The 68,258-nt window shown below is 56.0% G+C and overlaps 3 protein-coding genes across 3 annotated transcripts in view; all 3 read right to left on the reverse strand.

Annotated features, from left to right (window-relative positions):
• Positions 1-7,153: 7,153 nt before the first annotated feature.
• On the reverse strand, positions 7,154-11,627 carry Tnfsf14 (TNF superfamily member 14). Its single transcript, XM_005332093.3, has 4 exons — positions 11,301-11,627; positions 9,954-9,990; positions 9,659-9,700; positions 7,154-8,597 (listed from the first exon to the last, which is right to left on the reverse strand). The coding sequence occupies exons 1-4, from the start codon at positions 11,517-11,519 to the stop codon at positions 8,170-8,172; spliced, it is 726 nt and encodes a 241-aa protein (XP_005332150.1). The 5' UTR covers positions 11,520-11,627; the 3' UTR covers positions 7,154-8,169.
• Positions 11,628-17,399: 5,772 nt separating this feature from the next.
• On the reverse strand, positions 17,400-46,000 carry LOC101954811 (complement C3). The gene is made up of 41 exons (XM_078034648.1): positions 45,844-46,000; positions 44,839-45,031; positions 43,591-43,753; positions 43,432-43,502; positions 41,948-42,042; positions 41,773-41,855; positions 41,606-41,696; positions 40,212-40,314; positions 39,994-40,120; positions 39,667-39,782; positions 39,435-39,581; positions 38,272-38,481; positions 37,949-38,155; positions 37,667-37,825; positions 37,001-37,130; positions 36,723-36,794; positions 36,328-36,528; positions 34,595-34,703; positions 34,240-34,325; positions 33,106-33,248; positions 32,807-33,019; positions 30,284-30,350; positions 30,098-30,184; positions 29,214-29,417; positions 28,737-28,812; positions 28,241-28,400; positions 26,570-26,668; positions 25,749-25,905; positions 25,291-25,454; positions 23,520-23,678; positions 23,324-23,383; positions 22,881-22,971; positions 22,676-22,727; positions 20,810-20,897; positions 20,630-20,719; positions 19,687-19,792; positions 19,134-19,223; positions 18,882-18,962; positions 17,929-18,012; positions 17,705-17,840; positions 17,400-17,582 (listed from the first exon to the last, which is right to left on the reverse strand). Exons 1-41 carry the CDS (start codon positions 45,915-45,917, stop codon positions 17,441-17,443), a joined length of 4,986 nt encoding a protein of 1,661 aa, XP_077890774.1. The 5' UTR covers positions 45,918-46,000; the 3' UTR covers positions 17,400-17,440.
• Positions 46,001-54,959: 8,959 nt separating this feature from the next.
• The window catches only part of LOC101959731 (complement C3), a 30,652-nt gene continuing 17,353 nt past the window's right edge, over positions 54,960-68,258 (reverse strand). Inside the window, exons 24-41 of the mRNA XM_078034654.1 lie at positions 68,156-68,258; positions 67,602-67,677; positions 67,116-67,275; positions 65,276-65,374; positions 64,454-64,610; positions 63,973-64,136; positions 62,205-62,363; positions 62,005-62,064; positions 61,470-61,560; positions 61,265-61,316; positions 59,238-59,325; positions 59,058-59,147; positions 57,258-57,363; positions 56,705-56,794; positions 56,453-56,533; positions 55,489-55,572; positions 55,265-55,400; positions 54,960-55,142 (exon numbers count right to left, since the gene is read on the reverse strand). The exon at positions 68,156-68,258 is cut by the window's right edge and continues 101 nt beyond it. Coding sequence (XP_077890780.1) covers positions 55,001-55,142; positions 55,265-55,400; positions 55,489-55,572; positions 56,453-56,533; positions 56,705-56,794; positions 57,258-57,363; positions 59,058-59,147; positions 59,238-59,325; positions 61,265-61,316; positions 61,470-61,560; positions 62,005-62,064; positions 62,205-62,363; positions 63,973-64,136; positions 64,454-64,610; positions 65,276-65,374; positions 67,116-67,275; positions 67,602-67,677; positions 68,156-68,258 — 1,938 coding nt within the window. The 3' untranslated portion in view covers positions 54,960-55,000. The remainder of the gene's footprint in view (positions 55,143-55,264; positions 55,401-55,488; positions 55,573-56,452; positions 56,534-56,704; positions 56,795-57,257; positions 57,364-59,057; positions 59,148-59,237; positions 59,326-61,264; positions 61,317-61,469; positions 61,561-62,004; positions 62,065-62,204; positions 62,364-63,972; positions 64,137-64,453; positions 64,611-65,275; positions 65,375-67,115; positions 67,276-67,601; positions 67,678-68,155) is intronic.

A 68,258-nucleotide genomic window follows, 5' to 3' on the forward strand; every position in this document is an offset into this window, starting at 1 on the left:
TCTGGCAGCGTAAAACATCTATTATTAGCTGAGTTTCCCCAGGTCAGGAGTCCAAGTAGTTCATCTGCACCCTCTGCCCAAGACCTCCCAGGACTACAATCCAGGCTCAGCTGGGCTCTGTTCCCTTGTGTAGCTGGGGATCCTCTTCCAAACCCCTGGCCATGGGCAGAATCCAGCTCATCGCAGCTGCAGGACTGAGCTGCCTGCTTTTCCCTGTTGAATGGACCCGTCCAGAGGCAGTTAACCATGTGGCAGTGTGCTTCTTCAAGGTCACCAGGAGAGTCTCTCAATCCAGGCTCCTGAAACAGACACTTGCAAAATGGGACCTCATCAGCGGAGTAGCTCCTCATCACCTTCACCAGCTTCTTGGTTATGACATGTGCAAAGCTTTGGATGCCACGAGTGGGGAACGATGGGGTCTTTCCGCCAGGGGTGACCCCAGAACAGGCAGAAGGTGTGTCAGGAAGGAGCCAGAACAGGTGATGCTCAGGGAAGCTGGGGCTCAATCCCTCTGGGAACTTCTGGGAGGCCCTGTAGACCCTGTGTTGGAGTTGAAGCTATTTACCCTCCAAATCCCATCCATCATTGGTTAAGAGCTGCTACTGTGGCTTTAACGGAGAAGCCTCCTTATTGCCCATAACTGACACCATGATCCCTCACCCTGGCATTTGAAATCTCCTCTTGCACCGTCTCATTTCCTTTTGAATCCCTACCTCGTTACCATCCACTGCAGTAGGAAGCCCCCGGCATTCCACCTGTGCATTAGAATCTCGCTGCTCCTTGTCCAGCCTTCCCTAGCCTCAGACCACTGAGTGCTCTCTCTCGCTCTCTCTCTTTACAGAGATCCTACAGGACATTTTTTTTTCTGGGCCCCTCTCTGGGTTTGAGGGGAAGGGTCCATCCTTCCCCCAAGGGTCCCCTGAACTTGGTGAGGGAGTGACAAATGGACAACACCTTTTAGCTCTGTGTGGTCAGGGCTGGGGCCCAGGAATGCGGGAGGTAGGATGTGGGGTAGGACTCAAGGAAACGCCCTGGAGGAGGTCTGAACCTAGCTGCCTTCTCCAGCACCTCCTCCCAGCCTGGATGCAGGAGCTGCTGCCCCTCCTCTGATCCAATGATGGTATCTTGCGTGTGTCTGTTGTCTGATCATGCCATGAACCACCAGTGCTCTTGTTCTGGTTAGAAACAGAACCCTGAGCATCTCTGAATCTAATCAGATTAGAAAGTCAACTCTAGAAACCCCAGAGCCACTGTCGAAAGCTCACACTTCAAGTTCTGGTCCTCCAGAACCACTCTTGGAACCAAAATTTGTATCGAAGCAGACCATTAGAGAATGTGTGTGTGTGTGTGTGTGTGTGTGTGTGTGTGTGTAGAAAGAGAGAGAGAGAGAGAGAGAGAGAGAGAGAGAGAGAGAGAGAGAGAGATATTAAGAAGTCCAGCCCCAAGACAGTCCAGGGCATAGCTGTAGTCGGAGTCCAAAGAAGACTGACATCCCAGCTCAGAGACAGTTACTCAAGGAGAGAGAACGCTTACCATTTTATCCCACAGACCTTCTGTGGATGGGATGACCTACCCTGGGGAGGGTCGGCTACTTTATTCAGTCCTCTATTCAAATGTTCAGTCCTCCGGAGACACCTTCCAGGACCCAGAAATAATGCCTGGGCAGGCCCCTGGGCGCCTCGAGCTCCGCTCAGGTTGACGCACACTGATCATCGTGCCATCATAAAGAGGTATGTCTGGGACCGCGGTGGAAGCGGAACCCTGGGGGATTCTCAGCAGAGGGTTGGAGCCTGGACTTGTAGTTGGGAAAGATGCTCCGGTTGCTCAAGGAGGGAGAGGAGCAAGGAGGGGTGGGGGCCGGGCGAGGGGCTCCACAGCCGCCTGTTGGCAGGGAGTGACAGTAAGAGGTTGCCACTGGATCCGCCTGATCAGCCACTTCAGGGGAGCAAGAACCTAGGTATATGTGTGCGACACTTTCAAACATTCTGGAAGTCTAATGGATACACCGAGATGGGCTTGTTGCTGCTGGCATTACTAGACAAGGCCGTGAGAGAACAGGGAGAACTCGGAGTGGATTTGAATTCCAGTTCAAACACCACGGAAATGTCCTGACATCTTTTGGGTGTCCTGAAGGCGACCCTGGACTCCTGCAGCTTCAGGGCTGAGGCTGGTGAAAGTCCAAGGCAGACTCTCATCCTGTGGTTACCTATGTTCAATGCAAGTAGGACTCCTGGTGACGCGGGCGTCTGCTGCCAAACGGAGGGAGCTGGCTGGGAGAGAACGGGATCATCAAGTTGGATTTGGGGCAGGGAGAGACCCTGAGGAAAGTGGGAGCATTGAGGCCCTCAATTCTGATGGGTCTTCTTTTCCAGTGGAAGAGGCCTCTATACCCCCCCCCCCAACCCGGGGTTCTACTTCTCTGGAGGACCCTGACTCGTATTTCCCTATGTTATAAAAGATTTTTAAATTTTCTTCAACTAGGTAGAAATGTAAAATCCACTCTCGGCTGGTGAGCTAGCTGACAAGAGCAGGGGCTGGAGGGGATTTCCCCCCGACGGTGCTTCATGGACCCCTGCTATAAGCTGGTAGTTGCGTCAGGAGGTTTGATCTGAGTCAGGCTGCACTGGGAGGAGACAGAGAAACCAGTGCTCCTAGAAGCGGGGCTGTGGGTGACTGGGACGACGAGGGAACGTTGGCCCTCTTGGTGAGTGTGCTCGTGAGTGCATGGTTTGATCGATGTGTATCTGTCAGCTTCCATTACGGAGCAAAACACCTGGGAGGGTCAACTCAAAAAGAGGAGCGGTTTGCTTGGGGCTCATGGCTTCAGGGGCTTCGGTCCATGGTCACTGGGCCCCATTGCTCTGGGCCTGTGGTCAGGCAGAAGGTCATGGCAGGAAGCGTGAGGTGGAGAAGCTGCTGACCTCTTGGCATCCAGGAAACAAAGAGAGGGTGGAAGGAACCTCGGCCCTGTGGTCCCCTTTGAGGGCACCCTCCAATAACCTGAAACCTCACCTCTTGGAGTTTCCACCACCTTTCCATAGCACCTTGGGCTGAGGGCCAAGCCTCCGATACACGGGCCTAATTGAGATCCTACCTGTCCATCTACCTATGATCTGTCTGTCTGTCGTCTGTCTGTCTCTGATCTCTCCATCCGGGATTTATCTGTCCATCTACATGAAGAGAGGGAGGGAGGGATCCGATGTTGGGTGGGATGTGAAATGGGGGGGTGTCTGACACGAGGTCAACATGTAAAAAGGGGTGGGGGTGGTGGACACGGGGGGATTGAGGGCTGCTGAACCCGGCCTCACGCCAAAGACGCCCAGGGAGCGCCTGCCCCAGCCCCGCCTGCCCCAGACGAGCTCAGGACACTCACACTGGCCCACAGGTGGCTTTCGACTCTTTCCCCCTCCTTGTTTGTGGATGTTCGTAAGTTTCCATAATAAGATTTTTTTTAAAAAGTCTTCAGGCATCGACAACTTAAAAGTCTTCCCATGTTTTCCTACTTAACTTGGAATAAAAGCCTAAACCCTAGAGGCCTAGACAAGGTCCTCCCTGACCCCCACCCCAGCCCCTCTGACCCCGGCTCCCGCCTCTCCACCCTGCCTTCACCATATCTAGCTCAGACCCTCCAGTTTCCTTGTCCCTGGATGTCTCTAGGCTCCTTTCAAGTCCCCCTCCTCCCTCTCTTCTTCTGCCTTTCCCTCTCCCTCCTCCCCCACTTCTCTGTTCCCCCTCCCCCTCTCCCTTCCCCCTCTCCCCTCCCTCCTGCCTGCTCTACTTCCGTTCTCACATGACCTTCTCCCCCCCCATCCTCCTGCCTCCCTCTTGTAAAGACCCTGTAATGACCCTGGGCCCCCAGCTAAGCCTGGTCAGCATGTCCATCTGGACGCTCCTCAGGGCCTTTGCACAGGCTGCCCCTTCTGCAGGAAACCCCCTCGCTTCCCCTAGCCATCTCACCACCTCCAAGACAACCGCACAGCCCCACACCCTGTCACAATCTTTGTCATCTTATCACTCAAGGGTTGTGAACTCGATGCCCCCGGGGGGTCAACACAGAGAACCGTGGGAAGCAGCGGGTCCTCTTCCTGTTTCTAACACGGACACAGGCAGCCCGAGTATTCAGTGAACAGAAACATCTTCCCTCGTCCCAGAGGACCGTGGTGGAAGCAGAGTGATGTGAGGCCCTCTCCCACCTTAGGAAGTGTGGGAACCCGCCCCGGGACCTGTGGGTCCAGTGTCAAGATGCTTCTCCACCAAAGGTAGAAAAACGAGATGCTTTTACAACAAAGTTGGGTCCCGATAGACCCAGCGTCAGTCGAAAATAAACAAATCAGCCGACCTCACACCAAAGACACCCAGGGAGCCGCCTGCCTCAGCCCCGCCTGCCCCAGACCCACTCAGGACGGTCACACTGGCCCACAAGTGGCAAAGTCATCGCCCACAAAGCTGATTTTCTAGTAAACTTCTGAATAACCCATGCAATTTATTGAGTGCATGCATCAAAAAGGAAAAAATAAAAGAGCCCCTTGTGCGTGACCTCCCTGTGCCTGGATTTCCCCAGCCACGGACTAAGGATCACGACAGCCTCCCCGTCCCAACAGGGCAGGGGGTCCAGTGGGTTCACGTGAACCTGCACAGGACCTGGCTGGGAGTGAGCACTGTTCCTCTAGATGAGCAGCAGGCGCGCGGTCAGCCCCCGTGTGGGAGACAGCTGCAGGGGCGTGGTCCGTGCTGAGCTGGTGAGCCCATCCCTACCCAAAGGGAACCGCCACCACCCAACCCGCGCTGTGGTCACAGTCTCCACCTTCCCAAGAAAACCCAGGGGTCTGCATGCGCCCATGTATAAAACGTCCTAATGCTTACACATGGGCCACAAATTCCCCCTGGAAAAAATGCACTTGGTGATCGGGGGCTCTGGATGGGAGGACTCCGATGTCATGACTGAGAAGAATCAGAAATGTGACCGTGCCCACAATCACAACCTTGTGAGTCAGTCTCCTGTTGCTATAACAAATACCCGACATAATCAACTTATAATGAGCAGAGACGTATTTTGGCTCACAGTTTGAGGTTTCCTCGGACATCACTGATTGGCCCTGTTGATCTGGGCCGGTCGTGGCACATCCTACCAGGAGTGTGCGACCGAGCAAAACCATTCGCCCTGTGGCTGGGAAAGGAAGGGGTCTGGTCCACTGTCTCCCCTAAGGACGTGCCCCAATCACCCAAGAACCTCCCTCAAAAAGGTTCCACCATCTCCCAATCGTGCCACAGCCTGGGGACCAAGACTGTACACACAGAACTTTGGGGACTTGTGTCCAAAACATAGCAGCAATCATGTTTACAGAAAGAACAGCTGCCAAGGACTGAAGAGCCCATGGCTGGCCAGGTTCTGCAAAATGCTCAAGTCACAAAAACCGGGAAAAGGTAGAGGCCGCGGTTCAACCTGCTGTACAGGTGAGGACAGTGGCACTCAGAGAAGCCAAGCATGGGTCCCAAGGTGGCCCCGCGGGGACTGCCCTCAGGCCGTCTGCCCCAGCGTCAGAACCGAGCTGCTGCTCCGCGGTGGTACTTCTCAAGCGTCTGAACTCAGTGGCGTTCAGCAGGAGCCTGGTGTCATAATATGGAATCAATAATTTGCTTTATTGTCATTATTTTTCTGTCTCCCGTCTCTGGGTCTGAGCAAGAGAAGAGAAGGGGGAGGATTTCCTGCCCAGGGTGGGGGAGGGGGAGGAGGGTGGACCGAGGTCGGGGCTGGAAGATGCCATGGTGGAGCCAAGCAGTGGGAGAGGAAATGCAACCGATAAAGTTCTCGGAACTGAAAAGTAGGTCAGCGGCCTGGGCCGGGGGCTTCCCGCCCCTGCTCCTCATCAGGAACCAAGTGGGGGTCCAGCCTCCAGGCTCTGCCCGTCTCCCCTCCTCCTCCTTGCCCCTCTCTCTCCTCCGCCCCTCCTACCTCTCCTCCTCACCCACCTCTTTTCCTCTCCTTCCTCCTCCTCAAGGCTGCAAGCCCTCCCAGAATGACTTGTGGAGACCAAACTTAGCAAGAGGTTCCATCCCCAGGAGGAAGTTGGTGACTGCTGGTGGCTTTTATAAATTCACTGTCCCCCACACCTTGGTCTCATCAAAGCCGCGGAAACAGAAAGACCATGATGAGAGGAAAGGAAACTCCGGCGGGGGCTAGGGCTAGGGCTGGGCCCTTGGGCCCCCCCACCCCCTGCCAGCCCACCAGGGCCAGGAGGTGGAGAGCCTCTCTGGACCCACCTCGTGCTGTGGGAGAGGGAGGTGGCCCTGCCTCTCTTGGGTCAGAGACTCTGCATCTAAAGATGGGACCCGAGAGCTCCTGCCAGGGCTTGGGTGTTTCCATAGAGACACAGGCACACGAGGCACCCACCCGGCCCGTGGACAGTGGCTCCCGACGCCATCCTTCCATGGCACGTCTGACTCTCCAACGGCACTTGCACACTTATTGCTGTTGGCACACCACTGTGCACACATGTCTTCGTGCCGGATCTGATCCCATCTTTGCAGTGAGCCTAGGAAGTGAGTATTTTCGCTTCCTTCCCCCGTATTACAGATGAGGAAACTGAGGCACTGGGAAGTGGTGGGCCGCGCTCAAGGTCACACAGCCAGGCAGTGGCACAGTGGACTTGGAGTCATCAGATGGCCATGCCCAGTGCCTCCTCGCCCGTACCATGTGACAGTGACATGAACCATAGGGACAATAACAATAATGAGCATCGATCCACCTTCGGGAGCCGAGCCTGCCTCCTCAGACCCAGGAGCCAAGACGCCCCTCCCGCCTCTGGTGGTGCTCCTTGGTGGAGGGCGGGGATCTGAACCCAGGCGCTCACTGCCCCCAGCCATCTCCTGCGCCCCTCTCATTCCCAGCCTCCAGCTGGCTTTGCCGGGGTCACTCTGCCTGGACAGTGTCACCTCCACTTCCTCAGGAGCTGGGTCACCCTTCGTTCAGGTTCCTCGCAGACACAGTTACCCCCCTGGGTCATAGTGTCCATCCTCCTGCCTCTGGGCATCACCACCTGCTGCCACTGCTGCCCTGTGCCCAGGACCTCCCCTTCCCCAGGGGGCCCTCTGGGCCTGTCACCTGCCCCCCCCTCCATCACCAGTCTTCCCCTAAGAACTAGACGGAACCAGGTGCAGTTCTGCCATTTATTTCGAGGACCGTGGTCAAGGGGCAGAGGACTCCCTGCGAGGTCTCCTGCTAAGCCCGGGATGTGAACCTGGGCTGGGCAGGAACCTCAGGCTGTGTGTGTGTGGTGTGGGGTCTGTCACCGTGAGGAACCAGGTCTCACCCCAATGTGGCGGGTGGGTGTCGCATGCCATGAACACTCACATGTGACGGTGACACCGGTGCGGGCGGCTGTGGGTGTCGCATGCTGGCATCACATGTGTGTGTCACGCAGCATCAGGACGGTGGCGACTGGTCTTGGTGGGATGGTGCAGTTGTGCGTGGATCGGGCGCTTGTGTGAGTCTGTAGTTGGGAGTGGCACCACGGAGGTGGCGGAGCCGTGAGCAGGACTCCGCATGAGGCCAGAGCAGTGACTACCCCGTCATCCTTTCTTTTAATCAGCAAGCGTCCCTGAGTGCTGGCTGCATGCTTGGTCCCCGTGACAGTGTCCTTGTCGGGGGACCAGCCAGCCGCTGGTGCTACCTGGTAACTGGAAACACCCTGTGGTGGGGCCGGAAACCATGGTAACTGGCAACGCTGGAAATCTGTGGGCGAGCCCAGAGTGTGTGACCTGACTGTGACTGTGACTGTGACTTCGGGCGGAGCAGGGCTGAGTTCTCCACGTGGAAAGTCCTGTGATCAATCCTCTGCCCACGCGCGTCCCCAGCCAATCCCGGGAGCCTTTACGCCACCTTCTCCCTGATCCAAAGTATAAATACCCGCATCCCCTCTTCCTGAATATCAGGCAAATCCGTGCAGCCCGCAAGGCCTGGGACCCCGCGTCCAGTCTGTCTGTCTGTGTCCCAGGCAGCTCCGCAGTCTGCGGGGGTCTTCCCGGGGCCTGTGGGTCTTCCGCCTCCCAGTGGCGTCCGCTGAACCCCCCCCTCCGGGGGTCCTCCGGGGTCTCTGCCTGCTGGGTTTCTGGTCCCCTGTGGCCCGCGTGGACGTCCCTGCGGGTGGGGTCCCCAGTCCGTCCACTCTTTCACACCATGAAGGCTCCGAAATAGGAGCGGGTGCCATCACGGAGCCGGATCAGGCGCTCCTCGGGCACTCGGACCACCACCTCCTCCCCGGCGTCCAGGTGCACCACGCCACCCAGGAAGCTGCTGTCCCACCAGAGGCGGAAGCTGTTGGCCCGCCCACAGGGGGACCGCCTGCTGACCAGCAGCTCCAGCTCCTTGGGGTAGCGAGGGGTGCGTTTGTAGAGTCCGTGGGTGATGGGAAGGCCACCAGTGGGGCCCTGGGGACAGCCGATGCCACCCAGCTGCACTTTGGAGTAGACATAGTAGTAGCCAGCCTCGGTGGTCACCAGGGCCCCGTTGCTGTAGTTGAGGCCCCTCAGGAAGGCCAGGCCCAGCTGCGTCTCCCACAGCAGAGGGCCCCCACTGCCCACCAAGCTGGCATTGGCCCCTGTGGAGAGCAGAGAAGGGGAGAGCTGGTCAGCACCTGTCCCACTCCTGCTGGGTGACCCTAGGCTGGTGGCCACCCCTCTCTGAGACTTTGCCTGACTGCTGGGCTCTTTGTATGGATTGATTGACTTTATTCCCTCTTTTGCAGATGAGGGAGATGGAGGCTCAGGGAAGCAGAGGACACCGCTCATTATGCCCTTCAGCTCATCTGCTTTGGCAGGTGGAGAAACGGGGGCCGGGGGCAAAGTGACGGGAACACCAAGAGGAAACTACCACCCAGAGCCAAGATGACCTGGTGCAATGCCAGCACCTGTGGTGGCAGAGCCAGAGACCAAGGCAGGACATGCCTGGGCCCAGCAGCCTCAACTTCCTGAGCCTCAGTTTCCCCCTCTGTAAAATGGAGCTATTAATGGCATTTGCTTAGCACTTTACAGAATTCCCAAGCATATGGCAGGGCGTGACCCAGAGGTAGCCCTCTAGAGGGTTTATTAAATCAGCAGAATTAGAAATGCACTCGTCCCCGGTATCCGTGGTCTCAATTTCCATGTTTCAGTTACTCTCAGTCAACTGCAGCCCCCAAATAGTAAATGGAAAATCCCAGAAACAACTTAGGTTTTAAGGAATTTTCATTATAACACAGTGTTGTACCTGCTCTATTTTGTTATTCGTTATGGTTAACCTCTCACTGGGCCTGATTTATAAATCCCATTCTGTCATAGGTGTGCATCCACAGGAAAAAATGTGGTCTGTGGTCTGGCGTTGCGGCTCAGTGGTAGCACGCTCGCCTGGCAGGCGCGGGGCCCTGGGTTTGATCCTCGGCACCACATACAGTCAAACAAAGGTATTGTGTCCAACTACAACTAAAAAATAAATATTTGGAAAAAAATTTTTTAAAATGTGGTATGTGTGGGCTGTGATGCTCTCTTGGTTTCAGGTGTCCTGCTGGGGTCTTGGGACACAGACCCATGGACAGCACAGGACATTACGTGCTTGGACATGCAGGGCACTGGTCTCCCAGAACCCCTGGACCCCGCTGCATACCGGCACCTAGGTCCCCCTTACCTGTGAGGTGCGCTGCTGGGTTGGCCTGGGGGGATCTCTGCTCTGGAGAGAGAGGGACAGAGGTTAGAGGCAAAGACAGTGAGGGGTAAGGGTCAGCCTCCTAGGGGTCATCACAACCATCTCCCGTGTCCACCCCAGCCCTTCCGGAGTGACCCAAACTTCTGCTTCTCAGGCCAGGGGGAGGGGCACCTGCGTGGCTGGGACCAGTTGTGCAAATCACATTGGGCAATGGGCTGGGGGCGGGGGCAGCATGGAACCATTCCCCCTCCTTCCTGGGAACTGGGACCTGACTCACCTTGCCTCAGCTTCTCCCTGGAGCCTGCGTCTGGGTCCTGAAATGCAGAAGGAACCCACAGTGAGTACCTGCCACACCCCAGGCTCCCTCAGACATATGGCAATGACACAGCCAGACTCTGACTGTGGACACCACCCTTGGACGCGTACTTAGGGCCACGTGGGTGCACGGGGGCATGCACACACACACACAGGCACACACACACCCCTCCCAGCAGCCTCTGAACCACTTGCTCTCCCTCTCTAAAAGGAGTTATGAGGAGTGCCCCCTCCGGGTTTAATAAACTAAGTTGTGTAAAGCACATTACAGCGTCTGGCACGCAGTACCCCCCGTGGAGGGGTCTACTAGGTGAGCCAGGCAGGTGAGCAAGGATGTCAATACATTCTTATCTGAAATGCTTGGGGCCAGAAATGTTCCAGATTTGTGGTGGGGGTTGGGAATATTTGCATAGATTGTTATCAGTCGAGCATCCCTCATCCAGAAACCCCAAACGGTCCAAAACCTGAAACTTTTAAGCATCACATTATACTCAAAGCTTTCTGGATTTGGGAGCATTCAGGATGTCAGATTTTGGGATTAAAAATACATGGACATCCAGACGACTGGACACAAGGACACCATCCAGGATGCCTGACAGGGCCCAGACCTCAACTTTTAAGGACAGGGAGAGGACACATGTGGACTGAGACACTTGGGCGCATGGGTGATGGGTCCAAATGAGTCACAGATGCAGAGGCAATGACAAAGAGCACATCCGCACCCGGGGTGTAGCAGGTGAGTGTGTGCACGTGTGGGTAGCTGTGCCCAGGACAGCAGCACTGTCCCTATGACGTGTGCCCATGGACATGCGGCCACCAGAGCTGAGGACCAGGAGAGCTGAGGACCAGGAGACAGGACATGGACACAGAGGGACAAGACCACCTGGGACACTGTGGCATGAGCATGTGCCTGGGTGGCACACAACATGAGGATGGCCGACTGGAATCCAACGGAGATCCAGGCCCCCAGCCCCAGGCGGTCCAAGAGGACGGGTGGGAATCTCAATGCAGGGCCGAGGGTCCGGCTAACGATAAAGCCATGCCCGAGAGTCCCTTCTGATCGGCTGTGCACTTGCTTGGGCCAGCCACTGCCGCGCACCCCACGTACCCCAAATCATGCCTCATCCCCTAGGAATCGGCCACTCTTACCCCCATTACAGAAGGGGAATCTGAGGCTCAGAGGGGTGCACGGACTCCCCTGGGCTGGCAGCAACTCGGGGTCACACACTTTCAGTCCCTCACACATGCGCAGACACACAGACACACCATGGCACAGGAGACGGCCCTGCCAGCCCCCCACCCCACTCACCGGCAGGCGGGTGACCACTTCCCCCAGGCGCCAGTGAAGCTGCAGCAGGAACCAGCCCTGGACGGCCAGCCCGGCGCCCAGCAGCAGCAGCAGGAGAGCCAGGCTGAGCCGCGCAGGGCTGCAGCACTGTCTCCTGTGGCTCGGCCCCAGCCTCCTGAATGGGATGTCTGTTTGTCCATCCACCACAAATACAGAGGGCCGCACGACTGTCTCCTCCATGTCCAATCAGACGAGGCCCAGGATGCCCGGTAGGGCCCGCGCTGAGCGGCTTCGGCTCAGAGGAAACCACAATTGCCCAACAGCCTGGGCTCCGCAGGCTGCAGAAGGCGCCCCTGGGCTCCGGGGCTGCCTTTAATGCCAGGGTCAGCTCCTCCCCTTCCCCACGCACCCTCCTCTTCTTCCTGTCCCCCAGGCCCTGCCCCCTGTCACTCTCACTGAGGCGGTCTCTCACACTTTCCAAAGACATCTGAAAATGTGACTCAGGTGCAGGTCGGGAGGGGAGGCCCCAGCTCGCCTTCTCAGTGGCTTTGTTTCCTTGGTGGCCAAAGGTTTCCTGCGGAGCCCCTGTGTGGGCCACGCACTGCCCTGGGTTCAGGAGACAGCAGTGAATGAGAGGGGCAAGGTCCCTGCTCCTGTGGACCTCCTACTGCCCCGGGTGAGACACAGCCTGACAAATCAAACACTGCGGAGGTGCAGAGGCGTAAAGAGTGCTGTGCTGTGTGCCTGTGTGTGCACTCGTGTGGATCCAGGTGTATGTGCGTGTGTGAGTGTGTGCGTGCATGTGTGTGCACATGTGTGGGCATATGAGCAAGTGCACACGTGGGGTGTTGTGCACACACACATGTTCTGTACATGTGCTTTCAGGTCACGTATATGTGTGTGCAGGTGCACCTCTGTGTGTGCATGGGTGTCGTGATGTGGTGTGCGCTTGTGCGTACGTGTGTGCACTCATGCATTCATAGGTCTACGTTTTTGCCTACAGGTACATGCGTGTGTGTGTGTGTGTGTGTGTGTGTGAGGGTGGATTTTGAAGGTGCAGTCCACAGTCGGGATGTCCACCCAGTTCACTAAATCCAAGGCCTGGGAGCCCTGGTGGTCTTCTCCACCTGTCTTGACCCCACCCTTCAGCACCCCTGTCACTTCAACCTGCAAACCTGATCGCAAGTCCTGCCACCTGTTTCCATTCCTACTGCCACCCCCTAGCCCTCCAAGTCACAGGGGCGGTCTTAGGCGGTGTGCGTTCAGGTGCGTGTGATAATCACTTTGGGAGGTGAGTAGGTCATGAAGCATGGGATTGGTGCCCCTGGAAGAAAGACGGGAGATTGTCCTCCTCCATGTGAGGGTGCCACCTGTTCACCAGAAGCCATGCCGGCTGCCCCTGTCATCGAGGCCTTCCAGTCTCTGAGCCGAGAGAGCTGCGCTCCTTTGGGCCTCGGCATCTTGAGGCCCCAGCTGACGGAAGCCCAGGGCGCCTGGCCTCTTCCTGGGACTGCTGCAGGAGCTTCCCGGCTGGATGTCCCGTAACACGTCTTTGCTCCTCAAAATTCACCCTCCACCCTCCAGGGAGGGTGAGCTTGCTTGTGTATTGATTGTCTTATTGGGCAAAAGTTACCTGACATAAAGCCATTAAAAATGAACAACTCGGTCACAACTTGTCCATGACATTGTGCCACCAACTCATTCTGCTGCAGAGCGGTTTCCTCTGCCCCCAAAGGATGCCCCAGAGTCCTTAAGCGGCCGGCCCTACCTGCCTGTCCCTTCCCCAAGCCCGGGCAGGCACTGGGTTTGTCTGTATGGACATTTCACAGAGGTGGAAACAGCCGGCGGCTTCGTGTCAGGGTTAATTCATGGGCTGCTGTGGCCGAGGCTCCTCGGCAGCGCGGCATGAATCACGCGTCATGGCTCTGTCTCGTCTCACGACTGGACCAGTCAGGGTCACTCCAAGTGAATTTGGGGAGTAAATAAAGACACAGACACACAAAGCACCTTTTCTTTGGGTCCAGTGCTCCTCAGCTGCAGCTCCCACAAGGGGGGCAAGGCAGGCAAGAGAGTGGGGAGCACATGAACCCTTTTATTGGGGAGAAGCCATTCAAATGAGGTCAGGGCTGGGATTACAAAGGAGTTGGTGAGTGACACCTACACCTGAAGCCACCCTTGTTATCGGAGCTGGGGTAACGCCCAAGTTATTATGGCCTGGCAATAATTGGCCAGTGCCCCAGGGCATCAGGACTTGAAGGTCTGAATCCAGGCGGCTCCTACATTGCTCCATTCCCTTTAGAACACGAGGCTGGCCCGGGTTTTGAATGCCCATTCTCTGGAGGATGCACATGTTTCCCCTTGGGGACTGTGAATACTGCTGCTGGGAGCGTGCACCTCTGCTGCTCCGAGGGCCCGTTTTCAGTATGTTTTCCAGGAGTGGAATTGTTGCTGGGAGATTTCATTCATTTATTTATTTTATGGATTGAACCCAGGGCCTCGTGCATGCCAGACAAGTTACCTACCACTGAGCCACACCCAGCCCTTTGTATTCTATTTTGAAACAAGGTCTCACTAAGTTACCCAGGATGGCCTCAAACTTGAGGTCCTCCCCTGCCTAAAATGTTCCAGTGACTTCCCACTGAGCTGACAGGGTGGGCAAATTACAGCCCATGGGTCAAAGCCAGCTGGTCCTGTTTCTGAGCAGCCCTGGACAGAGCTCCAGGTGGCTGCTATGATGGTGTGATTGGAGACCCTGCTGGGGTGGCGGCCTCTGCCTCTGTCCACCCCAGCCCACCTCCCTGGCTAGCTGATGGCTGCCACCAGGCCACCCTCCAAAACATGTTCATCACCACCTCCAAGTTGGAGCCTCCCTTCAGCCACTGCTGGGCGCTGATGGGTGTGACCTCCCTTGGGAGGCAGCAGCTCACATGCTGCCTGGCCTCTGGATGGCCACTGCAGAGGACAGCCAGGCCCTGCCCAAACACTTTGCTGGGACTTGGTTGTTGCTGGAGCAGAGAAGGAAGCTGCATTGAGGGCCAACTCTCAGTCCCCAACCTGCCTGCATTTCAAGTGACCCTTGGATGGAGATAGAGACAAGGAGGGAGAAAGAGAGACAGGGAGGAAAAGAGAGAGGGACAGTGACAGAAAGAGAGAAAGAGGTAGAGGTAAGAGAAAGAGCAGAAACAGAGACAGGAGAGAGCTGGACAGGGAGAGGCCCATGTATTTAGAGACCGGGCTCCCAGGATGGTGGGTGTGGGCAGGCCGGAAATCTGCAGGGCAGCCAGCAGGTGGAGGCCTCTGGGGAGAGCCCAAGGTGCGGCCTTGCATCCAGGAGCTGGGAATGGAGGCGGAGCTCTGCCTCCTGTGTCACGGCCTTGAGTCAGAAGCCCTTCTCAGGACATCTCAGTGTAGGCTCCTCAGGGGACCGGTCATCTCCGACCCTGCCACCCAACCTCATCCAGGGCCAATGCCTGACCTGCAAGTCCACTGAGATGCGAATCCCACCCCAAAGACCTCCCCAGCCTCAGTTTTGGTCTTGGTCACTGTGACCAAATGCTCCACCCAGCTGGGACAACCAGCCGGGACAACCTTTCTGGTTGCCCTCCTCCTTTTCTGTCTGGCTGAGTGCCCTCTGTCCTCCAGTGTCCTTTCCTTTCCCCCTCCCAGAAGGTCAGGTTCACAAGATCCCTCCTGTGCTGGTCACAGAACTGTGCACAGTGACCCCCAACACCCCCGAGAGTTAAAGAAATGAATACAATGGCCCCACCTGAAGCCAGGGTTTTGAGGTGAAGCCAGATCCCCCTTCTGCTGGCAGACGGGTTGGAGCAAACTGCGCCTCGCCGGTTTCCTTCTGGGGCCTCTGGTCCAGCCAATGTGAAGAATAAAACCCACAGACAATAACGAAAGGGGAGGTTGAATGGAGCAGGAGTCAGGACCTGAGAAGAGGGAATTCCCGAGGTGCCGGGGGAACTGATGGTGTACAGCGCCAAGACCCCCCACTCAAGCCCCGACGCTTTCCATCAACTCAGAAAGATTTCAGACATTCACCCAGAGTAACAGGCATGAGTTTATTGAAGGTTTAGGAAAAGGGAAAGGGGACATTCTCAAGGGACAGAGTGGGTCCTCTGAGAGAGGAGATGGACAACATCCTCTTCTGCGCTCCAGATTTATTGGGGAGTCCAGAGAAGTGTCCAGAGAGTTCCACCCACATCTGCCTCTTGAGTTTTGATTGACAGCGGGATGACATCAGACTTCCAAGTCCCCATGCTGACCCTTCTAATAGGATTCTTTTTTAAAAAAAAATTTAATAGCTGTCGATGTTCAGTGTGACTTAATTATATTTATTTATTTTTATGTGGTGCTAAGGATGGAACCCAGTGCCTCACACATGCTAGGCAAGCATTCAAACACCGAGCTACAGCCCCGGCCCTCTAACAGGATTCTGAACGAACATTCTTAGAGGTTATGGGGAGAACTATTCTTATATCCTGAAGTGCCGGGATCTGTCTGTGGAAAGAGTCACAGCCGTCTTCCCCTCGGGGTAACTTGGGTTCCTCTTGTCAACCTTATTTCCAACCTGCATTTCTCCTGCAGAAGCAGGTAGTTTCCTGAGGAATGTGACAGATCCTGTCCACTGAAGCCAGGCAGGGCTGCAGGTCAGCAGCTTCTTGGGAAACAAAGGCATCCAGGGCTGAGCACAGTGGGCTTGCTTTGTGGAATTAGTCCCTGAACCTCGAGTTCCCACCACTCACCTCTGTCAGCCCCTGGCACAAGCAGGAGGGCCGGGAAAGTGAGAAAGAGAAGGTCCCAGAGAAGGACAAGGAGGTGGGGGTGTGACAGGGTGAGCCAGGGACCCAGGGGAAATGAGGCACCAGGGACCCCCTTCACAGAGCCTCTGGCATTTGGGGGCACTAGGAAGTGCCTAGGGCTATGAGGTGGTATCCCCCACATTCCTGGACTGGGAGGTGGGGTCTTCCTGGACTTGGAGTTCTTAGGGGGAGGGGCTGTGCACCCTTCTTCCCAGAGCAAAGGGACTTCCCCAGGTGACCTCAACCCTGGCTGGATGCCAGGATCCCACCCATGCACAGGCCCTTCCCAGAATTCAGATTTCAAGGGACTAGATGTGCACTTTGAAGAGGCACTTGCCATAGAAACACCCCACCCCCACCCCCACCCTGCCCCACTGTGGCTGCTGCTCCCAACAGCACTGGTGAGGCCATGACCTCAGCGGGCCCAAGGTCCCTCCCCCTTGCTGACTCATGTCTTCCCCTCTCCAGTCAGAAATACCTCCAAGGCCACCCACCTGCCAGCAGCCCCTGACCGCCCCCTCTGGGCACAACCGCCTGCGCATCTCCCCTTGGAGCAGTCACTAGTCAGTTCTGGCCCTTTACTAAGTGGGGACCAAGAGGGTGGGGTGAGCCTGGAGCAGGGCCAGTGGCAGCCCTGTGAGACCTGCAGATGAAGGGCAGACACAAAGGAGACAGGTGAGCTCGAGGGCAAGGTGCAGGTGGGGATGAGGGGACAGGCAGAGCAGGCCTGTGGTGCTGGGCAGAACAGGTGAAGCTCAGGGGAAAGGGCTCCTAAAAGGTAAATGTGACCGAGAATGTGGGTGAGGACGTTGGAAAGAGCCCAGAGAAGAGATCCAGAGAGGCTGAGGGTGAGGACCCAGAGGGCCATGCAGAACACAGACGCCTGCAAAGGTGATGCAGGCAGCAATACAGGTGGACAAGAGATGAGTGTTGTTAAGGTAAGGTACAGGTGAGCTCAGGTGAAGATGTTCAGGCCGGGCCAGGTGAGGACAAGCAAAGTGCAGGTAGCTATGGCTGAGGGTGCAGAGGAGAGCACAGGTGGGGGTTCAGCAGGGAGCACTGGTCAGATTCAGTGAGGACAGAGGTAAGCAAGCAGGTGAGAACTGGGTGCAGAGGCGGGGGCTGCTGGCGGGAAGGGGGTGAGCATTCAGGTGAGGACGCAGCTGGAGGGCACGTGAGTTAGGGCTTACTTCAGACGAGGTGCAGGGCAGGCTGCGGGGTGGCAGGAGACCCCTGGAGGGAAGGAGGTGGGGAACAGGGGAGAGGCAGGTGCCCCTTTCCTCTCACAAAAGACTCCAGATTCGGGGAGACGTGGAGTACAACCGAAGCTTTATTGGAGGGTTGCGGTGGTGGTCAGTTGGGGCAGCCAAAGACCACCATGCTCTCGGCGAAGGCGCCCAGGTCCTGGCACTGTTTCTGGTTCTCCTCGTCCTGGCATTCTTCTGCCTCTGGCCAAATCTCCACCCAGGTGTCCTTGCCAATGATGTAACGGATGCTGGGGGGGGGACAACAGGTCAGGCGGGGGCGGGCCCGGAGCAGGGTGGGGCAGGCCCAGAGGGGGCGGGGCGGGGCGGCGGCGGGGCAGGGCAGACACACGCGCAGGCGCAGGATACCCACTTGGGTTTTTCTCCCCAGAGGTCAGAGGAGAGACCCCACACGAGGTAGTGCTTGCCGTCCTGCAGCTTCAGCGCCTCTCTGCACTTGACGTGGCTGATGAACCTGCGCTCCTGCCCAGCCTGCACCTCATCGGAGCCTGGAGGGGAGCGAGCGCCAAGCTGAGCCCTGGGAAGGGGAGGGAGGAAGGAGGGGTGCAGGCAGAGAGATGGGGCGCTGGGTCTGACCTGACTTGATGGTCTGCTCCACGACCATGACGTACTCGTCGAAGTCCTCCGACAGCTCTGACCTGACCAGCCGGGTCTTGTACACTGTGGAGGAGGCGGGGCAGCGTGGGTCCTGGGCAGGTTGCCCCGGGGGGGTGGGGGACACCCTCACCTGCATGGGCCCCTGGGCGTATGTGGCTCCCTCCCCACCCCACGCGGAGCCCGAGGGGTCTCAGCCAGGCAAGCTGCAGGGCACCCTCCTAGGAACACACACCACCACACGTGGTCACTTGGTCACCATCCCACAGTCATGCTCAGAGGCATGTAGGCAATTCCAGCCGCCCACAAGTAGAGTCACACTCAGAAGTCCGGCTGCGCTGATGCACGGCCGTCCACAGCACTGTCCTGTCCAACCATGGCTATGTGCGACTCCCTCTCACAACCCCCCCCCCACAAGCATGCACGCAGCTGTAGCCGCCCAAGACCCCAGCCACGCACAGAATTCCAGCTTCTCCAGTTACTGTCGTCCACAACCAAAGCCTCATACAACACAAACCTCAAATCACCCACAACTAGTCACATACACAATGACCAATGACTCCCTTCCAAGTCATCCATGGCCACTGTCCCAGGCAGCCACACAGAGTGCAGCCACCTGCAACTACAGGTATACATGCCCCTAAAGCTGCTCCCATCCACAGCCCTCTCCAACCACAGCCTCACACACCACCTGATGCAGGGCAGCCCCGCAGACACGTCCACCACAGCAGTATCCACTCAGGCCCAGCTTCCTCCCAAGTCCACCATGGTAACCATGGTTCCCCACAAGGCTTGTCCTTCCTAACACATACTCACACACTAGTCACCACAGCCTACAGGCGCAGGCCTGACATGCACATCGCCATCCTCGTGCACCCTCACATGCACCCTCACGTGTGTACACACACACACACACACACCCCACCCCCACTCACCATAGTCCACCCCGGGCTCACAGGCCTTGTCCAGCCGGTCATTCAGCGTGACCTCCTCCTCCTGCTGCATGAAGCAGTTCTCTGTGGGGTGGGGGTGGAGACTCTGTGTGAGCCCCACTCCTCACCCAGGGCTCACTGCCCATGGGTGTGGCTGGCCCCAGGGCCTATCCTTCTTGGTGACCCCAGAGCATGGCTTCAGGGCTCCCAGGGTCCCCCTAAGGGTGGGTGTCTCAGGGTGGCTCCGGTGCCCACCCTCAGCACAGCGGCACAGGTCCTTGTGGCACAGCTTGCTCAGCATTCCGTCCTCCTTGTCTGGGTGGTAGAACTGGGTGCACGTCTCCTCTGTGGGCAGAGTGATGGGGAGGGCTCAGAGGCCTGGCCCTACACCCCAGAGACCAAGCCTGGCAGACTCAGATTCCCAGTGCCCAAGTGCCCAGGGCCTGCACATGCCAGGTCCCCAACCCTCTATTCCTGAGACTCTTCTGATCCTTGGGACCCTTGGCCCTGGGAACTTCAAATCTCCAACCCAAAAATCCTTGGGATCCTCACTTTTCCAACCCGCAGATCCCTAGGTCTCAGATTCTTGGGACTCTCAGAATCTTGACTCCTGGGTTGTTGGGACCCTCCTCTCCCCGACAGCTCATGCATCTATGGGACCCTCAGACCTACATCTTTCTGTTGGAGGACTTGAGCCCCTTAGAACCCCAACTCACAGGTCCCCAGGACCCTGAGACCCCCGGAGCCCGCAGTCTCCAGACCCTCAGGTCCCTGGAACCTGAGAGCCAGGCCCAGCGTGGCTGCTCACCCAGGTTGTAATAGGAGTAGACCTTGACAGAGCCCGGCTGGATGAGCCCCACGTTGAAGTACTGGTGAATTTTGAAGGACAGACATTCTTCCTCGCTGTGTGAGATCTGAGGGGAAGGAGGTGAGGATGGTCAGTGTGAGGGGAAGGACTTATGTGATGGATCACTGATCCCCCAGGGATAGGGGCTTCCCATTCCCACCCAGCATCATGGGAACTTGTTGAATTTTAGGAAACACTTCCCCAAGAGCAAGAAAGGAACTGTGTGAACTTGAACTATGGTCAAGGTCATGACGATCTCAGATTCTGCATGGGTTCATGCAGGATGCCCTGGAGGGGGTGCAGGCAGAGCCGAGGTGGAGTAATGGAGGCATCATAAGGAGTAGGGGCAGTGGGGAGGAGGAGGAGGCTGGGCCGAGCAGCAGGCCCATTCTCTTTTCTCTCACTGCCCACTTGCAGTTAGGTCTGGACAGGAGTCAGAGCTCTGCTGATTGGTTGCTGACATGCCTGCTGTGATTGGGAAGTGGCTTTCCCCCTCCCAAACTCATGTGGGGACACAGTTCCCCAGTGTAAGGGCATTGAGGTGCAGGGCCTTTAAGGGAGATAATTAGGTCACAGGGCAGGACCTTTGGAAGGGATCAGTGCTCATCTTGCAGGAGTGGGCCAGGTCTCCTGGGCTTGGATTGGTCACCACGACAGTGGGGTGTGATCCAGGGAGTGTGGTTTTCTGGACTTGCTCTCTAGGCTCCATTCCCACCATGTAACCTTTCTCCTGTACGTGCTCCCAGCATGACAGCTGAGGGCCCTTATCGGATGCTCTCTCTCCTGCCTTCCAACAGCAATGGGCCCTGTCTCCCCCAGCCTGGGCCGGCCTGACCTGAGCACAAAGGTCAAGGCACAAGAAAAGGGCAGCCAGATAGGGGTCCAGGGGAGCCAGCAGGCTGACCTTGTCCAGGTAGATGATGAGGGTGTTCTTGTTGGAGAAGGCTTTGCTCAGCTCGTACTTGGAGATGTATCTGTCCACTCCGGTGCTCAGCTGGGGAAGGGCGGGGCTGATGAAGAATCCCTCCTGGACCCTGCTCTCCCTGCAGCCTCTTCCCCGTCCCCATCCCCGAGCCCTTCATACCAGCTCGAGGTCATTTGTGTCAGGAACGAAGCCCGTCATCATGGCTATATCCAGGATGGACATCGTGGCATCCTCTTTTCCCAGGTACCTGGACAGGGCAGAGGGAAGGTTGTTGGAGCCCAGGGCTCTGCTCCTGGATGAGAGGGGTCTGTCTGACCAGGGATCGAGGCCTCCGATTCCCACCCAGCATCATGGGAACTTGTTCAATTTTAGGAAACACTTCCCCAAGAGCAAAACTGAACTGTGATGGCCAAGGTCATGAAGATCTCAGGTTCTGCATGGGTTCAGATCACAGTGCTGTGTAAATTTGATCAGTTTTTTGACCCTTGTGTGCCTCAGTTCTTCTAGAAAATGACAGGAATATGGGCAACCCTTACTTTGCATGACTCAGCTACCCTGGTTCAGTGAAGTAGCACCCGATGACATGGTTCAAACCACAGCACTCGGGACAGTAGTCATCCTTCCCTGCAGTACAGACCTTGTTGCTAGCTCATCAGCCCACAGAGTGCTCTGTAACGCAACATGAGCTCCGAAATCAATGACCAATCACATGACCCCTCTGAAAGCCTGCCCGCGAAGGTCACGGAGCATCATTTATTCAAGTAACACACAGACAGCAAAGCATGAAGCTGTGTCGCCTCTGTCCTCCTGATCGACCCACATGACGCTTTACCCAGGTGGGTCCTGAAGAGAGGGAACTGGACAACAAAATGACCTTGCAGCAGAGAAATGAAGAGATGATGCTGGAAGTGAGCGTCACCTAGGGGTGCCAGGCGCTGAGGACACTGCCCCTGCCGCCATGTGAGTCAGCCTGAGTAGGAGGGGTAGTGACAAAAAGGAGGACAATGTCCCAGAGGAGGACAGGCTAGGGGGATCCGCTCCTCGGGAAAGGGACTCCTGAGGAACCTCATGACCTGGAAAGCTCTAGGGATAAAATGGAGCGGATCTGAGCTCAGACAGGAGCCCGGCAAGGCAGGATGGGAAAGGAGAGCTTACTGCAGAAACCAGCCCAGAGAACAGGGTTCACAGGGGAGAGCGGAGCAGGTGTGTGGGAAACGCACAAGCCCAGCTTCCCCGGAGGCTGAGGCACGAGGATCACAAGGCTGAGGCCAGCCTTGGCCACTTACCAGACTCTGTCTTAAAATAAACATTTTTTAAAAAGGGCTGGGGGTGTAGCTCAGTAGTACAGCATCCGGGGTCCACTCATGAGTACCCCAAAGCAAGCAAAAAACCATAAGGGAAAACACCTTTATTTTCAATGTTCTAATGTTTTAAATTACAGAACAATAAAAATAAACAAAAACCTTGCCTTACTATATTTTTCATTTCTTACACCATTTTGGGGAGTGCTGGGGATGAAATCCATGGCCTCCTGTGCGCAGGGCGAGGGCTCTGCTGGCAAGCTCCATCCAACCCTCCCTATGTCATTTTTTTTGTCTTTGTGGTGCTTGGGATTGAACCCAGGGAGGGCCTTGTGCATGCCAGGCAAGCACTCTACCCACTGAGCTCTGTCCCCAGCCCCCTCCCTATCTCATTTTAACTGAGAGTAGAAGAGTTTTTAGGGTTCTGATAGAAAATGTAAAAGTCATGGAACAATTGTGACATCCCATTGCTGCGGTTGACCGTCTGACTCTCCCACATGGCAGATACGTAAGATGGTACCAGATGCACGGGACACTCAGAACTCCTGGGTCCCATGGATCCTCCTGGCTGGGGCTTAGCCCAGTGGTGGAGCTGTGGCCTCGCATGTGTGAGGCCCTGGGGTCACCACAGCCCACCCAAAATTGCAATGAAAAATAAGTAGAAGGAAATCTTGCCAAATACAGAGGGTCGACCAAGAGGAAGCCCAAGGACCCGGCTTGTTACCTGGTACAGATGGCAAGGACCATGCTGCTCTTGGCATCCTGGGGCTTTTTGGCTAGAAACACAGAAGGGGGTGAGATGGGGAGGGCGTTCCTGGGTCCTGATGCAGGAGCCCGGAAGAAGAGGGAGCTGCCCAGCCACGGCCTCCGCCCTCTCTCTTTGAACAGAAACGGGGAAAGGGAATGCCAAGGGCCTTCATTCCCTGTACCTGTTTCAGGGGCTGGCTTTATGGTGACCCTGAGGTCAAAATTCTTGCATTTGACCTTGCCTTTGACTTTGGCATGGTACACTGTCACCACCTGTGAGATGGGAGGAGTCAAAGTCTCAAGGGACTTGAGATGCTGAGGATAGCAGGAGAGGGTCACTGTGGGGCAGAGGTCAGGGCATGTGGAGGGCTCTGGGCAGGTGGAGGGCCATGGGGAGGTGGAGGGCCATGGGCAGGTGGAGGGCCCTGGATGGGTGGAGGGCCCTGGATGGGTGGAGGGCCTGGGTTGGTGGAGGGCCATGGGGAGGTGGAGGGCCATGGGCAGGTGGAGGGCCCTGGATGGGTGGAGGGCCCTGGATGGGTGGAGGGCCCTGGATGGGTGGAGGGCCCTGGATGGTGGAGGGCCTGGGTTGGTGGCTCAGCAGCTGTGGGGCCTCAGTCCTCACCGACAGTGTGCCTTGGCCTTTGCCCTTAGCTGTTAAACTGAAACCCTCGTTTTGCTTGGTCTGCAGGGGAGAGGGAAGAGAGGGTGTTAGGAACCAAGCCTTCCCTGGCTCTGAGGACTCCCATAGCCATGTGCCTCCCTCCTGCTTCCCAGAAATCGAGGTGGGGAGGCCCAGAGCAGAGAGGGCTTGGCTGTACCTCCTCTGATCGCAGGAGGCTACCGGATTCCCAGAGGAGGCGATGCTTGATCTGGGAGCTGCGGCTGGGCAGGTGGAGGGCCACCTCCATGTTCAAGTCCTTGTGGTCAGGTACATCTGTCTGATATTGTGCCAAGGCCTGGAACACCATGAAGGTGGCCTGGAACCCATGAGAGAAGGAAGGTGAGCTGCGAGCCCAGGAAGTGCTCAGCACCCACTGGGGGATCAAGAGGTTTGGGTCAGAGTTAGGGCATTAAAGCTAGGCCCAGAGACCACCAGAGAGCAGGGTGAGACTGCGGAGTGCTGGGCACCGAACACACGGCTCACGGCAGAGGCTTAGACCTAGAGCCCACCAGCGTGTGACGTGAAGATTGGAAGCCAGACGTGGAGGTATCCACCTGTTATCCCAGTGACCTGGGAGACTGAGGCAGGAGGATCAGAAGTCACGGCTGGCCTCAGCAACTTCGTGAGACTCTAAGCAACTAGTGAGACCCTGTCACTACATAAAATGTAAGAAAGGGCTGGGGGTATTGCTCAGTGGTTAGGCACCCTGAGTTGAATCCCCAGTACCAAAAATATAAAGACTGGAGTTCATCAGATATTGAGGACATGCTCCATTTTCCGGAACTCCCCAGGATGCAGAGGCTTAGACCAGGACTTGAAGACCCTGCGGATGTGTCTAAGAGCCAACAGAAAGCCCAGCTGTGCTCTGACTGGATGGGAAGGGTTGAAGGTTGGTCCCCATGCAGCCTGGTGAGTCGTGGGGCGTGTGGGGAGCACCTGAGGGCTCTGAGCTCATCAGCACATGGACCCTTGGAGGGACTCACAGCTGGGCGGGCTGATGACAGCTGGTGGAAACTGCAGGGCCACACCTAGTTGGAGGCAGTGGGTCCTTGGGGAGTGATCTGGTCCCTTCCTCTAGTCCCTTCCTGTGTCTGCCTTCCAGCCACAGTGAGGTGAGCAGCTCTACTCTGCCCCATGCTCACCACCATGGAGTGGGCCTCACCAGGGCCCACAGTGATGGCCCCAAGCAACTATGGATTGAAACCAAGAGCCAAATAAATCCTCTCCGCTAAGTTGATCTTCTCAGGCATTTTGTCACAGCAATGAAAAGCTGAACACCACGTAAGACGCAAGGTCTAGAAACCCTGAGAGTGGGGCCTCGACCTATCCAGCGGAGACAGTCTCATTTCAGGACTTAGGGACCCTGAAATGTGTCTAGAACCCAGTCACGGAGGAAAGGACCTCCTCGGAGCCTGAGGATGCTGAATCCGAGTGTGACACTGTGAAGCGACACTGGGATTTTAATGGAGAGCCCACCAGAGAGAAAGAGGCTCAAGCTGGAGCCTGGGCTGCTGGATCCTGCAGACTCTGAAACCGTGTGTAGAAGGCTCTGGACGTGGTGTAGGAGGGAGAGGGCCTGGACGGTGCCCTGGAGTAAGGGAGAGCCCGCTTTAGAACGGGAGCCTGGTGGAAGCGGCAACGTGGACCAGCAGCCACCAAGGGAAGAGGGGGGCTCACTCCTGAGCTGGGGCCCCAAGGACACGGAATGGGCAGCAGAGAGAGCAGAGGCTCAGAGCAAAGCCTGGAGCTTCTGGACTGAAGTCTGGACCCCAGGTGGGGTGTAACCAAGACAAGCGGGGTTCTCTGCTCCTCTCCAGCCCCCTGCTGGTGGGACAGAAGAGCCTCTCGCCTGGGTCTCAGAGACCTGTCTGGGAGCTGGTGGCAGGCTCCAGGAGGTAGGGTGCAGGAGCCAGGGGTGGGGTGCTTGCCTGGGTGGAGCCATAGCCGCCTCCATAGTATCTCTGCTCATTGAGCCAGCGCACCACGGGGGGCACGGTGTCGAAGTCCCTCAGCAGGAGCAGGGCCAACAGGGCATAGGACGTGGCCTCCACGTTGTAGAGATGCTGGCCTGGCTCTTCCCAGCGGTTCTTATCTGCAAAAAGGACACCCTGAGCCCCCATGCTCACTGTCCTTGCAGCCTGGGGATGGCCCAGGGAAAGCTCAGAAAGAGACCCTGCCTGCGAGGCACTGAGGTATGGTATACCAGCCTGGCTCTGCTCGGCGGGCTGTGACCCCTTTCTGCAACTGAGTGCTCCCTACTCCTCCCTGAGTAAGCCGTGTGAGAGGCTTCTTGTGTGATCTGCAGTGACGATGGCCTTAGAGCCACTCACCCAAACCCTCCAACCACAGCACTGCATCCCCTCCCCTTCTTGAAGCTGCCCCTCACCTGTGGCTGTGCTCAGGAATTTTTCAAGGAGGACACCCTCTAGCCTGCCCATCTGGGCCAGGGCATAGCCAGCAATGGCCACGGTGTAGGGCCTCTGCAGGTTCCTGTATCTGGATTCCAGGAAGTCTCCTGCCTTGGAGATGCTGTCTCCCAGGAGCTGTGGGACAGAGGGGCGGGCACTCTGGTAGGTGGTCGCCACCACAGCCATGGTCAGCATCCTGCATGCGCCACTCCCGGGGCGACAGGATGGTGTCTGTCCTGGGACCTTTGTCTTGGATCTGTGCTTTCAGTGTTTCCCAGACCTCCTGGCCACCTGTGAGCACCTTGTGACTGAACAGCTCGATGTCAGTGGTGTGCTGGGAGCTTTTCAAGGAGCCCTCTCCTGCAAAGGCTGGGGGAGCCCTGGTTTGTACTGATTGGTGGTGTAAATCCGCCCCCCAGGGTCAACGTCAAGCTGACAATGTGACGTCACTGAATCAAGTGTTGGGAAAAGATGCTCTGAACAGGCAGGAGACATGAGGAGGAGTCCGACTCAGCAGGCAGCCAGGACTCAGGCCACCCCCCCTTCGTCCCCCCTTCCTCCTTCTCCTTGCCATCGCCCTCACTTCCTGCGTGCCTGCTGTGTATCCACTTGCTGACCTCCTGAAACCCTGAGAGATGACAACAGGGATGCCCAAGGGTCGGGGCGATCTTCCACGGAGTAAGTACGGGTGATTTACTAGGGAGCAGGTGCAGGGCTCTGGCGACCCCCCAAGGCAGCGCCTCCCCTCCCAGGTGGACATTCCCCAGCTGGGGCAGGCGGTGCTGAGGAGGGCACTTACGTTGACCTGCCCCTCGCAAATGTCCTTAGCCTCCTGCAGGGCGATGAGAACAAAGGCTGTGAGGGCCACATCACCTTCCACGCTGTTTCGGTAGCCACCCTGGGACGGGAGTAGAGCAGACACAGAGTCACCATGCTTGCTGGGTAGAGCCAGGGTAGATGAAAACCAGGCCCCAGCTCCAGCCCCCTGAGCCTCTTGTCTAACAGGGACAGGAGGCAGGAGCCAGAGGCTCCTCCGTGGGTACAGAGGTTCCTCAGTTTCCGAGGGACTCACATGCCAACAAACAATGGCAAAAGGAAAATATCGTGTAAAATTCATTCGGTGCCCTGACTTTTCCTGCATCGTAGCTTAGCCTGAACTGTGCTCGGGACACTCACATTAACACCCCTCCCACGAGGCTATTATAACAAGTGCTGAATTTCTCCTTCTTGTATTCAACCTGTGCCGAAAGTGAATGGAACGTGGTGTGGGATACGGTTTCCCACCATCGTGAAGTGTAAGATCCTAAGTGGCACCATGGTAAGTCGGGGAGCAGCTGTATTAATTTCTGACTTATGAAGGCTCTGCAGAATAAGACACAGCAGTGAATGAACTATGGGGTAGTGACCCTGTGAGGTCAGGACAGCTATCCTGGAGACAGCGCAGCTGGCACTCTGATCTTTAGAGGTGTCAACTCTCAGAGTGCAGGGGTTAGCACGCTGGGCAGCAGTGGGAGCTTGTGCAAAGCCCCTGTGTCAGGACTGAACAGGCTTCCACCAGTGTGGGTAGGGTGTAGAAGGAGAGGGCAGGCTGTGAGGCTGGGAGCCTGGAGGTCAGACTAGGGCACTGATTCTCTATCTTGGGCATACCTCAGCCTCACCTGGGGAGATGGGTTTATTAGAACTCATATTCCAGGGCCCCATCCCTAGAATTTCTGGTTCAACCAGTGTGGGATGCTATCCCAGAAAGTTCATTTCCAACAACTTTGAGGGTGATGCTCTTGCGGGTCCGAATATCACACTTTGAGAACCACTCCCCTGTGGAATTTAAGAGTCAGGGGAAGGGCTGGGGCTGGGGCTCAGCAGTAGAGTGCTCAACTAGCATGTGCTAGGCACTGGACTGATCCTGAGCATCACATAAAAATAAATAAATAAAATAAAGATATTGTGTCCAACTACAACTAAAAAAAAATTAAAAAGAAAAACAGGGGGAGCCTCAGGACTTTCTACGGAGGAATTCAATCAAATTTGAAAAGCATCGGTGGTGAACACCTGAGAGCTAACAAGAATGAAGCCCGCAGGGCAATGACCAGGAGCAGCTTTTCCAAGGTCTCAGGGTGAAGGAGGGAGATATGTGGACCAGCTCTGAGGCTGGGGATAGGAAGAAGGGGCCAGTTTTGAGCATCATCCCGGTAGTGGAATGGACAGGAGTGGAGCTGGATTAGATAGGACGTCAGAGGAGATTCCCAGGCTCTCCAGCAGGGCTCCTGCCTTTGCTTTAATGAAATTCTTATTTATTTGTCAACAAGATGTCGTGCGCTTTCATTTTGAAGATCTGGCTTTTGCAACATAGGAGTCACAATTATTTTCCCCGTCCCTCATTTCCACTTGCGCAGAGTGAATTGGGAATGTGCCTCCCATGACTCCCAGACGCCTCTCTCCCCCACTCTTGCCGTGAATCCGAATCTCTTACAATCATTTCTTGGTGTATCACGGGTCCATCCTCCTGGAAGAGTCCATCCGGCTTCTGCTTCTCCAAGATCAGCCATTTAACAGCTCCACAGAGGACCTGGGAGTCGATGGCAATGAGGTTGACTGCCAGGGAGAAGACCTTCACCACGTAAGCTGTCAGCCTGGGGAGGACACAGAGAGAGAACCAATCGGCTCTGGGCTTGCAGACTGCCATCCCAGTTACCCAATGAGAAGAGAGAGGCGGGGCCTGGCTCGGTTGCTGGGTTACCCCCAGGACTCCAGAGTTTCTTGAAGTCAGTGTTTAATGAAGCTCTACCTCCGCAGGTCACTTGCCAGCAGATGGGTTGACTAAAGGCTGCCGTGTCCATGCAAGCGCCCTGGAAGCGCCGCACAGGGCTGTTTATGTCCTGCTGGCCTAGAACACTCCTTGCTGATACCCAGGCCCTACTCAGCCAGGTGCAGGGCGGAGGCTGGCCAAGGTGACCACCCTGACTCACCAGGTGCTGGGCGCCCGGTTTTTGAAGGCAGCATAGGCGGAGTTGGGCTGTTTGAAGGCCAACTGCTGGGTGTACCCTGAGGGAAGAGAGTGGTCACCAGAGGAACGGAGCCCTTTTGGGTACCACAATAAGGGGCAGAGCGAGGATGTTATTCAGGGTGTGGAAAGAGTTCCTCAAGTGCAGGAGGACTCAGGGTGGGGAAGGGGGATGTCGGAGTGGGAGAGGAGCTTAAAGGAGGATGGGGTACTGAGGGAGTAAGAGAATAAAAAACGGCTGGTCCAGGGAGGGCATTCAGGGGAAGGGCGCAGGTGGGGCAGGATGCTGGTGCCAAGGGCTCTGAAGGGTTGGGAGATCTGAGAGAGGAGGGGAGGGGCTCTGGGGAGAGGCATTGCAGGGAGGGCGGGGTCTCAGGGGAGGGGCGGGGTCAGGAGGGGAGGGCCCTTCCAGGAGCCTGTGCCTTAGGCGCCTTGGGCGCACCCTTCTTAATGAGCTCCAAGGCATTCTGCCGCTTCTCTAGGCCGAATTTCTCCCACTGTTCCGTCTGGTCCAGGTAGTGCACCGCGATGACCGTGGGCGTCATGCCGATCATGTTCTGTTCCCCACAGCCAGAGGGGGTCACGATGAGGTGCTTCAGCCGCTCCGCGTCCACGGCGTCCTCTGCCATCTGGGCCACTGGGGTCCCTGCAGCAGGGCAGTAGGGGTATCTAGTACAGGGGCCCACTGTGCAGCAGGTGTGGGAGGTCCAGGCTGTCCCCAGCGTTCCCAGCCTCCCACCAGACAGGGCCAAGGGCTCAGGACAGGGAGGGGTAGGAGGGCGTGACGGGAGTGAGGAGGCTCCGTGGCTGAGGGGCTGGACGGGGCTTCTTCATGGGAGTCAGGGGAGCTCCTACTTCGCAGGGGGACCCTGGTTCCCAGATCTCTCCTTTCACCCACAGTAAAGTATTCTAGGCATGAATGCTTGTATGGTGCGTCATGCCCTTTGCCAGGCTCAGTTCTAAGAGAACAGCGCACAGCATCCCCTTTAAGAGTCACAAGAACCCTGGGAGGCCAATCTGCTCTTTCACTCCCATCACAGATGTGGGAGCCAAGGCTCCTGGCCCCCAGCCCTTCAGCTCCCAGGTTGGGAGGCCCCTTCCTCCCTTCCTCGCCCTGGTCTTCCATCCCAGGCAATTACTGGCAGAATTTCCGCTCTCCTCCAAATGCACTTAGCAGCAAAAGCTCTCTGTGAAGTCAGTAGTGCCAGAGGGCTCCTCTAAAACAGATCCAAGGGCGCTGCCCCAGCTGGTGTGAAGGCAGGTGTGTGGCTAACAGAGCCTGGCGCAGACACCTTCCTGGTTCCCACAGGGTTGGGAATGGCTCACCTTGCAGGAGGATCCTGGTCTCCGAATCAGTGTCTGGGACTTGGTCACTGAGGTCTGCGGCTGGCACCTCCTCTCTCTGCACGCCAGCTGCAGGGGAGAGATGTGACAGCACCAGCCCCTTTCTCCCCTGCCCGGCACCCCCATGCCCAGGCTATAGCCCCACACCCTCTCTGGCTGATGGCTCACCTTGCCCAAGGTGTTCTGGGTCCAGTGTGCGAATGGCCACGGTTTTGTTGACTCTAATTCCTTCCGGCTAGGAAGTCCAGTGAAGAAAAGGACAGACACAAAGATGGTCATCAAGCCACTGTCATGAGGATGACTCTAGCAGAGGGGTCATTCCTTACACAGATCTTGTGCAAATTCATCAAACAATTCTACATCAATGATGAAAAAGTTTGAAATCTTCACATGTGCTGAGAAACTACTTGGGCTAGCTCACTGGATCCTCACAATCCAATGGGGTGGGTGCTGCTTTCACTATGGTTTGGACATTGAATGTCCCCTAAAGGCCCGCGCAATGCAGGCTGAGTCTCAGGGTGGTGCTATTGGGACGAGATGTAGCCTGTTAGAGGTGGGGTCTGCGAGAGCTCTTTAGGTCACCGGGGTGTGCCCGTGAAGGGGATAATGGGATTGCAGACCCTCCTTGCTCTGTGTGCTTCCTGGCCAGGAGGTGAAGGATTTTGCCTCACTGCACACTCCATAGCAATGAGCCACCCCACCCCCACCGAGGCCTGAAAGCACTGGATCTGCCTGATCATGGACTGGAACCTCCAACATCCTGAGTCTAAATCAACCTCTTCTCTTCAAAAGTTAGTTACCACAGGTTTTCCATTATAGTGACAGAAAGCTGACTAGCACAGCTATCATCACTCACGTTCTCTTTAATTTAAAAAACTTTTAAGTAGAGATACTTAAGGTAGTCATGGTTGGGCACAGTGGTGTGTCTATAGGCCCAACTGCTCAGGAGGCTGAGGTGGGAGGATTCTTTGATCCCAGAAGTTTGAGGACACAGAGGGAATGGAGGAGGGAGGTGCTTTGGCTAAGCACCCCCAGAATTAGGGACAACACAAGAGAGGATTTCTCAAAAATGTTTTTTAAATGTCCATTTGGGCAACTTTTATTCACTAAGGTATTATCACAAGAGAAGCATTTTAGAATGTGAAGCCTCAACTAGATCGAAAACTGCTGTAGGGCTGGGGTGCAGCTCAGTGAGGGAGAGCTTGCCTGGCAGGCACCAAGTCCTGGGCTCCATCTTTCAATGAAAAAGAAAACAAACAAACAACAACAACAACAACAACAACAAAAACCTGCCTAAGCTGAGCTGCGAAGTCCCTCTGTTCAGCAGCAAGGAATAGCATGTTTATCCTACAGCAGCTTCCCATGAAGCCGGATCCTGAACACGCTGGTCCTCATGATTCCTGCTGGGACTAGATGACTCCTAGTTACAAAATGAGGAAACTGGGATGCCAGAGGGGTGAAATGACTGGCTCAAGGTCACACAGCTAGTAGGACAGAACTGAGGTTTAAATCTGGTCACCTGGCTCCAGAGTCTGGGTGTTAAACCCATTGCCATCTACGCATCTCTTAAATAAAAGAATATGCACAAAGCAAGCAGCACAGGGCCTGAAATACAGCGAGTGCTCATGAAACAGGGGCTATTTTAGCTAGTACTAAAAGTCCAACCCAGGCCCCCATCTGTGTGTACACAAAAGGCTTCCATGTGGACAGCAGTTTCTTTCCCAGGACCCCGTCTCCCCTCACTGGTAATAAAAGCAGATTTTGTCTGGAGATTGAGTTTTGCCCAGGGAGCTGCTGACACATGTTCAAGGAAGGCAAAGCCCCTATTGGTAGGCTGTGAGTTCCCATGGGTAAGTATCCTGCCATGATCCATTTCAGGCCGCCAACATCAGGGCACATGGAATTGGGGAGACTGGTGCGCTTTGCTCTCAGGAGCTGGACAGGCAGGCTCCCGCCAGGCCTGGCGTTTCTCCCCACTCACAGCCATCCAGTGTGGGGGCAGAAGGAACGTGGGACCCTCACTATGAGTTTATGTACTTTTAAAAGATGATTTTATTGTAGAGCCTTAAAACAATTGGTAAAAATATAAGTTTGCTTCCATAACATCTTCAAAATAAGGATAACTAAAGTCTGTCGGGGTAGAAATCCATTTCATGTAAAATAACATTGTGTGCTTGAATGCAGCAGCTTTTCAATGTTTTAATTATTTTCCCAACTTCTTTAACATTTTGGAAGAAATTAACCATTAGAGGGAAAATACAAACATGTACCCAGGGCTCTCGTTTTTCCTTCTGCCTAAACCTCTCATGTGCTTTGGCTTGACACAGGTGGATCTTATCTGCTTAAGATTTTCATATTTAATTTACTGTCCTTTTGTTTGATCATTTATTTGAATTCATTTCTTCCTTCCTTCTTTTTTTTTTTTCTTGATACTGAGAATTAAACCTAGGCACACTTAACCACTGAGACACATCTCGGGCTCATTTTTCCTAAGTTGCTAAGGCTGGACTTGAACTTGTGATCCTTCTGCCTCAGCCTCCTGAGTTGCTGAGATCACGAGAGCAGCCACTAAGCCTGGCTTGTGATGATTCTTAGGGTCTCAGAGCCTGAGCCACCCACCGGGGGTCAGCAGTATGGAGCACAGGCACCTTCCCTGAAGGACAAGGGACATCGGATGCGCGAAGGACTCACCACGACCTTCAGGGTCTTCTTGACACCGTCGCTGATGAAGTGGTTGTACACAGCAGCCTTGACCTCCACCTCCTGCAGCCCTATGGTCAAGGGCACGATGACATAGGGCACTGGCACCGAGGACTTGGGCGGGATCGTTACAGTCTGGTAGTAGCGCTTCTTGGCGGTGGCCAGGCTGCAGAACGCTGGGTTGTGGATCAGTTCCACCCTCACCTGCCAGGGAAGGAGGTGTCAGCGCAGGTGTGCAACAGGGCGTCCCCCTCACACCCCCAGGCCTCCGGCCCCTCCCCAGGGTGCACCTTGAGACTCTCCTTCTCGCGGTAGTTGAAGAGGACAGCTCGGATCTCCACCTGCTCATTGCGCACCACAGAGTAGGGCAACCGCAGGTCGATGAAGAAGTCCTGCATCACCGTGACCTCGTAGGGGTCTGCCACGCAGATCCCTGTCCACACAGAGACAGCACCAATGTCAAGGGCACGGGATGGGCAGGGCGGGCCAACCCAAGGGAACTGTAGCTTGAACTCAAGTTGCTGCCTCTTCCATAGTCCTGGCTCTCACCCTCAGCCAGGGGAGCTGGCCCAAGCTGCACCTGACTCTGCAGAAGCCCACAGACTAAACACTGGCCAAGACATGGGTTCTAGATGGTGGAGGGGCAGGAAGTGGCCTTATCATTGATGATTTCCTTTCTCTTTGCAGTTTGACTTTTAGACGCATGTGCAGGAAGACAACCAGCCTAACTAACTGGCGGGTCTCCAAAATATATCTGCTCCTCCAACCAGGTACGCTAAAGCCTTCTGGGATCACCCAGAGCTGCGGATGTGGCTGGCTGGAGTGGGGCTGTTTTTTACTTTTATTAACTTTTATTTACACTTATTCCATCTCAACCAGATTTAAACTAAAAAGCTAATAGTTGAGGATAGATGTTGTGAATATAGAAAAGATTATAAGCTGCACAGTTTATAAGGGGGATTTTTATGAGTGAGTTAAATCTCAATTCACAAAAAAGCAATGCTAGATTCAGTGACTGGGAAATGTTTAAGTATGTTTGCAACAACTTGGGCTTGAAAAGTTGCCTATTCATCTGTGAACATCATGAAACCCAGATACAGATCGAAATATTCCCAGTGAAAATCTAGTTCTGAGCTGCTCAAGGGAAATGCACAATGGATTGTAAAGACTAGTGCAAAGAAAAGTAAACTATAGAGGGGGCGGGGGTAGGGAAATTCTCTGTTCTTTCTGCTGAGTTTTTCTGTGAACTTAAAATTCCCTTTAAAAAATGAAATTTATTTTTTAATACCAATTTTGGAGACTAAGTGTCCAGGTCTGGCCTTTGAAGCCATGCAGTAGCCAGGTCAGAGGGAAGCGGGGCCGCTCAGCCCACCGGGGGAGCCTGTTGGGACAGAAAGGTGCCCAGGGCCCCGACTCTCCCTCACCTTTCTTGTCCGACAGGCTCACAGCCAGGATCTCCCAAGTGGTGATGGTGTCTTTCAGAAAGATGTTCAGGACCTTCGTGGAGATTCTGGGTCGGGAGAAGTGGGGGCATTAGAGGATTTCCAGCAGGGAGGAGGGCGAGGCCTGGGGGACAGGGCACAGGCTGGAGGGGTGGGCACGTGGGGGTGACCTATGTTGGGATGTGGGTTCCACAGTGGCTCTAGAAGAGATGCGAGGTTGCAGGTGTGTGCAGATGGAAGGTCACCCTGGCATGGTGTGGGGAGCTGTGGCAGTGGGCAGAGGGTGACAGGGGGTGGCAGGTATGGGCAAGGGTGGGCAGGGGCACCCTGGCCATACCCGTTTTTCTCTGGTTCTTTTAACTCTTCTATGGCCCACAACCAGCTCTCTGGAAACTGGCTTCTGGAAATGATGTCTTCTTCTGGAATTATGTCCTCATCCATGTCACCTGAAGGGTGAGAGCTGGCTTAGGGCAGCCCACCTCTCACACTGTCCCCTCTGCACTGTTGGGGCTCTTAGCTCGGAAACGCACCCAGAGGCCTGCTGTGGCTCTTCATGGGCCCAGGAACAGTTACCTTTCTGAAGTACTTACTCCCTTAAAAAAATTTAAAATTCTATTTGCAAATGTGTTGCTATCACGATAAATATAACCTTGCCTTCCTCTGATTTTCAAAGAAAGGAAAACATTTGCATGGACCTCTGTAAGGATCAGGGCCCCTGCATCCATGGATCTGTTAGTTCTGAATGCCACCAGCCCTTTGGAGAGCTCCCCAGACCTTGTGGGGACCACTGAAGAAGTGGTGGCCTTGAACAACCAGCTTGACCCTCAGCAAGTAAATACAGCTGGACAGGACTAGGTTCCACCCTGGCTGGGCTTTCCTCAAACGTGATGGACAGATCTTAGTTTGGCTCCGCATCTCCATCACAGTATGCAGGTGGAATCCCACAGATTCCTGGACCCACCTGCATTCTGGACTACTCCTTCCAAGGGAAGGAAGGAAGGAAGAAAGGAAGGAAGGAAGGAAGGAGGGAGGGAGGGAGGGAAGGAAGGAAGGAAGGACCTAAACCCAAACCCAAACTAAATGATGTGCATGTGTGTAACCTGTGGACACAGAGCTGGCTACACGTTTTGTCTCATTAAAAAGGAAATGAATGCCAGGGGCGGTGGAGCACGCCTGTAATCCCAGAGGATGGCAGACTGAGTCTAACCTCAGCAAAAGCAAGGTGCTAAGCAACTCAGTGAGACTCTTTATGTAAATAAAATAAAAAATAAGGCTGGGGATGTGGCTAAGTGATCGATGCCCCTGTCTTCAATCCCTCCTCCCCCCAAAGAAAACTGACTGAAGGTCAGATGAATGGATCAAAGTTGCTTCCTAATCCGTCAGGTGGCCTGACTTGGCGCCAGGCTTTGGGTGGCAGCACAGACCAGTTTCCCTGGGTGAAGGAAACTTGGCACCCCTCTGAGCCTTCCCACTGGCACCCGGTGTGGACAGCCCCACCAGCTGGGACCTTCTCTCCTACCACTGAGGGCCTGGGCACAGTGTGTGACTGCAGACTGACTCCGCAGGACTGGGACAATCTTCCTCACCCCAGGTGGCTCCACCACTAGATGAGGTGCTGCTTCTCCTCACACCTGAGAGCCTGGCCCCTCCTGGAAGGGCCTCCTTCCTCTCCCCTCACCAGGGACCCCTCTGCCCTTAGGTGGGAGCTGGTCCTTTTCACACTCCAGAACAGGGATTTTCTGCACCTCGTGGGGATGCGTATCTCCCTCCTTAAAGACCTCCCCTCCCCCTCAGACAGGCCCTCCCCCTCCCCCTTCAGACTGGATCTCCCCCTCAAACAGGACCTCCCCCTCCCCCTCAGACAGGACCTCCCCCTCCCCCTCAGACAAGACCTCCACCTCCCACTTCAGACAGGACCTCCCCCTCAGACTAATCCTCCCCCTCCCCCTCAGACTTGCCCTCCCACTCCCCCAGACAGGACCTCCCCTCCCCCAGACAGGCCCTCCCCCACCCCTTCAGACTGGCTCTCCCCCTCCCTCAGGCAGGCAGGCTCCTGTCCCAGGGACTCACTCCTGGCCAGGCCCAGGAGGCCCTCGCGGCGGTGCTGCTGCCGCAGCTGGGTGATGTAGCTGCAGCAGTCCAGGAAGGCCTGCACGCAGGAGGCGCCCAGGGAGATGAAGCGGGCCCTGCGCTGGCAGGGGAAGCCCATGGGGTTCTCCCGCATCCCGTCCTCGCAGCACCTGCGCAGCTCCTTGGTCTTGTACTGACCCGCTGTGGGAGCACACACCTGCTCAGGCACAGCCCTGGCCAGGTGCCCCCACCCAGGAGAGCCCAGGGCAGACCCAGGAAGAAGTGCCCGGGGCCAGCCCTCCGCTCCTCCCTCTTTGGCTCCTGGAAGGTCACATTGGGGCCCAGATGGCCAGGCCCAGGGCGGGTGGTGGGGAAGGGCAGGCAGAGGGCCCCACCTTTGTCCATCCTCTTTTCCATGAGCTGCACAGAGCGACGCCGGCGGGCAGCGGGTTTGGAGCACTCCAGTTCTGAGGGGCAGGTGGACCAAGAACAGGTTGGGTAAAGCACCTACTGTGCGCCCTGGGATCACCCCTCACAACAGCCTCAAGTTGGCGTGTGGCTGTTTCCATTGGACGGATGAAGAAACTGAGGCCCAGGAGAAGCCTGTTGGCGGGGCCAGTGGAGGCGGGACTTGAACCAGGTGCCCCATTCCAGAGCCCCTCGCTGCCCCTACCTGTCCTCTGGGCTGTCTGCAGGTCTTTGTTGGTCTTAAAGGCCAGCCCTGCGTCCATGAAGACTCCAGCATAGTCCTGCCCACTGCCCGGGGTGCAGCCAATGTCTGCCTTCTCCACCACGTCCCAGATCTGCAGGGGGTGGGTGGCCAGGTAGGGACAGGCAGGACAGCATCCCCTGTTCCAGCTCCCCACGGTAAACGCAGCCCCTCCCACCCACCCCACTCCAGCCCACCCACAGCTCCATCCCCACCTATTCCTAGCCCCACTCCTCACCCCACCCCTTCACCTCCAACTCCACTTGCATTTACCTCTTCATTCTAAGCCCTGACCAGCTCACTCCTTCCTCACTCTCTAGCGTCACCCCATGCCCCAGGCTTCCACATCAGATGGCCCCAGAGTACACAGGGCCATGTCCAAACTGCATCTTACTGTGACCATCCTTAATCTGGACCTTGACCATGACCTTCCCAAGCTGGACCTTGACCATGACCCTTCCCAAGCTGGACTGCATTTCCATCTCATGACCTCATCCTTGTGTGTCCACTCTGACGTCTGGTCCACCACCCCCACCCCGTCCTTCATGCTCTCTGATCCCAGTCCTGCTCCACCCCACGCCATCCCTGTGCCTCCGTGGTCTTGGGTCAGCCTCAGCCACAGCCGCCCACCTTACTCTGAGTCAGCTTGTTCTTCTTGTTGAGCACAAACACGCCCTTGTCCACAGCCACCAGCCCCACTCGGGCCCCACGGTCACCCTCTATCTTGAGGGTCATCTGCTGCCCAGGTAAAGGCTGCCGGTCGTCCTTCCCACCACCTTTGACCACCAGCTGCAGGGAAGTGGGAGAAGCAGGAAGGAGCAGTGAGCCCTGGGAGGGCACCGAGGACGGGGAAGTCCAGGCCGGACCCAGAGGAGGAAAGGCGGAGGGTGGGGGTGGCGCGGGGATGCTCACCGTGCCCACGCACGAGTCCTTGACGTCCACCCACACAGAGTCCGCCACCACCTCCCTCTTGCCGCTGGCACCCATCAGCGTGTAATAGGCCACCAGGCGGAAGGAAGGGATGAAATCCGCAGTGATGGTCAGGGGCAGCACCACCAGGTCCTGGCCGGGCTCTCGGGCCTGGCGACCTGCCTTCAACAGCTTGCCCTTGTTCAGGATCTGGAGGACAGAAGGACAGAAGGTCAGGGCGGGAGAGGAGGGAGATCTGGGCTTGGGGAGGGATGCTGGGTGCTGGAGAAGCCGTGAGCAGGGCGTGGGGGCCCAGGGCCACAGACCAGGTAGGTGTAGTAGCGGATCTTGGCATCCTGGCCAGGGTCCACTCGCAGGTGGAAGTTGACGTTGAGGGTCTCGCCTGGCTTGAGCTCCATGCGAGACACAGAGAGGTGCAGGTAGTTGTTGGAGTTGAACAGCGTGCTGTAGGGTTGGGCCTGCATGGTCCTGACGGCCTGCCGCGCCTGGGGGATGCCCTGCTTGCTGGTGCGCACCTGGGGGAGGGGGAGAGGGATGGAGGCCAGGACCAAGGACGCCCTCAGCCTGATCTCAAGGCACAGGGTGTGTGACCTCTGATGGCGAGGAAGGCTTTGCAGATGGGGTGAAGCTAGGGATCCTGTGCGGATGTCGTCCTGGACTACCTGGGTGGACCCAGGGGTGCGGTGGGGTGAGAGGGAGAGAGAGAGAGAGGAAGAGAGGGAGGGTCCGGCAGGGAGGGGGGAGGGAGAGAGAAGGAGGGAGGGAGGGAGGGGGAGGGATAGAGAGGAGGAGAAGGAGGAAGAAGGAAAAGGAAGGAGGTGAGGCAGAGGGGGGAGAGGTGATTTCTTGGACACATGCTGCTGGCTCTGAGGTGGAGGATAGGTCAGGAACAGGGCCTGGGGGTGGGGCTCTAGACGCTGGCAGAGACAGGACAGAGCCTCAGGAGGAACCACCTGCCACACCTGGATTTGGGGACTTTGAGGTCCAGAACTGCAAATGAATAATTCTGTGTTTGGTCACTAGGCTGGGGCCTGACCACCTGCTTCAACAGCTTGCCCTCGTTCAGGATCTGGGGGACAGAAGCCACAGGCCTGTCTCAGGTGCCAGCCCCCGAGGCCTAGAAGGCAGAGGGATGGGCACAGGAGCCCTGGAGGATCACGTCCCTCTGCGGCCTGCGTGGGAGCCAGTGAGGGGCAGATATCAGGAGAGCAGGGACCCCGTGCCAGCAATGGACCCCTCCAGGGACACGGCAGAGCACTCCTGGTAGGATCTGGACTCCTCAGTGCCAGAGGCCATGTGCTCCTCTGTGGCCCCCGAGACAGCTGACCTCTGCCCCAGGAGGATCCCCCCACGCCTGCGACAGCACCCCACTTGCAAATCTTGCAAATGGCAGGGTCCTTCTGTACAAGTGCCAAGCCCTGGGGCACCCTCTCCCTGGTGGCGGGAGCCCCAGGATGGCGGGACTCACTGTGATAGTCAGTGGCTGCCGGCTGTTGGGCGTGTTGACGGTCAGCTTGGCCACGCCATCGTCTTGCGTCAGAGACTGCACATCATTGCCCTGAATCACCACGGGCACACGGCGGGCTGGAGAGCCATCAGGGTTTGTCACATACACCTGTGGACAGGGGGTGGGGGATCTGGTGACTCTGAGGGGTGCTCAGTGCTCCCCGAGTGGGCGTGGGCCCTGCCCCGGGTCTCACCATGAGGTCGAAGGGCATGGCTGGTTTGAAGTACTTGGGCGTCTTGGTGAAGTGGATCTGGTAGGGGGAGGTCACGATCTGGATCCCACTGTGCTCTGCCTCCACCATGTCGCTGCCTGAGGAGAGGGACCATGAGGGTGGCCCCTGGCTGCCCCTGGGACCAGGCCTCCTCCCTCAGACTGGGTCCCACCTCCACACGGGGCCTCCTCCCTCAGACCAGAGCCCCCTCAGATGCCCCCTCTTCTCCCTGGACCTTGCTCTCGGGCTGGGCTCCTCCCCCAGGGGGATCTGCTCTCAGCCAGACTACCTGGTGGTCCTGGGCCTCACCTGAGTGCAGGATGACAGTGACAGACACGTACAAGGACTTCCCCACCAGGGCGTCGGCTCGGGAGGGCTGCACACCATCCAGCAGCACCTGGCGGCTCAGGGTGGCCTCCCCGGTGCCATCCTCGATCTGGGGAGGGGACAAGGCTCAGCGGGGTGCCCTGGGGAGCTGCCTGAGAGGGGGCGCTGGAGGGAGGGGCGTCCAGGGGCCTCTCAGGTACCACAACGCGCTGGAGGGACTGGGGCAGTGAGATCCTCTGGTCGCCATCCTGGACCCCGAAGATGACGAAGGCGGTGCCGTCCACGTTCTTCCCATACAGGAACCTGCAGGGCCACGGCGTCAGCGCCCACTCTCGGAAGGCCACGTTGCCCTAACTGCTCACTATGGCCAAACACCCAAGTCCCCGCCCTCACCTGGCCTCACCTGGCCTCACCTGGCTCCTCACCTAGCTCCTCACCTGGCCTTTTCCTGGCCCCTTCAAGTGGCCTCACCTGGCCTCACCTGAACCTTTCTTCTGGCCTCACCTGGCCCTCACCAGGCCTCGCATCTGGCTCCTCATCTGGGTTCTTACCTGGCCCTTATCTAGCCTCTTCCCAGGCCCCCTTACCTGGCCTTCACCTACCTCCTAACCTGGACCTCACCTAGCCTCATGTGGCCCCTACCTGGCCTCACCTGGCCTTCACCTGGCTCCCCAACTGGACCTCACCTGGCCTCACCTGGCCCTCACCTGAACCCTTCTTCTGGCCTCACTTTTACCTTACCTGGCCTCTTACCAGGCTTCTCATCTGTGTCCTCATCTGTTATTCACCTGGTCCCATCCCAGGCCCTGTCACCTGGACCTCACCTGGACACTCACATGGCCTCTCACCTGGCACCTCATCTGGGTCCCCACCTGGCCTTATCCCATCCCCATCCTAGGCCCCCTCACTGGTCTTCACCTGGCTCCTCACATGGACCTCATCTGGCCTCACTTGGCCCTCACTGGGCCCCTTCAACTGGCCTCATCTGAACCTGCCCTGGCCTCACCTGGCCCTCACCTGGACCTTTCTTCTGGCCTCACTTGGCCCTCACCTGGCCTTCACGTAGCTCCTAACCTGGACCTCACCTAGCATCATGTGGCCCTTACCTGGCCTCACCTGGCCTTCACCTGGCTCCCCACCTGGACCTCACCTGGCCTCATCTGGCCCTCACCTGAACCCTTGTCCTGGCCTCACCTGGTTTTCAATTGCCCTCACTTGGACACTCAAATGGCCTCTCATCTGGCTCCTCATCTGGGTCCTCACCTGGCCATCACCCATCCCCATCCTAGGCCCCCCTCACCTGATCTTCACCTGGCTCCTCACCTGGACCTCATCTAGTCTCACCTGGCCCTCACTTGGCCCCTTCAACTGGCCTCACCTGAACCTACCCTGGCCTAATCTGGCCCTCACCTGGCCTCACCTGGCCCTCACCTGAACCCTTCACCTTGCTTCACTTGACTCCTCACCTGGCCTCACCTGAACCCTCATCTGGCTCCTCACCTGGGTCCTCACCTGGCATTCACTGGTCCCATCCCAGGCCCTGGCACCTGGCTCCTCACCTAGCCCTCTCCTGGTCTCACCTCTTGGGCCTCACCTGGCTGTGATGGTGACCTCCAGGCCATTCGGGTCATCGATGTAGTAGAATTTCTCTGCGGGCTCCACCAGGACCTCGAAGCTGGGCAGCACTAGGGTGAGAGCCGGTGTTGGCGCGGCTGGTGCAGGGCCCAGCGCTCCAGGACCCCCAGGTCCTCCCCCACTCACCGTACTCCTTCACCTCGAACTCAGCGGAGAACACCTGCTGCGGCGAATTCTCATACTGGGCCCGGATCTTCCACTGCCCCATGCTGCAGAGAGGGCGGGTGAGGGCAGCCCGGCCTCAAGCCCTGCTCCCCCTCAGGGGACTCGGGCCCCCGAACCCCCACAGAGCCCCATGTACTTGACCAGCTCTGGGATGTTCCAAGACAAGGGCACGATGCCAAACTGGTTTTGAGAAGACAGAGTGTCCCTCTTGATGGGGATGCCATCTGGGGTCTGTAAGCAGACAGGAAGGGCTGTGGCTTAAAGTGGCTCTTCTGAGGCCAGGCTCTGCCCCCAGCCTCTTTGCACCCCGTCGACAGGTGCAGGGGTTAAGGATGTGGATCCGGGTCCATCAGCCTAGGTTCAAACCCTACCATGCCATTTACAAATCGTGTGACCTCGGGCAAGTTACTTAACCTCTCTGTGCTCCATGAGCACATGCAGCAAAGGGAGACCATAAAGGCTCCCAGCTCGCTGGCTTGGGTTGTCCTTCACATAAGCAGGGCATTGATAAGGATCAGTGCCTCTCTGAATGCAGCTAACACTAGCATCTTCTGCCCACTCGTATGCTAGACCGGCACTGAGCCTTGTCTGTGAACACATAAGAACAGCAAGTTCATGGGTTCCACTGCCAGCAGCTAACCTTCAGGTGACAGACCTCAAAGCCTGCTTTTCTGGGATTGGAATGCGGGCAATTCTGTGGATGAGGTTCTCTGTTGCATGGGAGCTGAGGCACCAGCACTTAGAGGAGGAGATGCATGGACTCTGTCCCTGGCTGACCGCCTTGATCCTCTACCCAGTCACAGGGCCTTTGCACTCACCACCACCTTGCATGATTTCTGTCCCTCCTCATGACAATCGCTGAGGGCAAGACCCCCTTCCTCACCCTGCTCTCCTTCCTGCCCCCCTCCTTCTTCCGTTATGTTTTTATTCCACCCAGGTAGGTGCCAAGGACTGAGCTGAGTTCAGGTGTTGAGACCCTGAACACTCAGAGAAAAGTCCCTTCCCCTGTGAACTTGGATTCAATGGAGGGTGGAGGGGATTAAGAAAGGAACAGACCATACCACACATGGGTTCTGAGTGTGTGTGTGTGTGTGTGTGTGTGTGTGTGTTGGTGCCTGCAGTGGGGATGTGCAACTCTATGGGGTGCTCAGGGAAGCCTCACTGTAAAATCGGGACAAGGGTGACAATTGAGCAGAAAATTTAAACAGGCAAGAGAGTGAGCTCCATGGCTTTTCAAAGAAAAGGTCTGTATATACTTATGTTTTAAAGCTTTAACTGTCTGTGCAAAGACCCTGGGGCAGGACTGAGCACAGCAAGGATGGCAGGGGAGAGAGGACGAGGGGAGGCAGGGAGAGAATGGAGAAAGCTGTGTGGGCTGCAGGAAGGACCTAGACTTTTATCCCAAGGGAGGTGGGAGCCATGGGAGGCTGTGGGCAGAGGAGGAAGAGACCCTCACTGGGGTCTCAGAATGTTTGGGAGCATGTGCTGCCCTGTGGGTCCCCCTGGACCTCTGCCATCTCCAGACGTCTCTCTGCATTGATGTCTCTGCATGTCTCTTTGTCTCTGGGACCCCCTGCCCAGGGTCTCTGTCCTGTGTGACTGGCGCCTGGCTTTCTGTACCTCAATGCTGACGACGATGGTCCGGCCCACTGGCAGCAGCTTGTGGTCCACAGTGAAGATCCGGTAGAGGACTGGAAGGCCGTGGGAGAGACAGAGGAGCCCATGAGACCTCCCCCACACCCTGGGGCCTGGCCCTCCCCAGCCAGCCCAGCCCCGTACCCGTGGAGCCGGGAGTGTAGATGGTCTTGTCTGTCTGGATGAAGAGGTACCCGCTCTGAAGGCTGACCAGCACCACCTTCTCCACCATCGTGGCCCCGAAGTTCGCCAGGACAGTCACAAACTTGTGGCCCTTTTCCGACCTGAACTCCTTGCTGGCTGGGATCTAGGCATGTGCCAGGGCATTGTTAGGGGTCTGCTCCAGGGTCCCAGGCCCTGTGTCCAGATTCTGGGCCCTTGGGGGGGCTGTCACCTGCTGCTCTTCATAAGGGAACCTGCCCATCATCTTACTTTGCCTGTGTTGTGCAGGTTGGGAGAGGGCAGAGACACCAGGGGCAGGAGCCAAGGGGGATCAGAGAGTGGACTGAGGGTGGGCTCAGAAGAATGACCGGGGGGGGGGGGGGACTCAAAGGGAAAGGGACTCAGAAAAGGGGCTTCGACTCAGGAGAGGAAATTAAAAGGGAATGAAACCTAGGGAAAGGACTGAGAATAGGGAGGAGACTCTCAGGAAGAGACTCAGAGGGGAGAAGTTCCAAAGGGGAGGAGACTCAGAGAGGGGAGGGGCCCAGGGGGTATGAGACTCAGAGAAGGGTGGGGCTCAGGGGGAGGAGACTCAGAGAGGGGAGGGGCTCAGGGGGAGGAGACTCAGAGAGGGGAGGGGCTCAGAGGGAGGAGACTCAAAGAAGGGTGGGGCTCAGAGGGGAGGAGACTCAGAGAGGGGAGGGGCTCAGAGGGGAGGAGACTCAGAGAGGGGAGGGGCTCAGAGGGGAGGAGACTCAGAGAGGGGAGGGGCTCAGAGGGAGGAGACTCAGAGAAGGGTGAAGCTCAGAGGGGAGGAGACTCAGAGAAGGCGGGGCTCAGAGGGGAGGAGACTCAGAGAGGGGAGGGGCTCAGAGGGGAGGAGACGCAGAGATGGGAGGGGCTCAGAGGGGAGGAGACTGAGAGAGGGGAGGGGCTCAGAGGGGAGGAGACTCAGATGGTGGAGGCTGGAAGGGGAGTAAGCTCAAGGGGGTAGGGGCTCTCAAGTGGAGGGGATAGAGAGGGAGGGGCTCAGTAGGGGAGCAGCAGACTCACATGGTGGAGTTTAGAGGGGGAGTACACCCAGAGGAGGGGCGGCACTCAGAAGAGGGGAAACTCAGAAGAGACAGGGCCTGAGAGGGAAGACGCCCAAGGACATGGTTCAGAGGGACAGACCACAAAGAGTGCGAGGGACTGTGGAGGTCGGCTGGGCTGCTTCCAGTCTGCGCCCACCTTGATGGTGACGTTGCCCAGGTGTCCAGTGGCACCACTCAGTACCGTCTTCTCACTGGACAGCACTTGCTTCTTGGCTGGAAAGTCGTGGACCGTGACTGTGACAGGAACGTCCCCTTCAACTTCGTGGGCCTCCAGAACTATGTTTTCCTCATTCTCCAGCCGCAGGATGTTGGGGGTGATCATGGAGTACCTGTCCAGTGGCGCACAGAGCTGTATTCCCAGGGACAGGAGACTCCAGCCCTAGCCTGGTCAGTGCCTGGATGCTCCTCTCTTCCCTAGCACTTTGCCTCAGACCCTGAAGGGAATCCAGTGACAGCCTGGGACACCTGCCAGCCTCAGGTCCTGGCTATGCCTTCCTCTCTGGCACCGTCACCTCCCTATCCCCATGGGCAGGACGGCAGTCACCATGACCTCCCACCCCCTCAGCCAGGTGTACCTGGATTTGAAAGCTTGAACATCTAGGGCTGCAGTTTCCCACCAACCCCTGATCCTCAGAAACAAACCCAGCAACCCTCTTAAGTCTCTAGACTTCCAAACCACAATTGCCTAAACCCATATACCCTCAACCTCTAAACCTCAAGTCCTAGAATACTCCAAACCCAAACTTAAGCCTCTGACACCACGGTCTTATTAATACAACCAGATCCACACACTCCCAACCCTGCATAAACCCAAAGGACCAAATCACTGAGCCTCTAAATGCTGAAACTCATGATTTCTGAACTGTTTGGACTTGTTAACCTCCAGTTTACTCCAACTTACGATCGCTAAACACACAGACCCTCCATCCTAAACCTCCAGACACTCAGTTCCAAAAATGTGCAAACTCCAATTCCCCTGTGCCTAGATTCCACAGAAACCCAGCCCACAAACACCCCAGCCAGGCAGCCCAAATTCTCATGTCCTACCACCAACCTGAAATCCACAGACACCCATGTGCATCTGGATTCTACAAGGACCTGAAGCCCAAATGCTTGCTCCTACCTGGGCCTGGCTACTCACATGGGGTCCCCCAGGGCCAGGGGGAGGCTGGCCAGCAGCAGCAACAGCAGCCTGGGACCTGAGGCAGGTCCCATGGTGCAGGGAGAGTGGAGGCAGAGGGACAGAGGAGAGGGAGAGGACGGGGAGGAGTGAGCAGAGCCGCTGGGAGCTCCTTTTATCCACTGGGCCTCTCCCCCACTCAGCCCTTCCTTCCCCTGTGGTCTTGCCCCTCCCAGGGGCTGCCCCAGATTGCTCAATACATTTCCTGAGGGTTTCAAGCCCTGTTGGCAGCAAGTCCAGGGGTTAGTAACCTGAGGGCACATCCCCCTTTAACAGCAAAGTCCTGTCCCCTGTCCTTGGCAATCACAGGGTCAAGGCCAGCTGGCCAGCCAGGATTGCTCCCCATTATGCCCAGTCTGTGGTGGAGAACACTAGGGTCTGGAGGGTCCTCTATCCCAGATATTGGAGCCTCATTCGTAGCCCATGTCTGGCCATGCATTTATTTGTGAAATTTTTAAGAGAAGGGAGTCTCCTCTAATGCTTGGGCTGGCCCTGGAGTCTTGAGCTGAAATGATCCTCTTTCCTTGGGTCTCCAAGTAGCTGGGAGAAGTGTACACCACTGCTCACCATTCACACTTTTATTAATCAAACCTGTCCTATGAGTCCATCTATATGCTGAGATCTGGAACCTTACTTCCGGAGACTTTCATGCTGAGAGGAGGAGTGGTGGAAGGGACGGAGCTCAGCACCCACACTCGCAGCCCCATGAATGTTTTCGTCAGCAGAAAAAATCTCTGCTCCTTGGGGGATCAGGGAAGGCTTTGGAAGAAGAGGCCTTTCAGGTGGGCTCTGAAGTATGCCCAGGGACTCACTATCCTGGTGAGCTTGTTTTATAGGGAGAGGGGAGCCTGGAGCTCCCTTCACCTGACCTTGGCCGATTGCCCGAGTGACTATTTTTAAACAATCATCAAGGAGGAAAGTCTTCATTTCTACTTTTTAAACCTGTCTTATTTCAACATTGTTTTTTAGGATATTGTTATTTGAAGCTGTACTTATTTGCTTTTTTGTGTAGGTAATTCATGCATCCACGTGGTTCAACAGCTAAAAGGTACCACAGGGTGTCAAAGGGAAGGTCATCTTCCACCCTCGATTCTTAAAACTAATCTGAACACATTCTGCATACCATTCTTCTCTCCTCCCGGGTCGCCTTGCTTTTTCATGAACACTATACTCTAGAGATCATTTCACACTGGTGCTCAGAGAGCTTCCTCATTCTTACAGGAAACTACTTCCTATCCCACTGTGTGGAAGAATCCAGGGTCCTCTTGAGGGGCACACAGACTTCTGTGGTTGCAGATCACACTCTCGCAGTGAGCCGTCTTGACCTGCTCCCTTTCCTAGCTTTGAGCTTCCTAGCTGTGGTCTTTGGGCCAGCTCCTGATAAGCATTCTGAGCCTCTGCCTCCTCCTGCAGATGAGTTGTTTTGCAACTACAGGAGAAGGTGCTGGGGCCACATGTACATGCCCGCTGACATTGCTAGATACCGCCAAGTTCCGCTTCCTGGGAGCTGTAGTGATTTACCCACTCCTCAGCTTGCATGAAATGCATTGCCAATTTCCCCAGGGCCTGGACCCCAGAGCATGTGGGCAGGCTTTTGGATTCTTGCAACCTGGGTACAAACTGGAAGCTCAGTGTCATTGACATTTGCATACCTCTGATGCTCAGAGGTGTTGTCCCCTGATCACAGGAGGTAAAGGGTTAATGGGAATGGTGTGAGGGTGGGGGTCTTGGTCCCTGGAAAGGTGGTTTCCAAACCCCACTGAAAAGGTTAAAGGGGAGTTTGCTCTGATTTCCTGTAAACCACACCCTGTCCCTGGCTGTGCCAGGGTGGGGGAGGCCTGGAGGTTTAGAGCAAACCTGGCTTCTGTCCCTTTGATTGCAAAACCTCTCAGGGAGACAGAAGATGAAAACGCTTGCTCAAACTGATCCCCAGTGGCCCCCATGACTTCCCCACTCCTTCCCCCCATCAGCCACCCTATTTCCTGGTTTCGTGATGGCCCTAAACACGGGGACTGGGGCACTGGTAATGCTGATGAGGGACTCCTGTCCTGCTGCAAGGATTGCTTTCTTCTTCTGCAGCCTCAGTTAAGCCATCTGAACAGTGGCCCACAGGACAGTGCTGCTATGTGCCCTTGGGAGGGGCCCAATGCCTAGAAGTCTCCTGGCTGGGAGGGGAGGATCAATACAGGGCCGCCACCCTTCAGGCTCCTGGTGCTGGGGATCTGGAGGGCTCCAGACCTGGTGACCACAGGCAAGGGGGCTGGAAGGGGAGCCAGAGGCCTGGAGAGGACCAGGCCCCCTGGGAGGAAGGGGAATTCCTGGGCCTCGTGGCCTTTCTCGGGATGTGCACACATTGTGTCCAGAGGCTTGGGAGGGAAATGGTGGACAAGATGAGCCAGCAAGGGAGGGGCGGGGGTTCCCAGTGGAGGCCCAGGCAGCCCAGCATTCTGTATCTGGGCGGGGCCAGGCTGCTGGCTGACAGGTAATGGGGCATCTGAATGGCCTTACTCTGAGCAGGTGTGGTAGGCCCGTACCCTTAGGTCCCACATGCAGGCATTCAAGCAACCTGCAAGTATTTGGGGAAGAAATGGCATCTTTTCTGAACATGCACAGAATTTTTTTCTGGACATTGTTCCGACTTGGTCCAGTGTAGTGCTGTGGCCACCGAGTTGCACTGTGTTGGTGTCACCCGTCTGTGAAGTCTATAAGAGGCTATGAATACTGCAGCATTTGACGTAGGGGACTTGGCCATACTCCGATTTGGCACCCCTGGGTGTCCCATAGGAACCAGGCCCCTGAGACTGCTTATTATTTTCCTGACGTTGAGATTTAACTGGATGTCCTGTGTTTGATCTAGCACCCCCAGATGGGGTGCAAGGAGGGGGGTAAGGATTTAAGGGTGGGTCCCAGGCGCCCCACTGCACACCTGCCTGGGTTGGCTGCTGCCTGGTACACCCTGCCCCCATTCTTTCCTCTGAGGACTGGCCAGCTTTTGTTTTCCCAGAATCTCCCTCCAGGACCCATGACAGGCCATCCCCTTCTCCCTCCTCATTATTCATTAACCCACAGGTGACCTTGACCTGGCTGAATCAACCAACAGCCCCGTGTGTACACTCCGTAGCCAACCCCCACCCCGGGAGGACGCAGGGAAGGGAGGTTTGGGTCCCAGCTCTGCAGGCACCTCCCATCCCAGCCTCAGTGCTGACTCTGTCACAGGAAGAGGAGCAGGCAGGACCCCACCTGCTGGTGAGAATGCAGGACACATGATAAAGACAGCACCTGGTTTGGTGCCCTAAGCATCATGTTTGTTGAGCCAGTTTGTATTTTTACTGACCCCTACTTCTTCTCCCCCTTGCCTAACTTCGGTGACAGCCAGCAGACCCCCAAGCCAGTCCTCCTTTCCTCTCCCTGGATCTGGATGCTGGCAAGCCCCTGGGTCCCTCCCAGGCTGCCTTTCCTCTCCTCCCCATGGCCTCTGCTCCCGCCTGGTCCAGCCTCTCCCGTCCAGCTTGTCTTCTCCACAGTGGCTGGGGACTCTTTGTAAAATCCATTCCTTCAACAAAATGATAAAATGGAAAATTCCAGAAATAGCTGGCTACAGTGGTATATATTTGTAGTCCCAGCTGCTCAGGAAGCTGAGGCAGGAGAATTGCTTGAGCCCAGAAGTTTGAGGCCCTACCTGCCTGCCCTTCCCCAAGCCCGGGCAGGCACTGGGTTTGTCTGTATGGACATTTCACAGAGATGGAAACAGCCGGCGGCTTCGTGTCAGGGTTATTTCATGAGCTGCTGTGGCCGAGGCTCCTCTGCAGTGCAGCATGGATCACGCCTCATGGCTCCATTCCCTTAGGGCAGAATGATATTCTGTCATGAGGATGAACCGAGTTTTGTATGGGCATTCCCCCATGGAGGGACACGTTTCCCCTTGGGGACTGTGACTAATGCTGTTGGGAACAGAGGTGCTGGTCCAAGGACCAGTTCTCAATGTATTTACCAGGAGTGGAATTGCTGCTGGGATGGTGTTCTGGGGATGGAACCTAAGGCCTCGTGCATGCTAGGCAAACGTTGTGGCTTGGATATGAAGTGTCCCCCAAAAGCTCACATGTGAGACAGTGCAAGAAGGCTCAGAGGAGAAATGACGGGATTGCGAGAGTCTTGACCCAGTCAGTGAATTGATCCCTGATGGGACTAACTGAGTGACAACTCGAGGCGAGTCAGGTGTGGCTGGAGGAAGTGGCTCCTTGGGGGCGTGGCTTTGCGGTGTATATTTTGTATCTGGAGCTGGAATCAATCTCTCTCTCTCTCTCTCTCTCTCTCTCTCTCTCTCTCTCTCTCTCTCTCTGTTTCATGATCACTGTGATGGGAGCTGCTTCCCTCTGCCACACTCTTCCACCATGATACTCTGCCTCACCTCAGGTCCTTGAGGAATGTAGAGGCATTTTTCTGGACTAAGAATTCTGAAACCTTGAGCTCTCAAATAACTTTTCCGCCCTACAATATTGCTGGTCAGATCCTTTAGTCACAGCAGTGAAGAGAGCCGACTAAAGAGCAACCCACCTACCACTGAGCCACACCCAGCCCTTTGTATTCTATTTTGAGACAAGGTCTCACTAAGTTACCCAGGACGGCCTCAAACTTGAAGTCCTCCCCTGCCTAAAATGTTCCAGTGACTTCCCACTGAGCTGACAGGGTGGGCAAATTACAGCTCATGGGTCAAAGCCAGCTGGTCCTGTTTCTGAGCAGCCCTGGACAGAGCTCCAGGTGGCTGCTATGATGGTGAGATTGGAGACCCTGCTGGGGTGGCGGCCTCTGCCTCTGTCCACCCCAGCCCACCTCCCTGGCTAGCTGATGGCTGCCACCAGGCCACCCTCCAAAACATGTTCATCACCACCTCCAAGTTGGAGCCTCCCTTCAGCCACTGCTGGGCGCTGATGGGTGTGACCTCCCTTGGGAGGCAGCAGCTCACATGCTGCCTGGCCTCTGGACGGCCACTGCAGAGGACAGCCAGGCCCTGCCCAAACACTTTGCTGGGACTTGGTTGTTGCTGGAGCAGAGAAGGAAGCTGCATTGAGGGCCAACTTGAAGCTCCCAAACTTCCTGCATTTCAAGTGACCCTTGGACATGTCACTCTGGCCAGAGGATGACTCCAGAGTCAGCACCCAGTGCACCCAGCCCTCTGGGCGCCTCTCGCCTGGGGTGGCAAGTCTGAAGTCCCCTCCCTGGTTTTTGTCATAGGCTCAAATTTACCTCTTCACCGCCCCCTCCCCGGCCTTAAAATAGTTACTCTCTGGCTCTTATTAGGCAAACCTTGCTTTCTCTGTCCTTTATAGATCCTTGTGGTCTCTACCTGGGGCTTTCTTGGTTCTCTGGCTCATGCCTTTTGGGTCACTCTGCCCAGGCATCTCCAAGAGGGAAACAATCTTCCCTGGATGCCTCGAGACAAGTTCCTCCTCCTCATCTGGCCAGGGACCCCCCTTCACAGAGCCTCTGGCATTTGGGGGCACTAGGAAGTGCCTAGGGCTGTGAGGTGGTATCCCCCATATTCCTGGATTGGGAGGCAGGGCCTTCCTGGACTTGGAGTTCTTAGGGGGAGGGGAGTACCCTCTATGGTGGTTTGAGAACGGCATTCATTAGCCCAATGTCTCCCTCTATGGCATCGTGGGCAAATACCCAGTATTCTACCCCTTTGATATCTAGTTTTGTTAAACCCTTCTCCTATGGGGCAATTCCTTTTAAATGTCCTGTTTGCTCACAATTGTAGCATGTTTTTGGCCTGGCATCTAAAGCCTGTTTTACTGCAGCTGCCAAGACTTGCCCTTGTTCATTAATGTCTCTACATAATTTAATATATGTGTTTAAATCTTCATGTTTCCATGGTCTAATGACCTCTCTGCACCAACGATTTGCTTGCTCATAAGCCAGTTGTTTTATTAATGGCACTTCTTGTTCTGTATTCCCCAAAACTCTGGTAGCTGTTTGAATAAGCCTATCTACAAATTCAGCGTAAGGTTCATTAGCTCCTTGTATTACCTTACATAATTGACATTGTAAACCTCCATGTCCTTGTAAAGTCTTCCATGCCCTAACCGCATCTGCAGCAATTTGTGAGTATATGGCAAGATCATATGCAATTTGTTGCTGCTGATCCTCATAAGGTCCCTTTCCTAACAACATATCTAGATTTCTCTGAGGATAACCAGCTGCTGCATTTCGCCTAGCCATCTCCCTGCAAAATTCCTCATTGGCAACCTTCCATAACAGGTATTGTCCTCCATTTAGCACAGCTTTACACAAACTAGTCCAATCTGCTGGCGTCATGTTCAAATTGTTAATGGATTCCACCATGCTTACAGTGAAGGGTGCTTGAGGACCTTAGGTTGTTACAGCCTCTTTTAGCTACTTCACTGTTTTGAAATCTAAAGCATGGTGAATTCGCTGCCTTTCCTGCCTGCTCAAATACAGGACATGCTAATATTTGAGGTCTTGTCTCCGGATCCCATCTAACAACTATGGGGTTTGGGAGCCTCCCAGCATATGGAGTTGGCGATGTTGGTTGGACACTTACGTCCTCTGGTGATAGAAAGGTGTTAGTAGCAGTCTCTTGTAACTTTTCCCCTGATGGCTTTTTCTGCTCTAAACTTCCTTCCTCTGCCTGACTAGCTCGAGAGACCTTCTCTTTTACTTGAATCTTTTCCTCTGTCTGACTAGATCGAGAGACCTTCTCTTTTACTTGAATCAATATGTCTTCTCCTTCCTCTACCATTGTCTGAACTGAAGGCTTTGGACTAGGCAACCAAGATACCAACGCCCACAATGGCAATGTGCCAACTGGCAGAGTCCCTGGGCTTTTCTTTTTAAATCTTCAACATGATGGTTCCATTGTGATACATTTAACAACTCCTCCTTAAAAAGCCACGGGCTATGGGGCTGGGGATGTGGCTCAAGCGGTAGTGCGCTCGCCTGGCATGCGTGCGGCCCGGGTTCGATCCTCAGCACCACATACCAACAAAGATGTTGTGTCCGCCAAGAACTAAAAAATAAATATTAAAAAAAAAAGCCATGGGCTACATTTTTGTATTGTATCAACATATGCCCTGACTGCTCTTGATTTTACTGGGACGCCTCCTTCCTCTAACAATTTATTAACACTCTTTCGGTTTGATTTTTAATAATTTCTGATCCCAAATCGCTACTATAATACAACCCAACAAGACGACGCCAAGCAAAACCAAAACAGAATGAAACAAAAATGGAACAACAAAGAATCATTCTATCCTCCTGATGTGTGCATCCGCCCTTTCTCCCTATCTGTTCCTCAGACGCAAATAGTTGTTCCTCAGATGTGAGCGGTTTTTCTTCCCTCTACTCATCTCCAGGGACAGGCAACTTAAAACAAAAGCGAAACAAAACGAAAAAAAAGAATCTTAAAATGGCTCCCCATCCTCTCGCCCTGCCCTCAGGGGCGAGCAGTTTACCTTATCACTTACCCTCAGTCGCTCCGTGGGGCCCACCAAATGCCGCAGTCTGGCTGGGCACAATTCACAAGCCACTTATCAAGAAGAAATGAACTTTATTTTTAGAACACAAGGTCCACATGAGGTGAACCACAGGAGACCTTCAGGAATCCCTCAGAGCACAACTGCCGCCAGGGCTGCCTAGGAGCCTCTCAACCCCCGCCCAACTCCTCCTGCTCTTGAGGCTGATTGGCTGGGTCATGAGGGCGGAGCCAAAAGAGTCCCCCAATGAGCAGCTCTGTAGTCTGAAAGGGCGGGGAAACAGCCCAATGAGCATCACTGCAGAGGAGCCAATCAGCTAGCAGCTAGAAGTTTGCTGGGGCCACTGTGAGCCAATCAGCTGGAAGTTTGCTGGGGGGCTGTGAGCCAATCAGCTGGAAGTTTGCTGGGGGCTGTGAGCCAATCAGCTGGAAGTTTGCTGGGGCCCCTTGGCTGTGGCTCTTACCAGTTGTACACCCTTCTTACCAGAGCAAAGGGACTTCCCCAGGTGACCTCAACCCTGGCTGGATGCCAGGATCCCACCCATGCACAGGCCCTTCCCAGAATTGAGATTTCAAGGGACTAGATGTGCACTTTGAAGAGGCACTTGCCATAGAAACACCCCCACCCCCACCCTCACCCTGCCGCACTGTGGCTGCTGCTCCCAACAGCACTGGTGAGGCCATGACCTCAGCGGGCCCAAGGTCCCTCCCCCTTGCTGACTCATGTCTTCCCCTCTCCAGTCAGAAATACCTCCAAGGCCACCCACCTGCCAGCAGCCCCTGACCGCCCCCTCTGGGCACAACCGCCTGCGCATCTCCCCTTGGAGCAGTCACTAGTCAGTTCTGGCCCTTTACTAAGTGGGGACCAAGAGGGTGGGGTGAGCCAGGAGCAGGGCCAATGGCAGCCCTGTGAGACCTGCAGATGAAGGGCAGACACAAAGGAGACAGGTGAGCTCGAGGGCAAGGTGCAGGTGGGGATGAGGGGACAGGCAGAGCAGGCCTGTGGTGCTGGGCAGAACAGGTGAAGCTCAGGGGAAAGGGCTCCTAAAAGGTAAATGTGACCGAGAATGTGGGTGAGGACGTTGGAAAGAGCCCAGAGAAGAGATCCAGAGAGGCTGAGGGTGAGGACCCAGAGGGCCATGCAGAACACAGACGCCTGCAAAGGTGATGCAGGCAGCAATACAGGTGGACAAGAGATGAGTGTTGTTAAGGTAAGGTACAGGTGAGCTCAGGTGAAGATGTTCAGGCCAGGCCAGGTGAGGACAAACAAAATGCAGGTAGCTATGGCTGAGGGTGCAGAGGAGAGCACAGGTGGGGGTTCAGCAGGGAGCACTGGTCAGATTCAGTGAGGACAGAGGTAAGCAAGCAGGTGAGAACTGGGTGCAGAGGCGGGGGCTGCTGGCGGGAAGGGGGTGAGCATTCAGGTGAGGACGCAGCTGGAGGGCAGGTGAGTTAGGGCTTACTTCAGACGAGGTGCAGGGCAGGCTGCGGGGTGGCAGGAGACCCCTGGAGGGAAGGAGGTGGGGAACAGGGGAGAGGCAGGTGCCCCTTTCCTCTCACAAAAGACTCCAGATTCGGGGAGATGTGGAGTACAACCGAAGCTTTATTGGAGGGGTGCGGTGGTGGTCAGTTGGGGCAGCCAAAGACCACCATGCTCTCGGCGAAGGCGCCCAGGTCCTGGCACTGTTTCTGGTTCTCCTCGTCCTGGCATTCTTCTGCCTCTGGCCAAATCTCCACCCAGGTGTCCTTGCCAATGATGTAACGGATGCTGGGGGGGGGACAACAGGTCAGGCGGGGGCGGGCCCGGAGCAGGGTGGGGCAGGCCCAGAGGGGGCGGGGCGGGGCGGCGGCGGGGCAGGGCAGACACACGCGCAGGCGCAGGATACCCACTTGGGTTTTTCTCCCCAGAGGTCAGAGGAGAGACCCCACACGAGGTAGTGCTTGCCGTCCTGCAGCTTCAGCGCCTCTCTGCACTTGACGTGGCTGATGAACCTGCGCTCCTGCCCAGCCTGCACCTCATCGGAGCCTGGAGGGGAGTGAGCACCAAGCTGAGCCCTGGGAAGGGGAGGGAGGAAGGAGGGGTGCAGGCAGAGAGATGGGGCGCTGGGTCTGACCTGACTTGATGGTCTGCTCCACGACCATGACGTACTCGTCGAAGTCCTCCGACAGCTCTGACCTGACCAGCCGGGTCTTGTACACTGTGGAGGAGGCGGGGCAGCGTGGGTCCTGGGTAGGTTGCCCGGGGGGTGGGGGACACCCTCACCTGCATGGGCCCCTGGGCGTATGTGGCTCCCTCCCCACCCCACGCGGAGCCCGAGGGGTCTCAGCCAGGCAAGCTGCAGGGCACCCTCCTAGGAACACACACCACCACACGTGGTCACTTGGTCACCATCCCACAGTCATGCTCAGAGGCATGTAGGCAATTCCAGCCGCCCACAAGTAGAGTCACACTCAGAAGTTCGGCTGCGCTGATGCACGGCCGTCCACAGCACTGTCCTGTCCAACCATGGCTATGTGCGACTCCCTCTCACACCCCCCCCCACAAGCATGCACGCAGCTGTAGCCGCCCAAGACCCCAGCCACGCACAGAACTCCAGCTTCTCCAGTTACTGTCGTTCACAACCAAAGCCTCATACAACACAAACCTCAAGTCACCCACAACTAGTCACATACACAATGACCAATGACTCCCTTCCAAGTCATCCATGGCCACTGTCCCAGGCAGCCACACAGAGTGCAGCCACCTGCAACTACAGGTATACATGCCCCTAAAGCTGCTCCCATCCACAGCCCTCTCCAACCACAGCCTCACACACCACCTGATGCAGCGCAGCCCCGCAGACACGTCCACCACAGCAGTATCCACTCAGGCCCAGCTTCCTCCCAAGTCCACCATGGTAACCATGGTTCCCCACAAGGCTTGTCCTTCCTAACACATACTCACACACTAGTCACCACAGCCTACAGGCGCAGGGCCTGACATGCACATCGCCATCCTCGTGCACCCTCACATGCACCCTCACATGCACCCTCACGTGTGTACACACACACACACACACACACCCCACCCCCACTCACCATAGTCCACCCCGGGCTCACAGGCCTTGTCCAGCCGGTCATTCAGCGTGACCTCCTCCTCCTGCTGCATGAAGCAGTTCTCTGTGGGGTGGGGGTGGAGACTCTGTGTGAGCCCCACTCCTCACCCAGGGCTCACTGCCCATGGGTGTGGCTGGCCCCAGGGCCTATCCTTCTTGGTGACCCCAGAGCATGGCTTCAGGGCTCCCAGGGTCCCCCTAAGGGTGGGTGTCTCAGGGTGGCTCCGGTGCCCACCCTCAGCACAGCGGCACAGGTCCTTGTGGCACAGCTTGCTCAGCATTCCGTCCTCCTTGTCTGGGTGGTAGAACTGGGTGCACGTCTCCTCTGTGGGCAGAGTGATGGGGAGGGCTCAGAGGCCTGGCCCTACACCCCAGAGACCAAGCCTGGCAGACTCAGATTCCCAGTGCCCAAGTGCCCAGGGCCTGCACATGCCAGGTCCCCAACCCTCTATTCCTGAGACTCTTCTGATCCTTGGGACCCTTGGCCCTGGGAACTTCAAATCTCCAACCCAAAAATCCTTGGGATCCTCACTTTTCCAACCCTCAGATCCCTAGGTCTCAGATTCTTGGGACTCTCAGAATCTTGACTCCTGGGTTGTTGGGACCCTCCTCTCCCCGACAGCTCATGCATCTATGGGACCCTCAGACCTACATCTTTCTGTTGGAGGACTTGAGCCCCTTAGAACCCCAACTCACAGGTCCCCAGGACCCTGAGACCCCCGGAGCCCGCAGTCTCCAGACCCTCAGGTCCCTGGAACCTGAGAGCCAGGCCCAGCGTGGCTGCTCACCCAGGTTGTAATAGGAGTAGACCTTGACAGAGCCCGGCTGGATGAGCCCCACGTTGAAGTACTGGTGAATTTTGAAGGACAGACATTCTTCCTCGCTGTGTGAGATCTGAGGGGAAGGAGGTGAGGATGGTCAGTGTGAGGGGAAGGACTTATGTGATGGATCACTGATCCCCCAGGGATAGGGGCTTCCCATTCCCACCCAGCATCATGGGAACTTGTTGAATTTTAGGAAACACTTCCCCAAGAGCAAGAAAGGAACTGTGTGAACTTGAACTATGGTCAAGGTCATGACGATCTCAGATTCTGCATGGGTTCATGCAGGATGCCCTGGAGGGGGTGCAGGCAGAGCCGAGGTGGAGTAATGGAGGCATCATAAGGAGTAGGGGCAGTGGGGAGGAGGAGGAGGCTGGGCCGAGCAGCAGGCCCATTCTCTTTTCTCTCACTGCCCACTTGCAGTTAGGTCTGAATAGGAGTCAGAGCTCTGCTGATTGGTTGCTGACATGCCTGCTGTGATTGGGAAGTGGCTTTCCCCCTCCCAAACTCATGTGGGGACACAGTTCCCCAGTGTAAGGGCATTGAGGTGCAGGGCCTTTAAGGGAGATAATTAGGTCACAGGGCAGGACCTTTGGAAGGGATCAGTGCTCATCTTGCAGGAGTGGGCCAGGTCTCCTGGGCTTGGTTGGTCACCACGACAGTGGGGTATGATCCAGGGAGTGTGGTTTTCTGGACTTGCTCTCTAGGCTCCATTCCCACCATGTAACCTTTCTCCTGTACCTGCTCCCAGCATGACAGCTGAGGGTCCTTCTCAGATGCTAAACAGTTGAGGCCACCCAATCCTGGATTTTCAGCCTCTGACACCGTGTGTTCAGTAAGTTCTTTTCTTCATAAATCACCAGGTATTTTGTTACATCATGAAATGATTTAAGAAAGAACCCACAAAGGCATCCCATGTATCATTGTCTTTTCTAGAAAAAAAAATGGATTCTGCAAAGGATTCCAATACCCTAGGAATTAATGGCCACAAGGTAGATGGTGCTTGGATCCCTGAGTGACTGTGTGGAGCAGAGGACCCCTTCCTTGCCGCCCATACCAATTGGGCTTTATTATTTATTTATGTATTTATTTTGAAATACTATGTTGCCTATGTTGGACTTCAACTGCTGGGCTCAAGGGACTCTTCTGCCTCCATCTACTGAATATATGGGACTACAGGTACACACCACGATGCCTGGTGCCAAAGGAACTTAATAAGAGTGAGAAATACAACTCTCTTGTGTACTCTTAAGGGTTTTGTTGTAGCTACTAATTTTCCTTAAGAAGCTGAATGTGGGGTTGGGGAGCTCTGGAGATACTGGGAGTTAGCAGGTAGGATATGGAGATAGGAGAATGGGAATAAACAGGAAGGGGAGAGGGAAAAGCCAAAAACATGGCAGTGATGGTGAGAGCAAAAGAATTTTAGCTGGAAGGAACATAAGAGACAGATGCAGAGGAACAAACATGGGCATCTCTCAACCAAGCTCTTAAAACAACAATAACAAGTTCTTCTTGGGTGGCTGTTAACACTGTCATCAGAGGTGGCAGGATGCAGTGGAAAATGAGATGTTACATCCGGGGTCATAGGGTGAGAGGGCGCAGAAGGCCATCCTGGGTTGGCCACCTTGTTTTATAAGCTCTCTCTCCTGCCTTCCAACAGCAATGGGCCCTGTCTCCCCCAGCCTGGGCCGGCCTGACCTGAGCACAAAGGTCAAGGCACAAGAAAAGGGCAGCCAGATAGGGGTCCAGGGGAGCCAGCAGGCTGACCTTGTCCAGGTAGATGATGAGGGTGTTCTTGTTGGAGAAGGCTTTACTCAGCTCGTACTTGGAGATGTATCTGTCCACTCCGGTGCTCAGCTGGGGAAGGGCGGGGCTGATGAAGAATCCCTCCTGGACCCTGCTCTCCCTGCAGCCTCTTCCCCGTCCCCATCCCCGAGCCCTTCATACCAGCTCGAGGTCATTTGTGTCAGGAACGAAGCCCGTCATCATGGCTATATCCAGGATGGACATCGTGGCATCCTCTTTTCCCAGGTACCTGGACAGGGCAGAGGGAAGGTTGTTGGAGCCCAGGGCTCTGCTCCTGGATGAGAGGGGTCTGTCTGACCAGGGATCGAGGCCTCCGATTCCCACCCAGCATCATGGGAACTTGTTCAATTTTAGGAAACACTTCCCCAAGAGCCAAACTGAACTGTGATGGCCAAGGTCATGAAGATCTCAGGTTCTGCATGGGTTCAGATCTCAGTGCTGTGTAAATTTAATCAGTTTTTGACCCTTCTGTGCCTCAGTTCTTCTAGAAAATGACAGGAATATGGGCAGCCCTTACTTTGCATGACTCAGCTACCCTGGTTCAGTGAAGTAGCACCCGATGACATGGTTCAAACCACAGCACTCGGGACAGTAGTCATCCTTCCCTGCAGTACAGACCTTGTTGCTAGCTCACCAACCCACAGAGTGCTCTGTAACGCAACATGAGCTCCGAAATCAATGACCAACACATGACCCCTCCGAAAGCCTGCCCGCGAAGGTCACGGAGCCTCATTTATTCAAGTAACACACAGACAGCAAAGCATGAAGCTGTGTCGCCTCTATCCTCCTGATCGACCCACATGACGCTTTACCCAGGTGGGTCCTGAAGAGAGGGAACTGGACAACAAAATGACCTTGCAGCAGAGAAATGAAGAGATGATGCTGGAAGTGAGCGTCACCTAGGGGTGCCAGGCGCTGAGGACACTGCCCCTGCCGCCATGTGAGTCAGCCTGAGTAGGAGGGGTAGTGACAAAAAGGAGGACAATGTCCCAGAGGAGGACAGGCTAGGGGGATCCGCTCCTCGGGAAAGGGACTCCTGAGGAACCTCATGACCTGGAAAGCTCTAGGGATAAAATGGAGCGGATCTGAACTCAGACAGGAGCCCGGAAAGGCAGGATGGGAAAGGAGAGCTTACTGCAGAAACCAGCCCAGAGAACAGGGTTCACAGGGGAGAGCTGAGCAGGTGTGTGGGAAACGCACAAGCCCAGCTTCCCCGGAGGCTGAGGCAGGAGGATCACAAGGCTGAGGCCAGCCTTGGCCACTTAGCCAGACTCTGTCTCAAAATAAACATTTTTTTAAAAAGGGCTGGGGGTGTAGCTCAGTAGTACAGCATCCGGGGTCCACTCATGAGTACCCCAAAGCAAGCAAAAAATCATAAGGGAAAACACCTTTATTTTCAATGTTCTAATGTTTTAAATTACAGAACAATAAAAACAAACAAACAAAAACCTTGTCTTACTATATTTTTCATTTCTTATACCATTTCTTAAAAAAAATTTTTTTAGTTATACATGGGCACAATATCTTTATTTTTTTAATTTATTTTTATATGGTGCTGAGGATTGAAACCAGGGTCTGATACCTGAGATGCGAGTGCTCTACCGCTGAGCCACAACCCCAGCCCCTCTTACACCATTTTGGGGAGTGCTGGGGATGAAATCCATGGCCTCCTTCCTGTGCGCAGGGCGAGGGCTCTGCTGGCAAGCTCCATCCAACCCTCCCTATGTCATTTTTTTTGTCTTTGTGGTGCTTGGGATTGAACCCAGGGAGGGCCTTGTGCATGCCAGGCAAGCACTCTACCCACTGAGCTCTGTCCCCAGCCCCCTCCCTATCTCATTTTAACTGAGAGTAGAAGAGTTTTTAGGGTTCTGATAGAAAATGTAAAAGTCATGGAACAATTGTGACATCCCATTGCTGCGGTTGACCGTCTGACTCTCCCACATGGCAGATACGTAAGATGGTACCAGATGCACGGGACACTCAGAACTCCTGGGTCCCATGGATCCTCCTGGCTGGGGCTTAGCCCAGTGGTGGAGCTGTGGCCTCGCATGTGTGAGGCCCTGGGGTCACCACAGCCCACCCAAAATTGCAATGAAAAACAAGTAGAAGGAAATCTTGCCAAAGACAGAGGGTCGACCAAGAGGAAGCCCAAGGACCCGGCTTGTTACCTGGTACAGATGGCAAGGACCATGCTGCTCTTGGCATCCTGGGGCTTTTTGGCTAGAAACACAGAAGGGGGTGAGATGGGGAGGGCGTTCCTGGGTCCTGATGCAGGAGCCCGGAAGAAGAGGGAGCTGCCCAGCCACGGCCTCCGCCCTCTCTCTTTGAACAGAAACGGGGAAAGGGAATGCCAAGGGCCTTCATTCCCTGTACCTGTTTCAGGGGCTGGCTTTATGGTGACCCTGAGGTCAAAATTCTTGCATTTGACCTTGCCTTTGACTTTGGCATGGTACACTGTCACCACCTGTGAGATGGGAGGAGACAAAGTCTCAAGGGACTTGAGATGCTGAGGATAGCAGGAGAGGGTCACTGTGGGGCAGAGGTCAGGGCATGTGGAGGGCTCTGGGCAGGTGGAGGGCCATGGGGAGGTGGAGGGCCCTGGATGGGTGGAGGGCCATGGGGAGGTGGAGGGCCCTGGATGGGTGGAGGGCCCTGGATGGGTGGAGGGCCATGGATGGGTGGAGGGCCATGGGCAGGTGGAGGGCCCTGGATGGGTGGAGGGCCATGGGGAGGTGGAGGGCCATGGGCAGGTGGAGGGCCATGGATGGGTGGAGGGCCATGGGAAGGTGGAGGGCCATGGGCAGGTGGAGGGCCCTGGATGGGTGGAGGGCCCTGGATGGGTGGAGGGCCCTGGATGGGTGGAGGGCCTGGGTTGGTGGCTCAGCAGCTGTGGGGCCTCAGTCCTCACCGACAGTGTGCCTTGGCCTTTGCCCTTAGCTGTTAAACTGAATCCCTCGTTTTGCTTGGTCTGCAGGGGAGAGGGAAGAGAGGGTGTTAGGAACCAAGCCTTCCCTGGCTCTGAGGACTCCCATAGCCATGTGCCTCCCTCCTGCTTCCCAGAAACCATTGGGGGGGGGGAGGCCCAGAGCAGAGAGGGCTTGGCTGTACCTCCTCTGATCGCAGGAGGCTACCGGATTCCCAGAGGAGGCGATGCTTGATCTGGGAGCTGCGGCTGGGCAGGTGGAGGGCCACCTCCATGTTCAAGTCCTTGTGGTCAGGTACATCTGTCTGATATTGTGCCAAGGCCTGGAACACCATGAAGGTGGCCTGGAACCCATGAGAGAAGGAAGGTGAGCTGCGAGCCCAGGAAGTGCTCAGCACCCACTGGGGGATCAAGAGGTTTGGGTCAGAGTTAGGGCATTAAAGCTAGGGCCAGAGACCACCAGAGAGCAGGGTGAGACTGCGGAGTGCTGGGCACCGAACACACGGCTCACGACAGAGGCTCAGAGCTAGAGCCCACCAGCGTGTGACATGAAGATTGGAAGCCAGACATGGAGGTATCCACCTGTTATCCCAGTGACCTGGGAGACTGAGGCAGGAGGATCAGAAGTCACGGCTGGCCTCAGCAACTTCGTGAGACTCTAAGCAACTAGTGAGACCCTGTCGCTACATAAAATGTAAGAAAGGGCTGGGGGTATTGCTCAGTGGTTAGGCACCCTGAGTTGAATCCCCAGTACCAAAAATATAAAGACTGGAGTTCATCAGATATTGAGGACATGCTCCATTTTCCGGAACTCTCCAGGATGCAGAGGCTTAGACCAGGACTTGAAGACCCTGTGGACGTGTCTAAGAGCCAACAAAGCCCAGCTGTGCTCTGACTGGATGGGAAGGGTTGAAGGTTGGTCCCCACGCAGCCTGGTGAGTCGTGGGGCGTGTGAGGAGCACCTGAGGGCTCTGAGCTCATCAGCACATGGACCCTTGGAGGGACTCACAGCTGGGCGGGCTGATGACAGCTGGTGGAAACTGCAGGGGCACACCTAGTTGGAGGCAGTGGGTCCTTGGGGAGTGATCTGGTCCCTTCCTCTAGTCCCTTCCTGTGTCTGCCTTCCAGCCACAGTGAGGTGAGCAGCTCTACTCTGCCCCATGCTCACCACCTTGGAGTGGGCCTCACCAGGGCCCACAGTGATGGCCCCAAGCAACTATGGATGGAAACCAAGAGCCAAATAAATCCTCTCCTCTAAGTTGATCTTCTCAGGCATTTTGTCACAGCAATGAAAAGCTGAACACCACATAAGACGCAAGGTCTAGAATCCCTGAGAGTGGGGCCTCGACCTATCCAGCGGAGACAGTCTCATTTCAGGACTTAGGGACCCTGAAATGTGTCTAGATCCCAGTCACGGAGGAAAGGACCTCCTCGGAGCCTGAGGATGCTGAATCCGAGTGTGACACTGTGAAGCGACACTGGGATTTTAATGGAGAGCCCACCAGAGAGAAAGAGGCTCAAGCTGGAGCCTGGGCTGCTGGATCCTGCAGACTCTGAAACCGTGTGTAGAAGGCTCTGGACGTGGTGTAGGAGGCAGAGGGCCTGGAGGTGCCCTGGAGTAAGGGAGAGCCCGCTTTGGAACGGGAGCCTGGTGGAAGTGGCAACGTGGACCAGCAGCCACCAAGGGAAGAGGGGGGCTCACTCCTGAGCTGGGGCCCTAAGGACACGGAATGGACAGCAGAGAGAGCAGAGGCTCAGAGCAAAGCCTGGAGCTTCTGGACTGAAGTCTGGACCCCAGGTGGGGTGTAACCAAGAGAAGCGGGGTTCTCTGCTCCTCTCCAGCCCCCTGCTGGTGGGACAGAAGAGCCTCTCGCCTGGGTCTCAGAGACCTGTCTGGGAGCTGGTGGCAGGCTCCAGGAGGTAGGGTGCAGGAGCCAGGGGTGGGGTGCTTGCCTGGGTGGAGCCATAGCCGCCTCCATAGTATCTCTGCTCATTGAGCCAGCGCACCACGGAGGGCACAGTGTCGAAGTCCCTCAGCAGGAGCAGGGCCAAGAGGGCATAGGACGTGGCCTCCACGTTGTAGAGATGCTTGTCTGGCTCCTCCCAGCGGTTCTTATCTGCAAAGAGGACACCCTGAGCCCCCATGCTCACTGTCCTTGCAGCCTGGGGATGGCCCAGGGAAAGCTCAGAAAGAGACCCTGCCTGCGAGGCACTGAGGTCTAATATGCAGGCCAACATTCAAGCCCTGCTCTGCTCTGTGGGCTCTGACTCTGCCCTTCAACCCAGTGCTCCCTACTCCTCCCTGAGTGAGCCAGGCAAGGGCCTTCTTCTGTGATCTGCAGTGACGATGGACGTAGAGCCACACATCACAGCTCAAGGTATTCTCCCTTCAACCCAGTCTTGCATCCCTCCCCCGCCTTATGGCTACCCTCACCTGTAGATGAGTTGAGGAATTTTTCAAAGAGGGGGCCCTTCAGCCTGCCCATCTGGGCCAGGGCATATCCAGCAATGGCCACGGTGTAGGGCCTCTTTAGGTTTAGGTATCGGGATTCCAGGAAGTCTCCTGCCTTGGAGATGCTGTCTCCCAGGAGCTGTGGGACAGAGGGGCGGGCACTCTGGTAGGTGGTCGCCACCACAGCCATGGTCAGCATCCTGCATGCGCCACTCCCGGGGCGACAGGATGGTGTCTGTCCTGGGACCTTTGTCTTGGATCTGTGCTTTCAGTGTTTCCCAGACCTCCTGGCCACCTGTGAGCACCTTGTGACTGAACAGCTCGATGTCAGTGGTATGCTGGGAGCTTTTCAAGGAGCCCTCTCCTGCAAAGGCTGGGGGAGCCCTGGTTTGTACTGATTGGTGGTGTAAATCCGCCCCCCAGGGTCAACGTCAAGCTGACAATGTGACGTCACTGAATCAAGTGTTGGGAAAAGATGCTCTGAACAGGCAGGAGACATGAGGAGGAGTCCGACTCAGCAGGCAGCCAGGACTCAGGCCACCCCCCCTTCGTCCCCCCTTCCTCCTTCTCCTTGCCATCGCCCTCACTTCCTGCGTGCCTGCTGTGTATCCACTTGCTGACCTCCCAAAACCCTGAGAGATGACAACAGGGATGCCCAAGGGTCGGGGCGATCTTCCACGGAGCAAGTATGGGGTGATTTACTAGGTAGCATGTGTAGGGCTCTGGCGACCCCCCAAGGCAGCGCCTCCCCTCCCAGGTGGACATTCCCCAGCTGGGGCAGGCGGTGCTGAGGAGGGCACTTACGTTGACCTGCCCCTCGCAAATGTCCTTAGCCTCCTGCAGGGCGATGAGAACAAAGGCTGTGAGGGCCACATCCCCTTCCACGCTGTTCTGGTATCCACCCTGGGACGAGAGCAGAGCAGAGACAAGGTCACCATGTGTCCACACAGGGCATGCCTGCTCTGGACAGGGTTGGGGCTCCTCCTAGGGCTCCCTTCCCTCAGGGTCAGCCAGACTCTCTCATATGAATCAGTGCAAGCATTTGTTCATTCTGCAATGTCACCAGAGGACCCCTAGCCTGGCTTTGTGCCTACACAGGAGTAGATGAAAACCAGGCCCAGCTCCAGCCCCCTGAGCCTCTTGTCTAACAGGGACAGGAGGCAGGAGCCAGAGGCTCCTCCGTGGGTACAGAGGTTCCTCAGCTTCCGAGGGACTCACATGCCAACAAACCATGGCAAAAGGAAAATATCGTGTAAAATTCATTCGGTGCCCTGACTTTTCCTGCATCGTAGCTTAGCCTGAACTCTGCTCGGGACACTCACATTAACACCCCTCCCACGAGGCTATTATAACAAGTACTGAATTTCTTCTTCTTGTATTCAACCTGTGCCGAAAGTGAATGGAACGTGGTGTGGGATACGGTTTCCCACCATCGTGAAGTGTAAGATCCTAAGTGGCACCATGGTAAGTCGGGGAGCAGCTGTATTAATTTCTGACTCATGAAGGCTCTGCAGAATAGGACACAGCAGTGAATGAACTATGGGGTAGTGACCCTGTGAGGTCAGGACAGCTATCCTGGAGAGAGCGCAGCTGGCACTCTGATCTTTAGAGGTGTCAACTCTCAGAGTGCAGGGGTTAGCACGCTGGGCAGCAGTGGGAGCTTGTGCAAAGCCCCTGTGTCAGGACTGAACAGGCTTCCACCAGTGTGGGTAGGGTGTAGAAGGAGAGGGCAGGCTGTGAGGCTGGGAGCCTGGAGGTCAGACTAGGACATTGATTCTCTATCTTGGGCAAACCTCAGCATCACCTGGGGAGATGGGATTATTAGAACTCATATTCCAGGGCCCCATCCCTAGAATTTCTGGTTCAACAGGTGTGGGATGCTATCCCAGAATGTTCATTTCCAACAACTTTATGGGTGATGCTCTTGCGGGTCCGAATATCACACTTTGAGAACCACTCCTCTGTGGAATTTAAGAGTTAGAGGAAGGGCTGGGGCTGGGGCTGGGGCTGGGGCTCAGTGGTAGAGTGCTCACCTAGCACGTGCCAGGCACTGGACTGATCCTGAGCATCACATAAAAATAAATAAATAAAATAAAGATATTGTGTCCAACTACAACTAAATTTTTTTTTTTTTAAAGCGGGAGCCTCAGGACTTTCTTTGGAGACATCCAATCAGATTTGAAAAGCATCGGTGGTGAACACCTGAGAGCTAAGAAGAGTGAAGTCCGCAGGGCAATGACCAGGAGCAGCATTTCCAAGGTCTCAGGGTGAAGGAGGGAGATATGTGGACAAGCTCTGAGCCTGGGGATGGAAGGGGCCAGTTTTGAGCATCATCCGGGTAGTGGAATGGGCAGGAGTGGAGCTGGGTTGAACGGGATGTGATAGGAGATTCCCAGGCTCTCCAGTAGGCCCTCTGCCTTTGCTTTAATGAAGTTCCTACTTATTTCGCAACAAGATGTCATGCACTTTCATTTTGCACTTCTGGATTTTGCAGCGATGGAGTGACAATTATTTCCCTGTCCCTCACTTTGACCCTCGCAAAGTGAATTGGGCGCCAATGGAATGAGGGAGCCTTTCTCCTGTGCCTCCAGTGCATCCCAGGCGCCTCTCTCCCCCACTCTTGCTGTGAATCCCAATCGCTTACTGTCATTTGTTGTGCTATCACGGGCCCATCCTCCTGGAAGAGTCCATCCGGCTTCTGCTTCTCCAAGATCAGCCATTTAACAGCTCCACAGAGGACCTGGGAGTCGATGGCAATGAGGTTGACTGCCAGGGAGAAGACCTTCACCACGAAAGCTGTCAGCCTGGGGGCGGACACAGAGAGTGAACCAATCGGCTCTGGGCTTGCAGACTGCCATCCCAGTTACCCAATGAGAAGAGAGGGGTGGGGCCTGGCTCGGTTGCTGGGTTACCCCCAGGACTCCAGAGTTTCAGGAAGTCAGTGTTTAATGAAGCTCTACCTGAGCAGGTCACTTGGTTGACTAAAGGCTGCTGCGACCATGGAAGCGCCCTGGAAGCGCCGCACAGGGCTGTTTGTGTCCTGCTGGCCTAGACCACCCCTGGCTGAAACCCAGGCACTACTCAGCCAGGTGCAGGGCGGAGGCTGGCCAAGGTGACCACCCTGACTCACCAGGTGCTGGGCGCCCGGCTAGTGAAGGCGGCATAGGCCGAGTTGGGCTGTCTGTAGGCCAACTGCTGGGTGTACCCTGAGGGAAGAGAGTGGTCACCAGAGGAACGGGGTTTGCTGCTTGTGGGTACCCCAAAAAGGTGTGTGGCGAGGATGTCATTCGGGATGTGGCAAGGGTTCCTTGAGAGCAGGAGGACTCAGGGTGGGATAGGGGGATGTCGGGGAGGGAGGAGAGGGAAGCTTAAGGAGGATGGGGTTCTGAGGGAGTAAGAGAATAAGAGACGGGTGTGTCCAGGGAGCTGAGCGGGTTTGGTGGAAGAGGGGACTCACTGGAGAGGGACTCAGAAAGGGCAGGGTGCCCTCTGGGCTGGGACAGCCATTCAGGGGAAGGGCGCAGGTGGGGCAGGATGCTGGTGCCAAGGGCTCTAAAGGGTTGGGGGATCTGAGAGAGGAGGGGAGGGGCTCTGGGGAGAGGCATTGCAGGGAGGGCGGGGTCTCAGGGGAGGGGCGGGGTCAGGAGGGGAGGGCCCTCCCAGGAGCCTCTGCCTTGGGCGCACCCTTCTTAATGAGCTCCAAGGCATTCTGCCGCTTCTCTAGGCCGAATTTCTCCCACTGTTCCGTCTGGTCCAGGTAGTGCACCGCGATGACCGTGGGCGTCAT

The sequence above is a fragment of the Ictidomys tridecemlineatus genome, chromosome 2, assembly GCF_052094955.1.
Source record: "Ictidomys tridecemlineatus isolate mIctTri1 chromosome 2, mIctTri1.hap1, whole genome shotgun sequence".
In the NCBI taxonomy this organism is placed as follows: domain Eukaryota; kingdom Metazoa; phylum Chordata; class Mammalia; order Rodentia; family Sciuridae; genus Ictidomys; species Ictidomys tridecemlineatus.

What these genes read in the sequence shown, in the direction of transcription:
- Tnfsf14 (XM_005332093.3), bottom strand. Translation starts at nt 11,519, where the DNA reads ATGGAGGAGACAGTCGTGCGGCCCTCTGTATTTGTGGTGGATGGACAA. An exon ending in AAGTGGTCACCCGCCTGCCG is followed by an intron (nt 9,991 to 11,300) that starts GTGAGTGGGGTG and finishes TCTGCATTTCAG; the next exon opens with GACCCAGACGCAGGCTCCAG. An exon ending in CCCAGCAGCGCACCTCACAG is followed by an intron (nt 8,598 to 9,658) that starts GTAAGGGGGACC and finishes TGCTCTCCACAG; the next exon opens with GGGCCAATGCCAGCTTGGTG.
- LOC101954811 (XM_078034648.1), bottom strand. Translation starts at nt 45,917, where the DNA reads ATGGGACCTGCCTCAGGTCCCAGGCTGCTGTTGCTGCTGCTGGCCAGC. An exon ending in CCATGCCCTTCGACCTCATG is followed by an intron (nt 39,582 to 39,666) that starts GTGAGACCCGGG and finishes CCCTGTCCACAG; the next exon opens with GTGTATGTGACAAACCCTGA. An exon ending in GCGGCTATGGCTCCACCCAG is followed by an intron (nt 23,679 to 25,290) that starts GCAAGCACCCCA and finishes CATGGGTTCCAG; the next exon opens with GCCACCTTCATGGTGTTCCA.